This window comes from Coptis chinensis, chromosome 3 (genome assembly GCF_015680905.1).
Source record: "Coptis chinensis isolate HL-2020 chromosome 3, ASM1568090v1, whole genome shotgun sequence".
NCBI lineage: Eukaryota > Viridiplantae > Streptophyta > Magnoliopsida > Ranunculales > Ranunculaceae > Coptis > Coptis chinensis.
The window spans coordinates 36,624,403-36,696,491 of record NC_141458.1 but is presented as its reverse complement, the minus strand read 5'-3'; the positions used below and the strand labels follow the sequence as shown (position 1 = coordinate 36,696,491).

Below are 72,089 nucleotides of genomic sequence, written 5' to 3'. Positions count from 1 at the left end.
ATTGAAACTGAAGTCAAAAATGGCATCTTTAAGCAGGAGATTGGTTAAGGGTCGAGCAACCTTTGAGAAATCTTGAATAAATCTCCTATAGAAACCCTCGCGTGTCCTAAGAACGCAGCGAATGTTTCGAACCGATTTTTAGTATAGGAAGTGAAGCAATTTTTTCTATCTTAGCTTTGTCGACTTCAATTCAGATTCCTTCAAAACGATATGCCCTAAAACTATTCCTTTAGTAACCATGAAATGGCATTTTTCCCAATTAAGAACAAGGCTTTTCTCTTCCAATGTAAAGACCTTTTCAAGATTTGATAGACGTTTATCGAAAAGAATCTCCATATATTGAGAAGTCGCCCATGAATACTTCCATAAAACGTCAACCATATCAACTGAAAATGTGAAGCATGCACGGCGTTGAAAGTACCAGGTGCATTGCAAAGGGCGAAAGGCATTCGTTTATATGCAAATGTACCAAATGGACAAATTGAGCGGTCTTTTTCTTGATTAGCGGGTCTATGACTATCTGAAAATAACCGAATAACCATCAAGAAAACGAATATGCATGACCGGCTAAACGTTCGAGTATATCGATCGATGAATGGGAGTGGAAAGTGATCCTTACGAGTGACGGCATTAAGTTTGCGATAGTCAATGCATATTAGCCATTTCAATCGAATCTGGCGGAAATGCATTCATCTTTATCATTTTTCACAATTGTAATGCGATTTCTTGGGAACAACATGTATTGGACTCACCCAAACACTATCGGAGATAGGGTAAATAATACCCGCGATCGAAGTAATTTTAAAACTTCCTCTCGTACCACATCTTTCATGGTAGGGTTTAGTCGACGCGCGGTTCACGCGACGCCTTAGCATTTTTTCAAGGTGTACGCGATGGGTGCACAATACGAGGTTCAATGCCTTTAATGTCATCGAGGGACCATCCAATCGCAGAGAATGTTGTTGAATGACATTAATTAAACGAAGCTTCTCGATCGCCGGTTAATTTTGAAGAAATGATAACCGGGTGACGACCATTTGGATCAAGCCGTATGCGTATTTTAATTCGAAGGAAGAGGTTTTAAATCGGGGGCCGGAGTGAGTATTAAAAGATTCTTGAGGAAAGTCACCATCCATACAGTAAACGATTGATGTTCATCCAAGTTACTGGACATCACAGTCGTAGGGTCAAATAATGGTATTGACTCTAATAACTCATTTACTTCTTGTGTATAATCATCGCCCTCAAACTTCGATTTAAAGGAAAGAAATTGGTACACTTCATCTTCTGGAAACGAGTTTGTGAAATACTCTTGCGGAATGCTATCAACCCTGTTCACCTCACCATCAATGTCAGGCTCTAGAATTTGTTTCATCAACTTGAACACATTTACTTCTACCGATAGATTTCCGAAGGACATGGTCATTGAACCATCCCTACAGTTAATAAGAGCATTAGCAGTTGCTAGGAATGGACATCCTAAGATGATAGGAATGGAATCACATGCAACTTTTGTATCCAAAATAACAAAGTCTACAGGATAGAAGAAGTCTTGGACCTTTACAAAGACGTTTTCCACAATTCCTTTTGGATACTTTATGGAACGATCGGCTAACTGTAGAGTCATGGTGGTAGGTTTGAGCTCATGAAGACCTAGTTGTTTAAATAAGTAATATGGAAGTAAGTTCACACTAGCTCCTAGGTCCGATGTGAAGATGAGTCGATATTTGTCACCTAAGGTGCATGGAACCGTTAGTCTACCAGGGTCTTTGTATTTGACTATACCATTGTGTTCTGTGATGGATGGAAACTGTTTGGTGAGGAACGCTTGTTGAGGAACATTAGTTCTCCTTTTTGTGGTGCATATATCCTTCAGAAATTTTGCATGTTTTGGTAATAGTTTTAAGGCATCGAGAAAAGGCAAGTTGATCGTCAAATTTTTAAAAGTCTCTCAATTTCAACAAAAAATTCTCATCGTTTATTCTTTGCTTGCCGTCAGGAAACGGTGCCTTAGGGGACGGAATTTGGAAAAGGGTCTTCTTGCTTATTTCCTAAATTCGAGATGTTGATTTTGTTTGATCCGGTGAATCGTCCATAGGTTCATTATTAGAAATAGGTTCATGGAACCTTCTTTCGATTCCTTTTGGTTGATCATCCGCATCGTATTTGATTGTCTACCATTTTTCCAGATCGTAGAGTAGTGATTGCATGCACCTCACCTTGATTGGAGGTGCTTGTACCGTGCATTAGTAAGTTCAAAGGTCCGTGGTTTGCCGGTTTAGGGTTTGAACCGCTTGTCCAGAAACACGCCTTTCTAACTCTTTTTCTTGCCAATTGTTGAAGTGATTGTTGGATAGGCGTTAAAATTTGAGATTTGTTGGTTCATGTAAGCTAAGAAAGTCTCGTTTGTCCTATTCAAAACGGGTTTCTTGTGCAATGGGCAATGTAGTAGTAGTTCGCGATTATTCACGAGAAGTTGTTGATTATAGTTGGGATCTGGATTAGTCGGAACAAGGTCAGCGTTGGTTTGATAGTTAGCATTGGAATTATTTTGAAATTGACCTTATTGGTATTGTTGATTATTTCCTTGGCGGTATGGAATAAAATTGTTGGTAGGAGCGGGTGGATTAGCTTAAACCACGGAGGAGCCCCCATTTGTTGGTTATTTTCGCCAAGTGAAATTCGGATGTTGTCTCCAGTGCATTGGGAATGTTGAATGCACATGCCTCCTCAATTGTTGAGTAGGGGAAGCATATAACAAGGGACAATATGCATCGGGATGGTCGGGACTAAGACAAAGGACACATGGGGCGGGTGTCAACGTTCATGACTGGTTTTGGTAGTTGATCGTTTACTTGAGCCGCAAAGGGCATCTACTTTTTAGTTAGGATTCTATCAAATTTTTTATTTTGGGATCGGGTTTTACCTCAAAAATAGATGTGGCCTTTGTAACATTGTCATTTGATGACCTAGACGACTTAGTGTTACCCGGTGTGTACCTTTTTCGCTTGTTTTTCAAGAAAATTATAAGCTTCGGTAAGCTCCTTTGTCCATGAAGCAACCGCCGCTCATTATATCAAGAGTTTCTTTTGATGATCGAAGACCATTAAAGAATGAACAAACAAAGGATAGCTTTGTCCGGTTGGTGATGAGGACATTCTAACGAGAAGATCGTTAAAAGCGACTCATGCTTACGCAGAAGGATTCATGAGGATTTTGACGAAAGAATTGAATTTTTGAAGCATTTAGGTTTTTTTCGAAAGTATAAACTGAAGCATGAAAGCTTGAACTAATTTATTCCATGTGTACATGGACTTGGTCTGTTGTCCCGCTAGCCAAATTGATGCTTTCTCCGCTAAAGTGAATGGAAACAACCGAAAAAGAGTTGTTCCTTAGGAGGCTTCTTTGGATGGTGAAATGTTGTGGCCACTTGTTGCAGCCTCACGAAGATGATTGTAAGGTTTTTCGTGATCCAAACCATGATATATAGGTAACAAACTAAAAAATGTTTCGGCGGATAATTAAAAATCACCCATAATGTCCTCGGTTCATGCAGAAGAAGGTCCTCCATGCCACATGGCCATTTCTTCTCATTTAATCTCAAGACCATCACCGTAAGTTTCACGAAAACGCTTGCCAATGAAAGGCACGGTAAGAATTATGATAGATGTAATGCCATGATGCAACAGATCGATATGGAAGATCCAAAGTTAGTGCAAGTTGTTGTTCGTAAAAGATATGAGGTGTGTCACCAACTTGGATTGTGAACCCGCCTAAGTAGAAACCATGCATGGTTGAATGCTGGTGTGTCTTCCATATTAGCATAAAAGTATGCAGCCAAACTCGAGAATAAGTTTGGTCGCTTGAAGAAATTAGAGAAGACCATCCATGTTTGTAATGTAGTCACGAAGAGATGGCCATAGGTATTGGAATCCATCATAGACCGAAAGGATTGCTCAGAATGAGTTTGGGAGGTACCATGTTTGATGAAGAGAATTATAGTGGATGAAGTAAAGAAATAGGTAAACGGCAAAAGGCAAACTGATGGATAAATGAGTATGTAAAGAGAATAGACCCTCCCCGTAGCACATGTTAAATTATATTAGTCACAACGCAAATGATGACAATCCTATTAAGCATTTCATACAAAAGAAGACACAAAAGTAAGACAAAATTCATAATACAACGAAAAAATGTAATAACATATACGAGTATTTATTTATTGACTTAGTAATATTAGAAAATTATGGATTGTTATGTTGATCTTGAGAGACATATATCGCACCGCATCGCTTAGGTCTTCCATTTGTTGGCCGAAGTTGCATTTGAATGTCCCTATTACGGCAGAGAGAGTACAATTTGATTTTCCATTAGAGAGCTGATTTTGCAAGGATCGAGAATGATTTTCCAAGATCTCTTTATGTTCAACATCATGCATTGCTTGACGATCTTGAAATCCTAAAGAGTTGTGATGATGATATTCCTCGACGAGCGTAGTTCCCTCAAACCATGATGAAGAAGTTTAATGCCTTCCATGGGATTAATAATGTTCAAAGATGGCATTTTCATCAAATAAATGGTCAAATTTGAGCTTGGGTCGCTTCTCTTCCTCTATCGAGTATCGAGTCCAAAACCAACGGAGTAATCTGCTTGGAGTACTTTTATTTGTGCTCTTTGAAGGGGTGTCTCCGAGAAATTATCGATAACCCCAACGATCATAATCAAGGCTAAAAAGTGGGTAGGGTGCCGACCTTCTTGTTTTCTTGGTGATTACGCTCGGAGGTGTTGATTAGACAAAAGTCATCTCTTTTGAGTTTGCAAAATCCAAAGTAGGTGAAGTTGGTGGCTTTGTGACTTCCTCGATTGGTGTGATGTACCTACCACATTGTGTCCCAACCCGAAACCGAGCACAACACGCTGATTCTCGCTTCAAAGAGCGCCAAGAACAATGTGATGTGTATTTCCGACTTCATCATGAGATACGGTAGCTCATAGTAAAGTTTTGGCGAAATCAAATGATGACTCTTGAAAAAGGGACCCCCGGTATTCACTGGGATTTGAAGTATGTCGGAGATCATTTCCTTAGTCAATTCAACGTTTTCCATAGGCATTGAAGTAGAATTTTCCATTTTCAGATCCGCTAAATTGGTAGAACATCAAAACCAATTCTCGAATAACCAAATTCCGAATGATATAGAAGAGGCGCCCATCCGCGACGTATGATTTCGGTGTCAAAATAAGGAGAAAACCGCCATCTTCGAAAAGTTTTCAAGTAGTCTTTCTCTGCCGCTATTTTTCTTGGTTGATCCATTGGTAGTATTACTGAGGAAGGATAGTGAAAATTGTTTGAATAAGAATGGCTGAAAAAAGAAGAGATTTATAGCCAATCTATGAGTCCGTACTAACTGATTCCAAGTGTAGTTAATGACCCATGTGATTATGAACAACATCAAAGGGGATCCATAGTAAGTCTTGTCATGTCGATATCCAAATACAATTAATGAGATGGTTCAATGTTAGAAAATACGAGGAAAGTTTCACAGTGGTAGTTAGACTTACACGTAATTTAGAAATGATGATCATAACTCAAGAATAGAATATGGATAGAATAATCGAGCTGCATGTGTGACAAGTGTTATGCGCATCTTGTAGGCATTGGCGATCTTCTCTCGAACACCATATGTATCAATTAATTATTTTGGTGAGTTTTGGATGGCCTTTCTTTGTTATGGTTTGTTTATTTTTTTATTTATTTATTTTATTATTATTATTATTATTTAATATGGAACTTCTCCATTTAATAACGAACCCGCATAAAATGTGTGAGAATTATTTAACACACCATACTAATATACAAAATGAAAATCAGAAAAAGAGATGGTTACATAGATCTTGATGTTCGATCATGTTATGCATGAGTGATGAGAATAATGATAAACACCGCTATCAATTTAATACCGATAGCCCATTCGCGTTGCTCCTTTCCCATCGCCTATTTGATTCATTATGTTCAAGAAATTGAGAATTTGTGAAAAAGAATTTGTGAAGAGGGAGAGAAGGAATGAGTGAAAGTGGAAAAGGAGAGTTGCATTTATAACTTGATTTCTCACCGTTGGGCATCCGACCGTTGAATCACCGTTTTGTTTGGTTCCCACCGTTTGGGCTTTGAGAGTAGGCCCAATGCATCAAAGGACAACTAATATAGTAGGAATTATAATAATTGCATAACTTAAATAATTTCTCATTCAAACCGTCCCGAGATACAAAATTATGAGAAATCAACCGATATATAATATTTTTATCACAAGAAAACTAAAAATGCAATGCATAAGAGAAATAAACAAATACCGGAATCCTCCCCAGCGTAAGATGAACCCGGTTTCTACGCCGCCGGCCACTTACGAACTTCCTCGGGCCGAGCCGACCGGTCCGAATGTGGCCTATAGATCTTTAGCAATTGATCTTGAATTGAAGCCGATTTGCCATCATCATTCTCGAAACGGCCTTGGCGATTTCGCATTTCTTGCCGGAAGTCATTTTGGGAAGTAATCATCTCTTCCCTCGACGAAGAAACATCCCCCCCACTAGTGTTCATGTGTCTCAAGGCTTCCATGGAGTGTTGATTCGGTGCATGGTAGCCCCATTAAAACAAATGAGTGGTGAAGGGGGAGGAGGAGGTACGCTATCACGCCAATGTCATCTCTAGCTACCGGGTCCCAAAGTGGTCCGTAACACAAGTCTCAAAAATTCCAAAATTCTCGAAAGACCTTGTTGGAATGAAAGGAGTAGCGGATCGAACCCTAAATTAAGCATAAGCTAAGTAAACAAGTACAAAGAAGAGGAGTTGACCTGCTTGACGACGCTGTCGAAGAATATGGCCCAGAAAATGGACCATACATAAAGTGTGCTTCTTCTCCGAGGATCCACAAAGGTGTGCAAGAATGTCTTGTTCACGCCGACGCCTTTGAAGTTCCAATGACGCTGCAAAGCCAACCGAAAGTGACGGGCTAGTTGGTTTCGGCTCGAGCGAAAAGTGCTGGTACACGCAGTTCGAGCCATCATTGTACTCTCCTCGAAGCGTGTCAAACATCAAATCCCTCGTGAGTCGGATACTCGACAATAACACTATCGAGTTTATCGAAATCGGTCAGATTCGATATTAACTCCAACGTGAGTTCACGCTCCAACCCATCCGCCCAGAATCCAAAATTCATCACCCCGAAACCTCCATTGTTGTAAAATTTCAACACTAAATCTTCTGAGTACCGAGATGGAATTCGATGCAATAGATATTCCCACTCTCTACTAGCAATTTCATCGAAAAATGGGTGAAACATCCCTAATTGTAGAGGTTTTTGAAATTTCTCTCAACTGTGATTCTCCTTCGTACGCCATAGCGGGGTAGATGATATTTTGAGGGTTGAAATAGCTAGGATTGGTGGAGGAGATGGTGCTGGAGGAAGGATTTTTAATTTGGTGGAGTTTGGTCCGGCGCGCGTCGGTTGAATTCATCGCTGTGTCGTCGCAGGCGCAGGGGAGGAGTGAAGGAGACCAAGATCCGGATTTTTAGGGGGAAGAAATGAGAGGGTTGGACGCCGGGTGCCCCGCGTGGGTTTTGTAGCCGGTCGCTGATTTTGGATTAGGTCCAATTTTTTGCCCAAGCCCAAATGATTTCCAGAAATTCCCCTTATGTCCCGAATTGTTTCGAAATTTCAAACTTGGAATTTCGATTCGTTTTAACTCCAAATTGAACCAATGAAATATCAAAACGATCGGCATTAAAAATTTCATCCACTGGAATATGACATAATCACATTCAAACTCAATTTTTTTTTTTTTTTTTTGGATTTTATTTATTTACACATTTATATACAAATGTACAAAACGAAAGGAACGTGTCAACAACACCGGAAGTCCAAATAAAACAACACATCACAACAAATAACTTAACTCGTGCAACTTTCATGTCGGCTCTGGGCTTAACCCAATCCAGCCAGACCGCGGGCTTAACCTTTATGTTATGGGGCCTGGGTTCAGATCGGTACCATCCCTAACCAATGTGCAATGGTCTAGTAATAATATTACCCTTAGTACATATGGTATAGCCTCAAACCGCCCCTTGATACAGTCACATAGAAAACCGATCGGGGTTGGCCTGGTGGAATCCATTGCCCGCACGAACTAGGAAATGTCCGATGTTGCATATCACGACTCTCTTTGGGCACCATGCTTGGTGCTAAGGGAAAAATGAGTATATACATGTTGAGTCTTTTTACGTCAGATCCTCAAGACGAATGTGAGTCTTTTAACGTTAGATCCTCAAGACGAATGTGAGTCTTTTAACATCAGATCCTCAAGACGAATGTGAGTCTTTTAACGTCAGAACCTTAAGACAAATCCCAACCTGTGGGAACAACGGGACGACGACAAAGTTTATCCAGCTGAGCTGGTGTCAAACAATAATATACCTTATACCGGCTCATCTCGGATAGAAGATCAAGACTTGGACAGAAGGAGTTTGACAGTTCATACACCACCCCATCCTTTTCGCCCGTCGCTTTCGAGCAAAAGTACTACGACCATTACCTATTCGAGATGGGTGAGATTTGGACCAAATGATGAGTTGGAGTTCGCGAGGAAGAGAATAGAAAAGGGAGGAGAAAGAAGGAGTTGAAATTTTTGGTACCCATTGTTTTCCAGGAGGCACGTTTGCTCGATTATCGTAAGACATTTATACTCAGCTCAAGTAGAGTTTTTGTGGACTATGGTTCCGGCTTTGCAACCACACACACTCTAGGGATTTTTAGAAAAGAAAATAGAAGAGGGGTCCCGCTACCTAAATGGCGACTTTCTCTGCTTAAACACATGGAAAGAAGTACACCATCAAATCTATTAGTCTATGTAGACTGGATCATTTAGAAGAGTCTCTTCGACATCTGGAGAGCGCAACTCATGATAATGTTTAAGGCGCTGGCCATTTACTTGAAATTCACCGTCATCATTTACGCTTTTCAAAGAAATAGCCCCATAAGGGTGACAACAGCAGAGACGGTGAAAGGACCGCACCATCGAAGTCTTTAATTTTCCTTGGAAAAATATGTAATCTTGATTTGTACAACAAAACTTTTTGACCCACTTTGAATTCTTTTCTCAATATGTGCTTGTCATGCACTCTTTTCATGTTGGCTTTATAAGATTTCGAGATCATAGGCATCAATCTCAATTTCCTCAAGCTCATTTAACTCGCAATTTTTCTTCGCCGCGCTAGTATTATAATTGAAGCTTTTGATGGCCCATAGAGCACGGTGCTCAAGTTCAACCGCAGATGACAAGGTTTTCCAAAAACGAGGCGATAAGGAGACATCCCTATAGGTGTCTTAAAAGTCGCTTTTGTATGCCCATAAGGCATCGATAATCGTAGAGACCAGTCTTTTCTAGATGGATTGACAGCTTTTTCCAAAATGGATTTGATCTCTTTATTAGAGACTTCTACTTGACCACTAGTTTGAGGATGATAATGAGTGAGTTGCCACTTTGTGCGTGACTCCATATTTCTTTACTAATGATTCAAAAATTTTATTGCGAAATGTTTTCCCCATCACTAATTATAGCTTTTGGAACACCAAATCGAGAAAATATTTTCTTTTACTTAACAAAACGACCGCTTTATGATCGTTAGCACGACATGCCAATGCCTCAATCCATTTTGACACGTAGTCAACTGCTACTAGTATGTATAGGAAGCCATGTGAATTTGGAAATGGACCCATGAAGTCGATACCCCATACATCAAAGATTTCTACAATTAAAATAGGATTTAAGGGCATCATATTTCGTTGAGTAATGCGTCCTAGCTGCTGGCAGCAATTGCATGCTTTACAATGCTCATGTGCATCTCTAAACAGTGTTGTCCAATAAAATCCCACATTGTAGAACCTTGGCCGCAGTTTTCTTACCACTAAAAAGACCACCACAAGATTGTTCATGGCGTAGGATAACACGCCATTGTGTTCCCAATCGGAATGCAACGGGCGGATTAGTTGGTCGAAACAATACTTGAAGAGGTAGGGATCATCCCGAAATAAAATTTCACAAAGGATAAGAACTTTTTCCGATCATTACGAGACCAAGATGAAGGGACTTCTTCGGTAACTAAGTAATTTACTATGTCGGCGTACCAAGGGGACGAAAAAATAGAGTACAAGTGTTCATCTGGAAAGGAATCACAGATAGGTTCGGTATCAGTATCAACATCACAGACAAGTCATGATAAATGGTCCGCAACCACATTTTTTCAACCTTTTTATCTCTAATTTCTAGAGTAAACTCTTGCAAAAGGAGAATCCATCGGATTAACCTTTGTTTTGCATCTTTTTCGCTAATAGATAACGGCGTCGCATGGTCGCTGTAGACAATAGTTGAGAACCCACTAGGTAAGGACTAAAACTTATCCAAAGCATATACAACGGTGATAAACTCTTTCGGTGGTGGTATAGTTACGCTGAGCTTCATTAAGGGTTTTACTCGCATAGTAAATGACAACCGGCTTATCTTCTCGGCGTTGTTCTAGTACAACCCAATAGCATAGTCGCCACATCACACATTAATTCAAAAGGTTTTAGACCAATCGGTGGTTGAATTATGGGAGCGTAGTTAATGCGTTTTTAAAATTTCAAAGGCTTGTTTGCAATTGAAACCGAAGTAAAAAATGGCATCTTTAAGCAGAGATTGGTTAAAGGTCGAAAGCAACCTTTGAGAAATCTTGAATAAATCTCCTATAGAAACCTCAAGGTCCTAAGAATGCGCCAATGTCTCGAACTGATTTTAGTATAGGAAGTGAAGCAATTTTTTCTATCTTAGCTTTGTCGACTTCAATTCCGCCTTCCTCAAACGATATGCCCTAAAACTATTCCTTTAGTAACCATGAAATGACATTTTTCCCAATTAAGAACAAGGTTTTTCTCTTCACAACGTGTAAAGACCTTTTCAAGATTTGATAGACAACTATCGAAAAGAATCTCCATATATTGAGAAGTCGCCCATGAATACTTCCATAAAACGCTCAACCATATCACTGAAAATGTGAAGCATGCAAATGTTGAAAAGTACCGTGTGCATTGCAAAGGCCGAAAGGCATTCGCTTATATGCAAATGTACCAAATGGACAGTGAACGTGGTCTTTTCTTGATTAGCGTGGTCTATGACTATCCGAAAATAACCCTGAATAACCATCAAGAAAAAATAATAATATGCATGACCGGGCTAAACGCTCGAAAGCATCCGATCGATGAATGGGAGTGGAAAGTGATCCTTACGAGTGACGGCATTAAGTTTGCGATAGTCAATGCATATTCGCCATTTCACCGAATACGAGCGAAATGCATTCATCTTTATCATTTTTCACAATTGTAATGCCGATTTCTTGGGAACAACATGTATTGACTCACCCAAACACTATCGAGATAGGGTAAATAATACCCGCGATCGAAAGTAATTTTAAAACTTCCTCTCGCATCACATCTTTCATGGTAGGGGTTAGTCGACGCGGTTCACGCGACGCCTTAGCATTTTCTTCAAGGTGTATGCGATGGGTGCACACGAGGTTCAATGCCTTTAATGTCATCGAGGGACCATCCAATCGCAGAACGATGTTGTTGAATGACATTAATTAAACGAGCTTCCCGATCGCCGGGCTAATTTTGAAGAAATGATAACCGGGTGACGCACCATTTGATCAAGCCGCACGATTTTAATTCGGGAAGAGGTTTTAAATCAGGGTGGGCGAGCGGGTATTAAAGATTCTTGAGGAAAGTCACCATCCATGCAAGAAACAGATTGATGTTCATCCAAGTTATCGACATCACAAATGTAGGGTCAAATAATGGTATTGACTCTAATAACTCATTTACTTCTTGTGTATAATCATCGCCCTCAAACTCGATTCGCTAAAGGAAAGAAATTGGTACACTTCATCTTCTCGAAACGAAGTTTGTTAAATACTCTTCTGAATGCTATCAACCCCGCTCACCTCACCATCAATGTCGCTCTAGAATTTGTTTCATCAACTTGAACACATTTACTTCTACCGATAGATTTCCGGGCGACATGGTCATTGAACCATCCCTACGCTTAATAAGAGCATTAGCAGTTGCTAGGAACGGACATCCTAAGATGATAGGAATGGAATCACATGCAACTTTTGTATCCAAAATAACAAAGTCTACAGATAGAAGAAGTCTTGGACCTTTACAAAGGACGCTTTCCACAATTCCTTTGATACTTTATGGAACGATCGGCTAACCGTAGAGTCATGGTGGTAGGTTTGAGCTCATGAAGACCTAGTTGTTTAAATAAGTAATATGGAAGTAAGTTCACACTAGCTCCTAGGTCCAAGAGCGCAAGAGTCGTGATATTTGTCACCTAAGGTGCATGGAACCGCTAGTCTACCGTATTCTTTGTATTTGACTATACCATTGTGTTCTCAGATGGATGGAAACCGCTTTTGAGGAACGCTTTGTTGAGGAACATTAGTTCTCCTTTTGTGGTGCATATATCCTTCGAAAATTTTGCATGTTTTGGTAATAGTTTTAAGGCATCGAGAAAAGGCAAGTTGATCGTCAAATTTTTAAAAGTCTCTCAATTTCAAAGCAAAATTCTCATCGTTTATTCTTTGCCAAGCCGCAGGAAATCGGTGCCTTAGGACGAATTTGGAAAAGGGGGTCTTCTTTGCTTATTTCCTAAATTCGAGATGTTGACTTTGTTTGATCCGTGAATCGTCCGTAGGTTCATTATTAGAAATAGGTTCATTGAACCTTCGATTCCTTTGGTTGATCATCCGCATAATGATTTGATTGTCTACCATTTTTCCGTGATCGTAGAGTAGTGATTGCATGCACCTCACCTTGATTGAGGTGCTTGTACCAGTGCATTAGTAAGTTCAAAGGTCGTTCTGCCGGTTTTAGGGTTTGAACCGCTTGTCCAGAAACACGCCTTTCTAACTCTTTTCTTGCGCCAATTGTTGAAGTGATTGTTGGATAGACGCTAAAATTTGAGAGACCGTTGGTTCATGTAAGCTAAGAAAGTCTCGCTTTGTCCTATCCAAAACGGTTTTGCGAGGTTGTGCAAATGTAGTAGTTCACGATTATTGCCGAGAAGTTGTTGATTATAGTTGGGATCCGGATTAGCCGAACAAGGTCAGCGGTTGGTTTGATAGTTAGCATTGGAATTATTTTGAAATTGACCTTGTTGGTATTGTTGATTATTTCCTTGGCGGTATGGAATAAAATTGTTGGTAGGTCGAACAGTGGATTAGCTAAACCCGGAGGAGCCCCCATTTGTTGGTTATTTTGGCGCCAAGTTTAAATTCGATGTTGTCTCCACGGTGCATTGGGAATGTTGAATGCACATGCCTCCTCCAATTGTTGAGTAGGGGAAGCATATAACAAGGGACAATATGCATCGATGGTCGACTAAGACAAAGGACACATGGGCGGTGTCAACGCTCATGACCGGTTTTGGTAGTTGATCGCTTACTTGAACCGCAAGGGCATCTACTTTTTAGTTAGGGATTCTATCAAATTTTTTATTTTTGGGATCGGTTTTACCTCAAAAATAGATGTGGCCTTTGTAACATTGTCCTTTGATGACCTAGACGACTTAGTGTTACCCCAGTGTGTACCTTTTTTCGCTTGTTTTTCAAGAAAATTATAAGCTTCAGTAGCTCCTTTGTCCATGAAGCAACCGCCGTTCATTATATCAAGAGTTTCTTTTTGATGATCAGAAAGACCATTAAAGAATGAACGAACAAGGATAGCTTTGTCCAGTTGGTGATGAGGACATTCTAACATAAGATCAGTAAAACGACTCCATGCTTCTGTAAAGGATTCATGAGGATTTTGACGAAAGAATTGAATTTTCTGAAGCATTTCAGTTGTTTTTTTCTGAGTATAAAACTGAAGCATGAAAGCTTGAACTAATTTATTCCATGTGTCTATGGATCGCGGGCTGTTGTCCCGCTAGCCAAATTGATGCTTTCTCCGCTAAAAGTGAATGGAAACAACCGGGCAAGAGTTGTTCCTTAGAGATGGCTGGATGGTGAAATGTTGTGGCCACTTGTTGCAGCCTCACGAAGATGATTGTAAGGTTTTTCGTGATCCAAACCATGATATATAGGTAACAAACTAAAAATGTTTGGCGGATACTTAAAATCAATCACCGACAATGTCCTCAAGTTTCATGCAGAAGAAGAAGGTCCTTCCCCAGAATGCAAAGATAAGAAGTCCGATAGGGGCTTCTCAAATTGGAGGATCGATCGGCCATAACGACGAAGTTAATGGCGGCGGCGATCGTGGATTAAGGTAATTAATGAAGAAGAACAATTTTTAGGTGAGAACTTATGCAATTGCTTATCGTATTTTTTTCGACGATACGTATGTTCAATTTCTTTAGTGGAACCAGACCTCAATCTCATGCAAGCATAAAATTAGATCTAATTTACAGAAGGAATTTAGTAGTACTCGAATTTTATTATTATCTTTAAACATTAGAGTTGAACAACGTTGGCCTAAGCTGCTGCTAACATAGCAGTGAAGCTAGGAATACGTGAGCATAAACCAACGGCAAGGTCACAAGAGAGATATGAGGGAGGCTTTCCGTGCGAGCACGGTTCTAATTAAGTAACCTCAATCTTTCAAGTTTCCTAGACACCGTTGGAATATGATTAAGATTTATGGAATTAAAATTTATGCAAAGGCGGTATTAATTTTAACTTATTTTTTTAATTATTATTATTATTATTATTATTATTATTATTATTTTAAGATTTATGCAAGGGTTAAAATACAAACATGCAAATACGATCTACTCATACAATACTAGGTGTAGTAGCATGTGAAGATACTCTACTCATACGTATAGCTATACGAATAGGCAAGCTTGTGTCATCGATAAATACTTCCATACGTGCATGACAGCAAATATACATCAAGAATAATGTGATATGTATGCTAATTTGTAAATCGATATTACGTAAACGATATCAACAATATAAAAGCAAATTTGAATCACTCATACGTATCTTAATACATTAGCATGTGAATATAGTATACATACGCAGATAAATACGACAAAACTAAACATGCAAAGTATTATACATAAACTAAAATATTTACTCTTGTATTGCATAATAATTCGATTTTGACAATACTCATTGAGATTGCGAGTGTCATATAGAGAGCAGCTTTACCCCGTAGGGTTTATAAACAACTTACCCAACTCAGATTTTAACCCTCGTTGGAATGTTCTCCTCTTTCTTGACAAAATCGACTTATTAGACAATACCGTAATGATAATGTGAAAATACTAAACATGCAATAATAGACACTTATACATATAAATATAGATACCCATGCAAAACAGTACCATTGGTATGTACATATACATTAATATGCAATTCATACCCACTTAATCGCATATAAATATTTACGGGCGTATTAATATGATTCATGCATATTTTTAGCCTAAGACGTAAATAATAATCCATAAACTAATTTATAATAACTACGTACATGGCATTTATGCAATAAAAAAAAAAAAAAACGTTGGAACCTCAGAAGCTTCCGCTAGTCCCGCCAAAGAGTGAAACAGACGTTTCAATCGTCGACGTGATTAATCCCAATAGATATTCAAAATTTCAGGTACAGGTCCAAAGATTTAGGCCTGGATATGGATCAAGGTAGATCAGGGGATGCTGGAGGTAAATTAGTAGCACTAATAGAACAAATGCACCCGCACGCTGGACGCTTACACTAGCGACGCTGAGTCCGCATTATCGCCAAGACGCCGATGATTATCCCATAGTAAGCTCAAATTTTCAGAGCAACCTTATATGTGGATGTAGTTTACATTCCCAGTCCTAACTTTTTGTACCTGGAAGTAGAGCAAAAATCCGTGGAGCCACGAAAGTTGTTTATGAAAGTAAAATTTTAAAAAACGTAAAAAAAAACGAAAGGGAAGAAAGGAAGAGAGTGGGGTTCCCCCTTGATGCAACTTCCAATCTGTAGAACAAGTCTTATGCCTTTAGAACAGCAGCGGCGCCATTTTGATATTAGTTTTTTTTTACGTTAGAGATTTGACTCTCTAATTTAATGCAAAAGCGAATTCAAAGTTCCTTACTCACGATCTTCGCGTTCGTAAAGTTGAAGTAAGGATCGAACCAACCTAAAGGTTAGGACAACTACAAGTTGGTTGTTACTCTTAGGGAACTAGTGAGTAAGTTTATATTAAAACTAGGATTCTTACCTACACAAACATTAAATAAAAACATTAAGATTCGAAATATGCAACTAAGACAAAATACAATTTACTAAATAAAAGGTGGAGAGCTAATCATCCTCATGTGAAAATAACATTTAGTTGTTGATTTGAAAATGTTCATTTGATTCTTCCTAGACTTATAGACAAGCCCTAATGGAAGAAAACTTGATCCCTAACTTGTATGGCTCATTTCTAAACTCATACATGTTAGCAATTGGAATCAAGCAATGACTTATCTCTAAGCTCATTCCTTGATTCCTAACTAGACACTACACCAACTATCATTTTGGGATAGGATGTAGGTCTAGTTGTTCTTCCTAACAACCTACCAAGCCAACAACAATTATTTTCCCTCACATGAGTTGGATTAACTCCCCAAAAGAGAAGTTAGCTCATGATCCTTGGGATAAAGGATTACAAACTAGAAGAACAAAAGAGAGAGAGAAAGATGAAGAAGAAAAACTAACTAAACTCACTTGCTTTTTATTTATTTTCTAGAAGAAAACCAAAGTTTCCTCCATTAAAACTATTACAAGCTTTTTTACAAAACTAAAAACTAAAAAATAAAAATGACTAAGGAACTAAAATAATACAAGGTAAGGAAAAGAAGTCAAGGGAGTAAATGGAGTGTCCCCCCCCTTGTTTTGTTTTCTTCTTCATTTGAGAGACATCTCATTTCCTCCCATGTGAAACATCAAACCATATTTACTTCATTTTTATCCACCACATTAAAACAAAGTGACACCTTGCCTTTTTTCACTATTAACACCTAATCTAATTAATTACATCCAAAGTGTCAACTTTGCACCAATAATTTGTCATTTTTGTCTTGACATGCTCCATGATTGATGACTCATCTAATCTTGTGGGTCCTTATAGTGGGTCCTATGTGCAGTCCAGTGGTGGTCCGGTCTTTGGCCAATTTTACAACTTCCCGCCTATGCGTAGAGTTCATCACCCTGATTGTCTGGGCAGCTCACTTGTCGCATTCGGAGTCCTGGTTCAAGAGGTAGGAGCTTCGGAAGTTTGATGCTTCTGTGCGGATTTGGAAGAATTCATATACATGTCGTTCCTCGTGCTTTATGGCAGGTTTAAACCATATTTCCATGTTTACTGCGAATACCTGCAAAAGTATAAAAACATATTTATTTCATGATTATTAAACACATAGTTAACCAAATTTATATGTCTCAAAACATATTTATTTCATGATTATTAAACACATAGTTAACCAAATTTATATGTCTCAACGGGGTTTCATAATACACTTTTGGGTGCTTATTAACCACCATAAAGAAGTCCTTAACATAATGAATGGGGGTAGTTTCCTAAGTAAAGGAGCCTCGGAGGCTTATAAATTTTTAGAGGATCAAACTAAGCGAAATAACAACTGGGGGGTAGTGATTTATATCCACCGCTCCGCTTGTTCTTCTAATACAGTTAAGGCCGTCGGTATGTTTGAGATGACACACGATCCCAAGCTTAAAACTCTAATCGAATCACTCACTAAAAAGGTAGAGGCCATTTCTGTACAACAAAAGCCTATCCCCGTCATGAATGTAAATTCCAATCCATGTAGTTTTACGGGTTGAGTCCTAAGCATCCCGACTCTCACTGTCCTATAGCCTATGAACATGCTTGTTCCATTAATAGTGAACCTAACGCCCCTTGGAGACAAAATCCCAACTTCAGTTGGAGAAATAACCAACAAGTCACACCTCCAGGGTACAATAATCAATATGTTAGGCCAACGCACAGTTATAACCAAGCTCCACCACGACAAGGACTAGGTCAGGGTAATTATAATAATTATAACAACCAAGCGCAACCTCGACAAGGTCAAGCACAAGGTCAAGGTAGTTATAATAATTATAATGCTAATAGAGGTATCGTTAGGTAAATAATAACTATCACAATCCGCCCATAAATAATCAACGAAGATAGTTCCAAATACACCACCGGACCCACTACACCCACCCAACCGAATCGTCTTGACACCTTCATACAGGTGAGCCAACAACTCTTCCAAACCATGGCTCAATCTAACCAACAGCTTCTACAATCCGTTAATAATTTAAGCCAACAGTTGGCCCAAGATAAAGCCCAACCCAAAGGTGTATTTCCAGGTCACGCGATACCTAATCCTAAAACAACAAACATGGCCTTTGAGGTAACCGGTAATACTAGTAATGAAAATGAAAATGCAGGTGAGCTAAATGCCATCACCACTCTCCGTTCTGGCAGAGTGGTTGATAACAAAGTAACTATGCCTATAGTTACCTCATCAGTAGCCCCTACACATGCTACTTTACTAGATACCGAAATAGAAACTGAAGAGCCTACCACTGTAGAGGTACCAGTTACAACACAACCTAAGAAACAGAAAGCCAAGGTTAAACATCCAGGTGATACATATGCTAAATATAGAGAGAAACCACCGTTTCCACAAAAATTAGCCATGTTAACTAGAGATACAAATTATAAGGAGATTAGGGACATTTTCAAGAATCTAACTATAAACTTTCCCTTCCTCGAAGCTATTAAAAAGCTACCACACCATGCTAAGTTTCTTAAGGAGTTGTGTACTACTAGGCGTAAGACCAATATACCAAAAGACGCCTTTTTAACAGAACAATTCCCAACTCTATCTGAACATAACGGAATTGTTAAGTACAAGGACCCTGGTCGTCCTACTATACAATGCACCTTAGGAGATTCCTATACGACGACTGCGTTATTAGACCTGGGGGCTAGTGTTAACTTACTCCCGTTTTATTTGTATAGACAAATAGGTCTAAAGGAGATGCAACCCACTAAAATGATGTTGCAATTAGTTGATCGGTCTATTAAGTATCCTAAGGGTGTGATTGAAAACGTGCTGGTAAAGGTTCAGGATTTCTACTATCCGGTTGATTTCATCATCCTCAATACATAAGTCGCTAAAGACTCTGTCCCAATCATCTTAGGGCGTCCTTTCCTGGCAACTGCCAATGCGCTCATAAATTGCCGCGATGGTTCGATGTCCATGTCTTTTGGCCATCTTTCTGTTGAAGTAAATGTGTTTAAACCAAAGACACGCTACCCCGATTCGCCTATGGATGGAGAGGTTAGCATGATCGAGAGCTTAAACGAGATTATTTCAACAACACGTTACCTAATAATCAGATGCCCAAATTTCTTTCCTTTGAAGGTTCAGACTCCAACGTTTTCATCCCTACACTAGTCGATACACATATTATGGATGCGAACGAGATAGATGACTTTCTCAAAGATATAGAGGAATACCATAGTAATGTGGATATGACCAAGCTAGATGAGGAATTCGATGAGTTTCTTAGAGCAGGTGATGAGTCACCCTATCAAGAACTACTTTGCACAACATCCGCCTCGACTCCCCTCCTTCCACCCTTTCAAAGGAATCTCAAGTTTACACTCGATCCTTTTGTTTCTTCTGTGCTTCATAATTTTTTAAATCCTCCTAGAAAACAAATACTTCAGAAGGACAAACCATTTGACACCTTCATTTTTAGAATTGAGACAATCTCTACCTACACCATGAATGAGTTTTGTGCTAAACCCACATCCTCATTTTTTCCATGCTTTCCTTCTACAACTTATCCATATCCACCATATTCTCCACAACCATTCACTTTTCCACACTTATTCACTAGGACACCCTCTCGTTCAAAGATAAAAAAGAAGGTGCATGCTAGGTTACGTTATAAGTTTATCCCACTTCGCTTTCATTTCACTAGGTTGCGTCATAGGAAATCTTGGTGCTTGATTGTGTTTGGGTATGTTTTTTGTGATATTTATTTATGGAATGATCCATAACTATTTCGGTTGTTGATATATGATAAACTGCATGTTCATACATATGTTTAGATAAAGTCTCGAGTATCTGACTATAAACGACTCAATTTTTGTGTTTAGTGCATTTCCTTTCATTTCCAGATATTGGTGAGTGCACCATTAAGGTAACCGGGCCCTCCCTATGGAGTGTGTGGCTGTAAGTACCGGATCCTAAGTCCATGTTTAACATAATTCACGTTTTAAACTCATGCATGTTTTCTCGGTTTTTGAGTCATGTTTCTCTATGGGGTGAATTATGTCCTTATTGCTTATTGTTTTTCTATATATTAATCTGTATTTATAAAAATAATATAAATATATATATATATATAATAAACATAGTAATCTAGGAAGTCTCGGGAATCTGACTTTAAAAGACCTACTTTTAAAAAAAAAAAAAAAAAAATTTTCTAAACTCTGTTGTAAAAAATTTGTTTGGGGGTGGGGTGTTCGTGTTTCCGTCCTAGAATGTTTTATGTCCCATTAGAGTTGCTTAGGCCATTTAATTGTATTCCGATTCGGGTTGACATAATCTATGAATTTAGAGTTCATTCGTTCGCATAACTTACGTCATGCACGCACTTCGAGGCATTTTCTACTATCTTATATGTCATCCACGGTCGGAATAGAGTGTTTTATGGATCATTAGATTGGAAATTCTCTCCTGATCATTTCCATATCTCATTCGCAAAAATCGGACCGGTAACGAAGCGGCAATGTTAGTTTGAAGTCGCGCTAAAAATCGACAAAAATTCGAAAAATTCTAATTGGGCTTGGGCCCAACTCGTGCGCACCTGCGCCCCTTTGTTTCCACCAACAGTCGTGAGTTTTCAATTCCAAACCACCATGGACAAACATCCAAGCTTCAAACCCTAACAAAAAAAAATTAAAAGAAACCTAACTACACCACGCCAAACATCCAAATCAATTTCAAATCTTCTCAAAAACCTTTCCACCACCACCTCCATCATTTTGCAAAACCAAAAAACCACCGAAAAATCCAAAGATTGGAGCTACCGCGCCACCACCGCACCACCACCATTGTTGTTCCAGTGAGGTTGTTCCTCATTGCTTCCTACACCTTCTACAAACCCCAAATCAGTTCAAACTTCCAATGGCTCAAAGACATCGGATTTTGCCAGAGCAAGTATTTCCTGGTTACCACTTCGCGCCATTTTATGGTGACGAAATGATTAGTAGAGATTGGAATAGCTTGTGGTACTCGATCAACGACTTTTACCACGAAGAGTTAGTCCGACGGTTTTACAACACGAGGGAGTTGGAGGGGAATAGAATTTTGTTACGGTGGCAAAGAGGAGGAAAAGAAGTAACTCTTGGGTTGTTGGTCGAGATTCTAGGCATTTAAGCCTAGAATCCATCTTGATGCCACGTTACGAGTCCCAATATACTGGGTAGAGCCTTTGATGCACGAAATCGTTACGAAGGGAACTATAATGTGAGCTCGTGATTGTGTTCGCCAGCATCCCTCGAGAACCAACCGGTGGGGTCCGCGGCTCGATGGATTAGTAGGAATGTCATAGGAAAGAGAAGGTCACGACATCGGTCCGAATCGCCTTCACATTCTATGGATACTCCGGGAGCGAAGTATGAGTTCTCGTATCTTGGAGTTTTGCTTAACATGATTAGGGGAGTGGGGAAGTCTATTGCACCTCTCCCCTGTTTTGATAACCAAGATCATCTTTGAAGTTGAGGCGACTCCGACGTCTGATAGGATTTGCCTCACCCTACACCGAAATCCTCGGATTTATAAAGAGTGTATCCAACAAGTTTGGAGGTTGCCTGAGGATAGGGTAGTCGACGAGGAGAACGTCGGAAATGAGAATGACTCGGAGGATGAGGAGGACTTGACATGTTTTGATGTTGATGCCTTGGAGAGGTGTTGGTCAGATGCAGAACGCATGGTTGTGATTCATCGTGGCATGCGTTCACTAAATACTATCTGCGAAGACTTCTGGACTCGACAGGCTACTATGCACCATAACTTTGAGATTCGTACCCAGCGAGAGGATGAGCGGTGGGAACAGATGAAGGCTGAGCTGGAATCTCAGTGCCAGTTCCGAGCCGATATGCTTGCACGCTTTCCACCTCACGGGGATTCTCCTTCTGAGGATACATCATCGAGGCACGAGCGTCGTCACCGAAAGACGAATGGTGCTGGCCCATCGGGAGCTCAGGAGCCATCTCCTGAGCGTGTGCCCTCCGCTACCAGTACCGACGTGTTTAGGGATAGTATAGTTTGATGATTTTTATTTGTAGTTTTATTATTGTTAGTTATTTTAATGTAAGTTTTAATTCGGTAATTTGAATTTTGTAGTGAAATATACTTTGAATGAAAATTTTAATATAATGCGGTTGTTTTCATTGTGCGTGGTTGTTTAATATTGATCCCACCTTCCCAAATTGTTTGGGGGTGGTATTATTTATTCCAGCATGATTTTTATATGACCCTCATTTCTAGAAGTTATTTCGGAGTTAGGGTGAGAATATTGCCGATATGGGTATATCTATGAATAAATATGGGGTAGGATGAAATCTCGATAAGTTAGGTAGTTTTATCCTAAATTCAACCTAAAAGATACTAGGGTTGTTTTAGAATCAAAATATGAGTTGTTTCCGCTTCGGGTTTGAAAATTTTAGTATTTCGAAAATTGCGTAAAAGCTTTTTGGCAACTTCCGATTAGATCCCAATGGAGCTTAATTTTCGCTCTAAGCCATTGTCAAAAATTTTACACTAAGCGCACCTGCGCCCAAGAGGAGCGCACTTGCGCCCAAAACACTGTAAATCCAAAAACACCCGAGTGCACTGCGGTGCCGCAATACCTCCGTCGAGACCATAAATTTCCAGTTTTATGCAGGTTGTTCCCGGATCAGTTGCAGCTGTTCCAGAGGGTCGTTTTGAGATGACATCTCCTACAATAATACCGGAACAGTCTTTCGAAGATTTGTTCCAAAGCACTAATTATGGTGCTTGGTTTCGCGATGTGATCACATCGTGATGTTTGGGAACCGCTTATGGTAAGACTGATGAACTTTATTCTCCAAAGACTTGCATCTTATTTTTATGATAATTGCATTTTCTTTGAGAGACCGGATGGAGAACAAGTAATCCATGAACCAATGATGAACCAATGGAAATTACCGGTTCTTGCTAGCATTTGTTCTTGGACTTGCTATGCCCATTTGAAATACAAGACCCATGGTGCTATTGGGTAGATAATATGCATGTCTACACTTATGAGTTTTGCATGAGTCGATATAGGGCGGTATTTTTCGTGATCGAGGACCAAGGGAATATAAACGTCGCTTTGGTAGCCCTGTCCATGAACATAGGAACTGTTATGTTTTAGATCATGCTAAACATTTTAGGGAATGGCGTTTTTCTTACGTGAATGATGCCACTTGCGCGTCTTCCTTGCTTTAGCCACGGGGCGTATGTGCCATGACCTTCCCGAGAACCTTGATGTCTAGTTTAACACGAGCCCATAGCATGAGGCATAAGCACCTTCTTATGCCCGCTCTAATTCCCGTATTATGCTATGTTTCTTCTCTGTTTTTTGTACACGTTTCACGGATTGGATTACGGTCGACATTGTACGACCCACCAATAGTATTATTCAATCTTTCTGTGCAATGACTTGGCAAGGGTGGAGGATATAACCTCATCAGGTTGCACCCTACACCCGTCCGGACCAAGTGGCTTAATAGGTTAGCAATAATAGATGATAAATGGCGGGAAGCGGCAAATTATCATGGCATGGCGGGGGCTTGAAGGAATCTCACTTCTTTATAAAAGAAAAGGATGAGGAGGATGACGAATAAAAGCGGGAGATAAGGTCAGTTTTTAATTCCAGTTAGTGTCTGCTTATGTCCCAAGCAATTTTATTCTGTTAACCCCATAATGGGTGGAACTTTTATAGAGTTGCGCCAGTTTTTTTATTTCCTATATTAGTATGTTCTAACCTTGTTTTGCAGATGTTCCAGAATTTCACGCGTTTCCATGGTATTGTTCCTATCTTATTTATTTAAATGCTTTGAGGACAAAGCATGCTTCTTGTTTGGGCCAGGCATCTGTTAGGATATAGATATGTATAATATGCACTTGTTTTCTAGTAAAATTTCAAAAATTCAAAAATATAAATAAAAAAAAAAAGTTATACACTTAGGAATATTGGTATTGTTTTCTTTCTCTATGCTCTTAATAATCTAAAAGTCCCACGTAGCTTTTGCATTAGAATAGTTTTTAGAAACTTAGGTTAATATGTAGGTAATAATATTTACATCTATCTATAAATATATTACATGAGTATCTATGATTGTTTGGCAGTAAGTTTCTAAACTCTAGGCTAGAGTACTTATTCTACAAATCCTGTGAGAATATAGCCTAAAGCCTTATATGAGCGAAACATTTGAGAAATGACACAAGGGAGAAGTAAAATCTGGATAGATAAATCACACGTCCACTTGCTTGATCACTAAACCATATCATAAGCGAGAATTTAGGCCCTCTTTGGATCGATATAGCCAGAAATTCAAACCTATGAATTATTTTTCGCTAGTCGCCCCTCTAAGCCTTTCTTTAGCCTTTCATAAACCACAAATCCTTTATCCTGTTACAAAAACAAAACAAAATTAAAAAAAATAAAAAAAAAAAAAATCAACCTACCCAATCTAGAATAAGTCTGAAAATAGAATGAGGAAGAAAGAAGAAGAGAAAAACCTGTGTAAACAAAAATTAGTTAGTTGCTTCAAAAAATAAAGAAAAGAAGTTTCATCCAAAGAAAATAAAAATAAAAATAGAAATAAAAGAAAAAATCCAAAAAAAATAGAATAAAATGAGGCAAAAGCCAAAGAAAAGAAAAAGAAAAATATGGCTAAGGATGGAAACAAAGGTAGAAGCAAAAGTAAATAACAAGGTTTTCTCTAGTTACATAATATGAAGACTCTATTATCTCAGACTTGTCCTTTTTGAATATCCATTTTCTTCCTTCTTAAACTATCTCCTAATCCCCGCAACACCTAATAAAGACCTCTAGCTCAATTGGGAATATGTTAGTGTGATAGTAAGTGACAGATGTGTTGATCGACTCCGGCTTCCTTGTGTGTCATTGAGATTGTAAGGTAAAGTGTGCCCACTGCACACTGGAGTAGCGAAACTTGAGCGGGAAAATCAAAGTGTTTGTATCTTGACTTATATGTGAGAACCTACTTAAGGTCGTTATTCCGAGTTTTCATAAACGAACCTGTTACTGCATTTCATAGTATTACTCATTGTATATATGTTTATTGTAGATGATTGATTATTATGCATATAGTAGCTTAGGTTTCGACTTGATTATTCTATATGCATTGCTAGTGAGATGTATAGTTAATTTAAAGCATGAATAAAGAAACAATAGTTCTATTTCTTAGTCATTGTAGTATAGATGAAGTTTGTGAGTACCTTCACTGGAAAACTCCTACGAGGCTATAACTCGTCCACTAGGGAATTCCTAGTGGTTTAAGGTCTTGTTGCATATGGTCAATGCAATCGCACTCAACGAAACGAGAGTAGTTAGAACTCCATTTTTGGTCACTTATTCTAATTTCTCATATTTGCTTGAGGAAAAGCAAAATGCTGTTTGGGGGTGGTTTGATAAGAGCCCAAAACTGTAGTTTTAACCCTTAATAATCATACTTTTAGACCAATTATGTGAGTAATAATTAAGAGTTAATACTTGATTCACGTGTTTTTATCGCGTTCAGCTTCAAAAGTCAATTATGTGCGAAAATGTGCCACTTTGATGATATAAAGGAGCAATGGTTGGTTGCTAAGGAGTTCTGTGATTAAAGGCCAAGATTCAAGAAGACAAAGCCTTTGTAAAGCCCGGTCAAAAGGTGAAAAGTCAAAGTCCACGCGGGCAGAAACAGTGCACAAACTCAGTAGAACTTTTGAAGACCGTATATTTGGACCCAGACCTCGGATTTGGGCCTACCTTATGTCAAAACGACCGGATCGGAAAGAGCTTTCCAATGGTCTAAGCCTTGGCCCAATCAAAGGAGCAAAAGTAGACGAAAAGTCTGTTGAAGCCGAATCTAACTAAAAAAGGTCTGTGGACTGAAGGAATTGGGTTTTGGGCCTGATTCTCTGGCCCAAAACATGGCTCCAATCCCATTCACGATTTTGGATCTGATTTCCTCCATATCAACAAAGAAGACTTAACTCTTAAGATATTTGGGAGCTTAAGATAGAAAGTAGCCATTAGAATAGCTTCTAGATCTAGTTTTAATGGTCTTTAATTAAGTTTAGTTTCATTTCATTCCTTGTTTTAGATTAAACCTTTAAAATATTGTTATTCATTTGATTAGATTAATAAAATAGTTTATTATTATTCAATTCGTTTTTTTTTGTCATTACATTTTTAGATCTAGTTTAAATTCTTGTTGATATCATTTCTTAATTACTAATTAGATTTTAATTATTGTTTGTTAAATTAGTAAAGTTGGAATCTTGATATTATGTTTAGTTTAGATTCATATGGAAATGATTACGGAATGATTCTCGGCTAAACCTCCATTAGAGAGGGTTGAGAAGCCTTGATGACAGCTTGATTCCGATTATCGTAGAGTCGTCGTAATTTCTATTCCACTCTAGAAATGATTAATTCACCATGAGAATGGATTTAATCGTTCACATGCTAGTTATGAATTGGTAGAAGTGCCATGTGTAATTAGGGATTAGGAAGAACCAATTGTTCTGCGTGGCGATTCAATTCGATTCTGACGATTAATCTGTTAGTTAGTAAGTTAAGTTGAGTTAAGGTGGAATCAATCCCCTAATTCCTTATCATAGAATCAACGCAAAGATTCAAGAGTTAATTAGTTGTATCTTGTGGGTAGTTGCATCGTAGTTTATAATTCGTAAATCTCTCATTAGACGGTTAGTTAAGATTATTATACTTAGAGAACATTACTATGTGAAAGAACTAGGAGTGGAACGAACTCACTACTCCACTATATCTATTCAATAGATAGAGAGTAGAACAATCTTTGATAAACTAGTTACGTAATCTCGTTTAGTTTTACTTATGTTTTGAGTTTTATCGTTCATTTCGTAGGTAAACTATCATTTTTACGTTTATTAGAACACTATGAAAAAAATACATGAGAATATTTGAACAAAAAGAGAAGGGTACGCATAAGCTAGTAGAAGATCAAGGAGCGCTTCTTTTTGATTGGGCATATGCTACATCATTGTTTAAGTGTGTAAGAATTGTTGATTTGATGTGCAATTGGGATGGGATAGTGAGATGAGCGCCTTTTGTAAAGGGTATTGGGAGTGTGTGATATCGGTCGAGTGCTATTTGCCACTTGGGCCGAAAACATTGTAATCTTTATCATCATTACTATATATACAAAGTGAATTTTACTGATAAAAAAAAATATGGCGAACTCTTTAAAATTTGTTGTACTTTTTCAAAGGGTCTTGTCATATTACCTCCATTTGATTATGTAGTATTCCTTGAAGAAGCTCCCTGCAGGAAACTACTAAGTTTTAGGTTGTGATCTATGTGCATTGCTGAATGGTAAGTTTGAAGCTGAAATGGAATATTATTCATTTGTTTTCCTTTCTTGGTCTTATTGTCTTAGGTTGTGGCATCTGGAATAGATGAACGAACACTAAAGTGTGACGGGGTCTGTGTTGCATCCTTACCAACTACCATGGTGAGATAATTGAATCCATCTTATTTATAGCTTAGCATTCATTTTTTTTTTCTTGATTAGGTTATCTTGTTCTTTTTGTATCTTTAGAAATCTTGCAATTGTTACATCACTATTGTATAGGTTGTTGGCTTGTTGCTTTATGGCTCCGATAAGTAAGGAACAAAAGATTGCAAAGAAAATCTTACTGATTTTGATTTGAAATGGGCTTCGAGAGTTGTCAGTATCTCCCATAGTGAATCCATGTATACCCATCTAAAGTCTTCAAAAAAAAAGTTCTAAAATTTGGGCAAAGAATTTGCATAATTTTTGTTGGGCCCACTTACCAAGACAAACAATCTCTTCAAATACTTCATTTTTTTTTTGACCAACAGACCTTGGCTATTCTTCTGGTATTCTAAGCAAGTAATTATAATATAAGGGCACATAGTCTAATTATCGATTTTGTAGGGGGTTGTTGCTGGCTTGCTAGTCCAAAACACGCTAAAATACTTGCTTCAGTTTGGACAAGTATCTCCTTACCTGGTGAGCATTTTATTCTTTTGCTCTGTATTCTAGCTGGTAATGTTGGTAAATGCCTTATTTAAGCTTCATTCATGATTGTTGTAGAGATTCATATTTAACTCAAAGTCTTCTTATATCGTGAATGTAGAGTTTAACATTGCTTTTGTTTGAGCTATTAAAGTTGACTTTCTAACTATTCTAAGTTCTATCGTTGATTTTTGATATGTTATTGTTGCACTGTAGGGATATAATGCTCTAAAGGACTTCTTCACAATCATGTCAATGAAGCCAAACCCTCAGTGCTCAAACTTTGCTTGTTTTGAGCGACAGGTATTATAGCTTGCACAGAACCTTGCTCACAATTCCTCTCTCAAAGTATAACTGTTTCTGAGTATCCGTTGTTTTTCTAGAAAGAATATGCTGCTGCAAAGCCTGCAAGAGATGCAGCAGCTAAGGCAAAGATGGAGTCCAAAACATCATCTGCCACAGAGTGCGCAGTTCATTTGGACAATGAATGGAACATAAGGTATGTTAAGTTGGAAGTTTCGTCTATGCTACACTTGTACTAGTCTTAGGCTACAGATTATGATTTAAGTAAATACATAGATTGGAAGTCAACATTAATTTGCAATGCATTCTATGTATATATCATTCAAAAAATGATTCCCCATACTAGTATGAAGCAGGTACACTTGATGATTTATTTCTGTTATATGGATGAACATGGCTTCTTGTTTATGAGATGGTATGACAAATAATAATGGACCTTGGGTTCAAACCTAGATTTCTTATTTTCCTTTAGAAGTTGACTATCTACAAAGAAGCTGGATATCTACTCTTCTTGCACTATGTACTTCATGTTATCTGTTTGATAAATGTAAATATTCAACTTGAAGTATTCTAGAAATAAAAAAGAGAGGTTCCTGTTATGGATAAATCATTTGTTGCTCTAGGCTTACACTTTCACTGAATGAATATTTTTCGGTTATTTTGCCTGTACAGTGTTGTTGATGATAATGAGGTGGAGAGCACAGACGTACAAGGAAGTTCAGGTGATCTTCTCAGTTTATTTTGTAGTTTTTTCTTAGCATGGCACCATGTAACTATAGTTAGTCTGACTTGAGAAATACGCAGTCTTGGCCTCATATGTTCTGAAAACAGTTTTTCATGACTTCTGTTACTTGATCTTTCTTAATGTGTTTATGATTTTTTCAAACACTTTGATTAGTGACCCTTCAGTTCTAGTAATAGATTGAAGATTGAAGTAGGAGCGTATCATGACACATCCCCTACAGTATTAGAAATTTAACACTGTCACTAAAACATTACTGGTGATGCAATTGCAATGATTGAATAAAAATTATTTGACTTGTAGTTCTATATAGTTCAATAAACATAATAGATAGCACAGGTCCCTCTTGTAATAGACATTTAGACGTACAAGATATATAATTTTTTTTTTATTCTTTTCACTTGTACATCTTGCAGATGCCCTTCCAGTAGGACTCGTCCGTGAATTACCAAGTGCGGATGAAATCCAAAAACCATTGGTTGGTGAAACAAGCACTTCAGTTGATGACCTTGAGGAGCTTTGGAGGCAACTTGACGCCCTTAATGTTGATTAATGACCTGAATCACCGTTATATTGTAGTCCTTTACATCATAACTTATACTTTAACAAATCAATGACATTTTAAATCCCCAAATGGGTCGAGTGAGATAGCCCTTTTTTGAAATGAAAGGAGATATTGATAGAAAACAAGAATTGAGCGGGGGAGAACCCCCTAAGTATTCTCTCCCCTTTCGACTTTTGTTGTGTGGTGTATGTGTCTGTGTTTCTGTTCATCAGCAAATAATGTTATCAAGGTGGATGACTTCCTATTTCCTAAGCCAACTTGCACTAGTGTATTAGGTGTTGATCTTGGGAATTTTCATAAATTGTGGCAATGAGCCAGTCTTTTTTGAAGCAATTCTGTATTTGCAACTGCCAGCTGATACCTGCATAATGGAGAATGATTAGTACTAGGAAAATGAGGGATACTAAGGAGATATCCTAGTAGAATGGTTGATGAAACCTCATCACTTCAACCTCAAAAACTGATATCACCATGTATTTTGAAGAGGTTATATCTAGATTTTATATTGTGTGGCAGATTGGATTGAAAAATGAATCAACTTGTTCAGGTGATCATAGTTGAACATTTTTAATTAGTGTTTCTTAATATAAAGAGTTGATGCCTCGACGGTGCAGGAATTGCGCTTTTCAATGATCATAGTTGTAAGCCATAATTTTCACCATTTTGGATACTATATTTGGCAAGTTTGAATTTTTATTTATTTTTTGATTATTTGTGACAATGTTTAGAATAGTTGGGAGATCATATGTACAAAAAATTAGCCTAATCTAAAACTTATAAATGTTCTAACGATTTTGAGTTTGTTTACGTGTTAAGAAAAACGATAAAATATGTCCCTAGAACCCCTCCCTTGATGTATTGTCGTAGTCTTATTTCTTGGATCGAAGGTTGTACATATCACATTAAGAACTCGAGACCAAATGTTAGATAGATTTGGACACCACACCACAAAGGTCTGGTACCCAGGTGAACAAGCCTTTGTCTATCATGTGCCTTCTATCTCTGCCGTTCTCCATCAGTTTTGGATACTGTGTTAATGTAGTATATTCTTGCAACCATAAGTTGACAGTGATCCAATAAGTTGATAGTGCTAGAAATGGAGTTTATGTAAGGACTTCTGTTTTTCAAAGATATAATTGGAATAAGCTGCATAATAGATACTGATACATCACACACCCTTTTCTCAACATTAAATCGGTCCTCTATTATATACATAGTATTAATAGATTGTTAACTTAAGCATGCAAGTATAATTGGAATAAGCTCCATAATAGATACTGATACCTCTATTATATGAGTATTAATAGATTGATAGTACATAGGTATTACTTATTAGGATCACACTTATTTTTTATTTATAGATTGTTGACCTTCTTGTGGCATTATGTCAATGAATGGTCATTACGAGTAGTATGGATTTCCATTGGATGTACCTATAATAAGTAGCTCTACATTCAGTTGGCCAAGGCAGTTATTGTAGAGTGTGAATTCTTTAAAGGGTTAACTAGCATTACCCCCTAGATGAGCCAATTAGGATTTCTTCCTACTAGATGGGGAAATCAGGATCTCCCCCCAAGTACACAAAAAAAAAAAAATCAACTTGGGTTGACCGTGTTTTGTGTGTGTGTGTATTACCCTAATTGCCCATCTAGTAGGGGGGGATCCTAATTGGCTCATCTAGTGTGTGTGTGCTGACATCAATAGTTGAAGTAGTTGCACTTTGCTCTTTTGAGCTTCTTTACATGAACATAAATAAGCATTTTAATAACCACAATGACATTGCAAATCCTTACTAAGGTCTCACTCTGGGGGGGAGGGAGGGGGGACTTAACGTAGTTCCTCATTCTCTTTATATAGGCAAGATGCTCACGCCTCCCGCTCTCCCGCGTCAGGTCAGGTTCAGGTCTCCACCTTATTGGCGAACCATGATGGTGAGTTATGAAGAATCAATGAGATGCGTGTCTGAAGCTTCGGTCTTGAAAGCCACAATAAAGGTATACGTTACAAACCGTTATGAGGCAGGATGAGTGAGCATTATGGAGGTTGCCTTTGGGTGAGATTGTCTTCCCGACTTGAGTCACTTTGAAGCGAGCTCGTAGGACGAACACTTGAGATCGGTTGGAAATCGCTTGATTAAATAGATTGGTTGCCTAAGTTGAGTCACTATGAAGCGAACTCTGAGGATGAGGATTGGAGGTCGGTTGGTAGTTTTGTTTATGCTAGACACGTGCTTGATAGTCATTGGATATGAATATTACTCCCTCACATGTTCATTGATTGCCACTTTGTAACACAAAATCTACATAAAACAACTTTACCAGCCATGAATTTCGTTCATTTTTACCTCCACAAAAATATATTTTATGTGAAATTAGTGGAACTGGTATGGTTGGGACAATTTTGGGCTTGGTATCAATTCGTCCAAAGTTGTGAACAAAGAAGTACGTAAACTTTACCGTACCACACCAAGAAATATGCACTCACGAGTCGTGTATATTTACTGAATTAATATTAATGCTGATAAGCACATAAATGTGTATATTAAGTTGTCTAGTTAATTGATATATGTTCTTTTGATTAGTTTGATTCATTGATTTTACATAAATCAATATGAATGCGACGAAACGGGCTAAGGCTAGAGACTTTATTAGGTTGCAAAATGATCATGACTTGATTATAGAGAGGATACTCGATATAAGGTTGAAAATGACATGTATAAGACATTTTGATATAGCTGTGAAAAGTTGGAATGGTCTAGTCAAAGTTAGAGGGCGCATGCCCCTCCTTCTCAGTACACATAGAAACAGTAGATCAAATCCCGATTCTTTCACTGCTTGGAGCTCGAATTAGACAGTTCCAATTGGAATCAAACATCGAACATAACTTTCCAAACTCAATCCCAAGACTCACATAACTTAAAAGAAACTCTATATAAACATGGGGAGACCGAGAGTTAGAGACATCCTTTGAGTTGAAGATATAACAATGTAACAGGCGAGTTGGAGAAGAAAACGCCACCCCTCGGGATTTTGGTTTTGTCAATGGTTCTTTCTATTTGATTTTTGTGGTTCTATATATCATGTCTAGCTAAACTACAAGCTAGGGCTTAGATGAAGCCCTAGACTTGCGTAGGTTTCTATATGTTTAGTGATTTACTGTTCTCTAGAAGTGAGTTGTACATTGAATAATTGATTGATTTATCTAATATCAATAAGATTACTTTCATTAATTATATCTTGCATGTTTTAAATTCATGTCTTGACTAGTTAATAGTTAGATTATTCTATTGTTGATATCAAAGCATCAGTTTTTATTTAAACCTGTGAAAAATTGTGATATAAGAAGATAACTTTTGTTAGGGGTTTATATTTATGTGTTGAAATTTCAATCATACCAATATATAGATTGATATAAGAATTACACGATTATATTTTCAAGCAAACAATCAATGGTTGTATTTTCCTTATGCTACTTGTAATAAAAAAGAGAACTTTAAATTAATTAAACTATGAAAATCTACAACAATCTAGGATGGATTTGAAAGTCTTAGTGTTTCTCCATCGATAATTTAAATTATTTAGTTTATTACTTTCATAGTATAGTTTAATTAAATTGTTTTAGTTAATAGTAATTCTAAAATTTCATCCAAAATACCATTGTTCGGATTTGGATTCCAAGGAACTTGAATGGTAAAGCGCATGATCTATAGCTATGTGAGCATCAAAACACATGCCATGGGACTATATGCTATTTGATTAATAGATGTTTATTAACGAAAGAAAAAAACAACGTTGATAAAAACTAGCTATTCTACCCATCCTATGGCCGGGCTTGTAAATTTGATGTGCGATGCTTAATTTGGGTACTTCTAAGTTATTCAGCAATGTGGTATTGTGGTGTACTGCAAATGTTAAAATTAAAAAGCTTGAGAAAGGGGAGCAAAGGTGCCTCTGTGCAAACAATTCAATGTAGAGATGAAATACAAATGAGTTGTTAAGAGGCAAAACAAAAAAAATGGCATGAAGAAAACTAATAGAAACTTATAACCAAATTATGCTCGAGCATACAAAATTTTACTCAGTGGAACTTCAATTCCATTTGATGACCCAGGAAATATCTTAAAAAGAAATATATATAAGTAATGTACTAATAAGTTGATTTCCAAATCACACGTAATTTTAGCCTTTCAATTATGTTTGTTAGACTCATCCTAGCAAGTGCACGTTGTAGTTATAGATGACAAAGAAAAAAGGTTAGTGCATCTATGTAACAATGGAAAAACCTTGGGCATGGACTTGGATTCAATAGGTAAAACTGAAATAGAAAATAAAATCTCTTAAATTTCCAATAATAGTCAGTTGGTTGGTCAATCATTCATCGAAAAAAAGGAGTTACAATAGCATCTTAGGCATATTACCTATTTACCATGTATTACAAAGGGTCATACTGAATCTACATAAGTGATTACATCAATAAGAATTAAAGTACACCCCTTAGTCACTATATGTAGTAGGTCACTCTGACTTGTCCTCATATACAGTAGCAATGACATTGTTATCTAGTTCTTCCTGGCTTGTTAGCTACTTGGCTTTTCCCTTCACATTAACTCTTAAAGATGATGGGCATGATATAAGTTGGATTAGCTCACAGAAACACGAAGATAGAGGTTAATGAGATATAAAACTAAATCAGAAAGAAAACCAAACCTTACCTACTAATGTCTTCACTACTGAGGTGGAATTCCAAAAGAATTGTTCTTGCATAAAAAAAAAGGATAAAAGAATTGTTCATAATCATTAAGCTTATGTGCAACATATAAATATATATATACACACACGTTACATTGTTGATATCATATGCATATAAAATAACAAAATTAAGATACTCACCTTTGATGAAGCACTTAGAAAATTCCAAAAAACTAATAGTAGCTTTTGCATAATAAGAATTCACCAATAAATGAAACATGCAAGAGTTTAAGTTTGCCCTAGTCACTTGAGTTTCTTCATATTTTCTAAGATCCTTCTTGAGAGTGCCAAACCTACGGGCCAGTACACGACTCTTTTAGTTGAGATGAGAATAACCCAATTAGTAGCCAAAGTCATGGCTATTAATCCACATCCCTTATCGTCATCTCGTGTGATACCCTCAGTAACAATGGAAAAACCAAATGTGACACTTATTTATTTTTCGAGACTCATCTTTGGGGTCTTAATTTCAACTGACAACTTGCTAAAAATATAAGAATCTCCAATTTCATGCAAAATATATGTTTTCTGCAACATATTACCATTTCAATATTTAATCCACAACTTACAACAACGAATAATAACAAAGAGCATGCTAAAAAATAAAACAGATGATAGATTTGAAGAATGACTCCATCAAATTTTCATGATACAATTGATCTTTTTATTTTTTTTCCAAAAAAGGTATTGTGCACCACATGTTACTTGCAACAACAACCATGTGGTAGGATACAAATTCAGTTTCTCATCAACTCACCAAGTACAACCAATAGAACATATGACAATCCTAATTAGACAACTTTAGACTCTTTGATTGGATATCGAATTTCACCAATTGAATGCAACCCCTCATATGGGTTAGCTAATAGAGCAATAAATATGTCTTGGCATTTCTTTTTTTTTTTCTCTACCAATCAATGACCCTAAACTTTTCAAGGTCTTAAAGACTGGGCTCAAGGCTAGAAGAAGCAGGTAGCTACTGGTTTGTTATCACCAAAGACACAAAAACAACATCAATTAAAGGAAATAATAACTTTGCAATTAAAACTATAAAAAACAACATACAATTTTCAAAAAGAATCCAAAAGCAACCACAAACCTCCTAGATGAGCAATTAACTTAGGTAATGTGCAGAAAGTAAAGCTTTTGTTTGCTTTAACTCTCTAGCAGCTGTGTGTCCGCCAAACCAAGTCTCAAGTAACTACACAATTTAAAAAAAAAAAAAATATATATATATATATATATATATATATATAATATATATATATATATATATATATATATATATATATATATATATATATATATATATATATATATATATATCCCAAGTTGAGAATGCTCCCAAAGGACCCCACAGCCCCTTTTTTTTCTCTCAGACTGACACATCATATTTTACATAAAAAAAATGAATTTTACGCCTCTTTTTGCCGATTTCAATTGTTCGTAGCCCAAAATAGTTAAAAACATCTTTCTATACTCTTTTTTCAATTCTACAAAACACTCCCAACTCTCACAAAAAAAAATCATCTCTTCAAACCCTCTCTCTTATTCTTCTCTATCCACCCATCTGCCGACACGGACCATCATCAAGAAGAAGAAGAAGCAAAAACTGAAACTTTTGTTGAAACCAAGGAAGAAGAGACGATGCCAATTGTTGTTGAAGAAGAACAGGTACCACCAGAAGAAGTGTTCACTTGGGGAATTCCACTTATTGGTGACGAGAAGAGTGATAATATTCTCTTGAAGTTCTTGCGAACTCGCAATTTCAAGGTCAAGGATGCATTCACTATGGTGAAGAACACTGCTCTGTGGAGAAAGGAGTTTGGTATCGAAGGACTTCATGATGAAGATCTTGGTACTGATCTTGATAAAGAAGGACACCCAGTTTGTTATAATGTTTATGGGGAGTTCCAGAACAAGGAATTGTATCAGAAGACTTTCTCTGATGAAGAGAAGAGTAAAAACTTTTTGAGGTGGAGGATTCAGTTTTTGGAGAAGAGTATTGAGGAAGCTTGATTTTAGTCCGTGTGGTATTTGCACAATTGTTCGGGTTAATGACTTGAAGAACTCACCTGGACCTTTGAAGACGGAACTTCATCATGCTACTAATCAAGCTCTCTCTATTCTTCAAGACAATTATCCTGAATTCGTCGCTAAACAGGTGTGTGGGGATTGTTTATTGTTTATTGGTTTTGGTTTTGATTGAAATGATTATCTGATTATTTTATTTGTTTATATGTAGATCTTCATCAATGTTCCATGGTGGTACCTTGCTTTCAATAGGATGATTAGCCCCTTCTTGACTTTGAGGACTAAGAGCAAGTTTGTTTTTGCTGGACCATCCAAATCTACCGACACCCTTTTCAAGTTAGTCCTGAATTTTGAGTTTGCTTCATCTTATTTTATTTTGATTTGGTGGTGTTTGGGATTTGAAAATTATGATTGATGCTCAATTGCTAATGTATTTCTGAATTTGGGTGTTTATAGATATATTGCTCTTGAGCAAGTACCAGTACAATATGGTGGTTTGAACAAGGAAGGTGATGCAGAATTTACCACTACTGATGAAGTTACTGAGGTTATTATCAAGCCAGCAAGCAAGCAAACTGTTGAAATCCCTGTTACTAAGGTAAAATTATTTCTTAGCCCTTTTACTTCTATCATTTTATCATTTTATCATTTTAGTATTATAGATGCTCCTATGTTTAATTCCATAAGCTTTAAGGCATTGTCGATTCTCAAGTTGAGAATCTTTAAACTGAGATTCTAGACTTAATATTTGGTTGAAATAGCTCCACATGCGTTCCCATAATTTATATTCACCACGCACTCTAGCTAAGAGTTGTGAGCTATGAGGAGTTCATGCACAATTCACATGTAGAAAACCATCGGAACATGGGCCTTTTTCACCTCCCAGCTCCTCAAAAGACTTCAGGGGTCTCCTCCTCCCAAATGCTTAGAGATGACGGAGCTAGAAGAATAATAAGTTCAAATTCAGATGTTTTCATCCTTTTCACTTATCCTGTTCTGTTAAGAGTCCAGAACCCTCATGACTTTTTGTATGCTAATCAAGGAGTGGTAATTGTTGAATATTGTTCTTAGTTAATTCGGCCGAAACAAAAACAAACTCACGCCCATGCATATAAAGATAGAATCTTTGAAGATTTGGAGATAAGCGGGCAGTTTTTAGTTTTTTTCATTTGGTTTTTCAGTTTTCAAAAGAAGAAGAATAGTATTGTTATTATTATAGGTGTGTAAGGATGGTGGTTGAGAAAGAGAAAGGTGGTGGTGGTGGGAATAATAATGTTGGGTTTAGAAGTTTGATGAGGAAACAAGTGGATTATGTACATGTGAAATCAGAGGGTTATCAACAATTGGCTAGAGAATTATCTGTTCTTCAGCTCCTTGCCATTGGTACTTTTTTTTTTTTTGTTAAATGATTTTCCTTGATATTTGGGTTTGTGGTTATTGTTTTTCCTATTATTTTGATGTCCCTTGATATCCTTAAATTGTGTATGTGGTAATATGTTGATGGTATATGCGTAAATGGATGAACAGTAATGGGTTTGTAGGTTAGAACTGTTGGTGTAATTATTATGATGATACTATTATCAGCAAAATAAAACATACTGTAATAATCCGCAATATGAAGAATGATGATGGGACTAATATACGTGTTTGCAGAGGTATCAAACTTAAATACATGGTAGGCTTGAAACTTGCAATTACATACAATTATTGTTATTATTGTCCTTTACCAAAAAAAATTATTTCTCTTCTCTCCCTCTGCTCTCCTCCTGACTCAAGAACCCCTTGATTTCAAATTACACGCTCTGGATTTCAGTGGATCGCGGTGAAGAACTCATATTCTTATTAGGAGGGTATGATGGGAATTCATTTCTATATGCTGTGGATTGTTATTCACCTTCTAAAGACACTGTCAGATCCTTCAGCCAATGAGCGCTATCCGTTCGCAGGCTGCAGTATCGGCATTGGATGGTCACATTTACATTTTTGGTGGTGGAAATCGTGATCTTTGGTATGACACAGGTATTAGTTAGTTATATCATTTTCTCAAGGTATATTCGACTTACAAATTAGTGAGAAAACCTACACTGAACTTGACTTGCTTCTTCTGTATTATGTACCATATTTATCATGATTAAATTCTATGGTGAGCACTGAATTCAGAAAAAGGTGAACCATTTCTTCCATTTCTTTCTCTCTTTAAATTTAATCATCTCTCTCTGTGGAAAAACTCATCAAGTAGTCTTCTTCTTTTTCTTCTACACTGTTGGCAGTAAGTTTTGTTCTCTTTCGCTCTAGCAGTATATATATACGGTTTGTCTAGGGTGCCACTCTTATAGTGACACCCTTATCTCACTCTTCTCTTGAGCCGTCGGATCCGCCCTCAAGATCTGAAGATCTCAATGAGGGCAAAAACGTATTTTCCTCATCATCTTCTCAAAAAAAGAAAAAAAAAACCGATCTAACAAAAAAAGATAACCGATCTAACAAAAAAAAAATAAACCGTTCTCTCTTTAAATTTAATCATCTCTCTCTGTGGAAAAACTCATCAAGTAGTCTTCTTCTTTTTCTTCTACACTGTTGGCAGTAAGTTTTGTTCTCTTTCGCTCTAGCAGTATATATATACGGTTTGTCTAGGGTGCCACTCTTATAGTGACACCCTTATCTCACTCTTCTCTTGAGCCGTCGGATCCGCCCTCAAGATCTGAAGATCTCAATGAGGGCAAAAACGTATTTTCCTCATCATCTTCTCAAAAAAAGAAAAAAAAAACCGATCTAACAAAAAAAGATAACCGATCTAACAAAAAAAAAATAAACCGAAATTGGGTTCTCTCTCTCTACGGCTCTCTCGGCTTCTTCTTCTCATAATTTGGCAATTCGGTTTCTTCATTTGGTTTCTTCTTCTCTAACAGGTATCATTTGGCACTTCAACTATAGTGCACTTTTGGTTATGGTGCTTGCCTATTGGAACGTTTTAATTGACACTTGGATTGTCATTATACCATAAAAACTTGAATTTTGATTTAATTTAGGTTGCTATGATTATAGTTATGATTAATACCCTCGTTTAAAGACGGCGACAATTTCGGTGAACTCTGTCGTATTCTTCATGCCGTATTCTGTCAGAGTTCGGTGAACTCTGTCGTATTCTTCATGCCGTATTCTGTCAGAGTTTTGAACTCTTTCAGAGTTCGGTGAACTCTGTCGTATTCTTCATGCCGTATTCTGTCAGAGTTTTGAACTCTGTTAGAGTTCGGTAAACTCTGTCGTATTCTTCATGCCGTATTCGTCGAGTTTTGAACTCTGTCGAGTTTCGATGAACTTTGTCGATTCTCGTCGAGTTTTGAACTCGTCGAGTTCGTGAACTCGCCGAGTTTTGAACTCTTTCAAAGTTCGGTGAACTCTGTCCTATTCTTCATGCCGTGATTCTCGTCGAGTTTTGAACTCTTTCAGAGTTTTGAACTCTTTCAGAGTTTTGAACTCTTTCAGAGTTCGTTGAAGTAGCATATTCGGTAAACTCGCCGAAGTTCGGTGAACTATGTCATATTCATCGCCGAGTTTTGAACTCTTTCGTGAGTTCGGTGAACTCGTTGTATTCTTCATGCATGTGATTCTCGTCCGAGTTTTGAACTCGCCGAGTTCGGGTGAAGTAGCATATTCGTGAACTCGTCGAGTTTTGAACTCTGTCGTATTCTTCATGTCGTTGATACGTCGAGTTTTGAACTCTATCGAAGTTCGGTGAACTCTGTCGAGTTTTGAACTCTTCCAGAGTTCGGTGAACTCTGTCGTATTCTTCATGCCGTATTCTGTCAGAGTTCGGTGAACTCTGTCAGAGTTTTGAACTCTTTTAGAGTTCGGTGAACTCTGTCGTATTCTTCATGCCGCCCGTCTCGTCCGAGTTTTGAACTCGCCGAGTTCGTGAACTCTATCAGAGTTTTGAACTCTTTCAGAGTTTTGAACTCTGTCAGAGTTCGTTGAAGTAGCATATTCGGTGAACTTTGTCAGAGTTTTGAACTCTGTCGTATTCTGTCAGAGTTTTGAACTCTTTCAGAGTTCGGTGAACTCTGTCGTATTCTTCATGCCGTGATTCAATCGAGTTTTGAACTCAGGCTCGAAGTTCGGTGAACTCTGTCAGAGTTTTGAACTCTGTCGTATTCTTCATGCCGTATTCTATCAGAGTTTTGAACTCTGTCAAAGTTCGGTGAACTAACATATTCGGTGAACTTTGTCGAGTTTTTGAACTCGCCGAAGTTCGATGAACTGGCGAGTTCGGTGAACTAGCATATTCGTGAACTCTGTCGAGTTTTGAACTCGGCGAGTTCGTGAAATAGCATATTTGGTTAACTCGTCGAGTTTTGAACTCTGTCGAGTTTTGATATTTAAGTTATTTACACCGTTTATGTACATTGGGATTTTTGATTTGTTTAAGTTATTTATATTTTTAATTTTTTCGATTTATTGAAATGGAGACGAGACATCAATCAATATCGAAGAAGACGTAGTTGGGTCTTCGCCTACTAAAGCCCCCGCTCAAGGCACGCAAAACATTAGTCGCTCCTTATATAGGAATGACTTTTACAAGTGTTGATGAGGCAAAGACTTATTACAAAGAGTATGGTCAACAAGAGGGGATTTGAGACTTCGTGTTCGGACGACTTCAAGCAACAAAATCAGGTGGATTTGGTTAGTGGTTGTTTACTTGGTTTGCTCACGGAAGGGGTTAACAAGAGAGATGAAGTCCCATCAAGAAATACATCAACTATCCGTGTGGTTGCCAAGCTAGAATTCCTATTAAGAAAAGAATGCATGAAGAGATATATGAGGTCAGCTTGCTCATAATGACCATAGTCACGGCCCGGTGACCCCATCGAAGAATTTGCATGAAAACTAACAAACATATGCCCGAAGCGGTGAAGCGCTTGACCGAGATATTTAGTGATAAATATTTATCCGTTGGGAAAGTGGCATCTGTTTTCCATGGAGAGGAAGTTGGGTTTACACGAAAGATTGTTGGAACCATTATTATGGTTTGACCGTAAAAGATGCCTAAAGAAGGTGATGCAAAACGCCGTCTTTGCAATATTTTATCGTAAGAGAATCGAGGATCCCCGGTTCTATTACGCTATTGATTTAGATGAAAATGGACTGCGGTGAACTTTTTCCTCGGGTTCATGGGAGGTCTCGATGCCGATATGAATATTTCGGGATGTTGTGTCTTTTGATACCACATATCGTACCAATGCATATTTCATGCCTTTTGCCCTTTTATCGAGTCAACCATCATTATCAGTCGATTCAGTTTGGTTGCGCATTGTTGCTTGATGAGACATAAGATACATTCATATGGCTATTTAAGGCCTGGCTTGCAGCCATGGGTGGTCGTGCGCCAACTGCAATCATCACTGACCAGGATAGAGCGATGAGCGGCCAGCCATTGCCAAAGTGTTTCCTAATACTTTCGCCATCATCGCCTTGTCTTTAGCATATTATGCAGAAATTCCAAGAGAAGATGTCATTTACCAAATTTGAGACATTGGTAATTGAGTTGAAGAACACTATTTCTTTTTCGTATAGGATTGTTGATTTTGAAAGAAGATGGTGTACAATCATTGAGAAGTATGAGTTGTCTGAAAATCCTTGGTTGACAGAGATATATTCAATCGCGGAGAAATGGGTTCCTTGTTATCTCAGTGGCACCTTTTTTGCTGGTATGCACACGACTGGTTGAAGTGAATCGATGAATGCTCATTATGACCAGTTTGTCAATTCGACAACTACGCTTATGCAGTTTGTACATGGTAATGAGAAGTCTTTGGCTTTGCTTGCTAGGAAAGAAAGAGATTCTGATTACGCGACCGAGCATAGTTCACGGATTGTGCCTAACGATGCTTTCATCCTTATGCATGCCGCGAAGGTCTATACGATCTCAATATTCAATAAATTTAAAGAGCAACTAGAAAAGGCAAGGATGGAGTACAAAATTGATGGGGAACAAATTGACAGGTATGGAACCGAAGCTACATGGTGAAATGGAGAGACCCAATAAGAATTCTGTTTGGAGAGTGAGTTTCGATAGAGGAACCTTAGAGGAGAGATCGAATGCAAGTACTTTCAGTTTATGGGTTTGCTTTGTGGTCATATCTTAAAGGTTTTTATGCACTACGAGATTGAAGAGATTCCAAACCATTTTAGATTGACACGGTGGATGCAAAAGTCTAACACTTATAGAGCGGAGTTTGATACTGGATTTGTGGTTGGGAATGTCTCAAATGAACCTTTGAGAGTGGCTCATTCTATCAAGGTTGCTTCTCAAGTGGCTTACGATGCGTCGCATACTTTTGAGGGTTATTCATATTTTATTGAAAAGATTGGTGAAATGGCTATTGAAATTTCAAAGTTTAATAAGACTTCCTACAAAGGACATGCGAAGTTGCGCGAGCCTCCATTCTGCGAGCCTTGATACCTTTAATTAATACATCCACGTTTTTTTATTTAAATGTTTAATTTGATATAAATTTAGTGTTTAATTCGGTGTTTAATTTGATATAAATATTTATTTTAATTCGGTCTTTATTTCAGCTATTGATTTTGAATCCCAACATTTCTCAAACAAAAGGGAGGGGGAAGAAGAAGCGGATAGATGGAAATCCCCCAAAGAGATAGCCCTAAACAATTCAGGAAGAAAGTGTCACAGATGTGGACAGATTGCTAACCATGACTCGAGAAATTGTCCGGAGAAAAATAATACGTAATCTGTTGATTGTAAGTATAGCTTTATTCAAAACTCTTTGATTCTAAATGTTCACTAGCTCTAATGATATTTTATCTGCGCGTCATGGACTTCATTGATGTCTGGACTTGTTAAGAGTGGTTTAGATATGGCAGCCTTGTTAGAGTTTTATCAAGTGTTGTTAAGTTGAACTGTGTCGAGGGTTGTGTTCCATTGCATCATTATGTCCATTGGATAGTATCTAATGTTGTCTGCTAGCTAGGCTCTAGATAGGAAACATCATAATGATAGACCGGGTGCTTTTTGATAACTTCTTTCTCCCTTTTATTTTCAAAGTTCAATATTGCTTGGTTTAGGTTACATTTGGGGAGTTTAATTAGACTGAGTTCTAATCTCATTGATGTTGTAGAAAAGAGAAGTATGGCTCAAGGAGAAATGGAGAATCGAGGCAAAGCTTTGCTTTAGGTAAAAATATCGCCTACTCATCTGCGTTTCGCTTCCCTCGACTTTGCATCAATCGATCTTGATCTTTTCATCATTCTCTGCGGTTTATGTTTCGACCGCTACAGAGTTCCACAAGATGCCACAAGATCACGCCACCTTGACTATGCACCATTCAAAGAAAGTCGTCAAAATTGAGTTATTAGCTACAAACGGAGAAATTGTCGTGAAAAGCGAGAGAAGAAGCGGAAGTGTTGAAAGAAGGTGGAGAAGTTGAAGAGAGTTGAAACTTGGAGTGAAAGGCTTGAACAAGCCAAAGCTAGGTGCGCAAAAAGCTATACTTGTTGCTAATTCATTCTGATGTGCTTAAATGTTGTAATACAGAACAATAATATTTGGGATTGCATAAAGCATTTTGATGTGCTTATTATAAATGTTACTGTTGTTACACAAGCGTGCCCACTTGCAATTTTGTTCCGTAAGTTGATATGATGTATTGATGCAGATACTATACCACCAGTATAATGCCAACGTTTTTCAACAACAAATTTACCTCAACTCATATGATCATCAATCAACATCAACACAAACAAACCAAACTGATAAATTGCCAAAACATCAACATCAACGATATGGACTTAGTACGGCCATATCATTTGGATTTGAATTTGGATAAAAAAAATGGCGTGTCTGTTTGGGACTAAGTCCAAACGGTGTGGCCATGCCGTTTGGGACAAAGTCCAAACAGACACGCCATTTTTTTTTGCAAGTTCAAAGTCCAAACGGCATGGCCACACCGTTTGGACTTAGTCCCAAACAGACACGCTATTTTTTTTTGCAAGTTCAAAGTCCAAACGGCATGGCCACACCGTTTGGCCTTAGTCTCAAACGGCATGGCTACACCGTTTGGCCTTAGTCTCAAACGGTGTGGCCATGCCGTTTTGGAACTAAGGCCAAACGGTGTGGCCATGGACAAAGTCCAAACAGACACGCCATTTTTTTGCAAGTTCAAAGTCCAAACGGCATGGCCACACCGTTTGGCCTTAGTTCCAAACGGCATGGCCACACCGTTTGAGACTAAGGCCAAAACGGTGGCCATGCCGCTTGACTTTGAACTTGCAAAAAAAATGTTCTGTTTTTTTTTTGTCCAAATAAACGGCATGGCCACACACCGTTTGGCCTTAGTTCCAAAGCGGCATGGCCACACCGTTTGAGACTAAGGCCAAACGGTGTACCATGCCATTTGGACTTTGAACTTGCAAAAAAATGGCGTCCGCTTTTGGACTAAGTCCAAACGGTGTGGCCAACTGCCCATTGGGGAGAAAGTCCAAACGGACAAGCCATTTTTTTGCAAGTTCAAAGTCCAAGCGGCATGGCCACACCGCTTGGAACTAAGTCCAAACGGTGTGGCCATGCCGTTTGGGACTAAGTCCAAACGGTGTGGCCATGCCGTTTGGGACTAAGTCCAAACAGACACGCCATGCCGTTTGGGACAAAGTCCAAACAGACACGCCATTTTTTTTGCAAGTTCAAATCCAAACGATATGGCCACACCGTTTGGCCTTAGTCCCAAACGGTGTGACCACACCGTTCAAGAGGCAAAAAAATAGATATTTTGTGTTTTGGCAAAAACATTGCGTACTGCATTAGATTTTTGTGTTTTGGTAAATAACATTGGGATTTTTGTGTTCTGCATTAGAGATACTAATAGAGATAACATTGGGACAATGTTCTGCATTAGATTATTAATAGAGATACTTCGATGTGACAAATTAAAATGCGCAAATTGTCGGAGAGCACAAGAAGAGCCATTGAATGGATATAAACTGAGATCTAAGCAAAGCACATACGCGCAGCCCTGGTAAGTAGTATAATTGTTTACTCCACTAACAGCAGACGTCCTATTAAAATCAATGCCTGCTAATAGCAGAAACATAACCAAAGGCAATGTGACATGAAATACATGAAACCCTAGGATCTTAGGTGAACATGAAAAGAATGACAAGTCCAAAGCAAGATCACTATCATTTCATATTTCAACAATGTGACACCATGTCTGAATTACATTGTCTGAATTACTGAACATAAAGCTAAGTTGCTACATATCAACAACTTGCACTTACAAAAGAGTCCTAACATAACATTTTTGACTACAAAGAGATTTCCAATCTAACTTTCTGACTTTTTCTCCTTCCCCGCAAAAACAAAAAATTGAATAAACAGATCACCAAGCAAAGTTAAATCAAACCGCTTTATTAAGGTCTGACAGAAAAACTAACCTCTCCACTTGCTTCCTCATGTTCACCATCTTCCGCCACCACCATTTGCCTAATTACCCCCCAATAAAAACACATGAATCAGTATAAATACTACCACATATGTCAAATTCAACACCAAATCTAGAAACCTCATTGATTGGAAAACTCTTGAACTTAAGTCATGATCAACTCTCAAAAGAACAAAGAAAGACAAATGCCAATAAACACTCCCTGCATCATCTCAACTAACACAAACTGAAAAGTAAAGCAAAACCCGTGATCATCTCAAATGCCAATAAACACTCCCCGCATCATCTCAACTAACACAAACTGAAAAGTAAAGCAAAACCAGCATCATCTCAAATGCCAATAAACACTCCCCGCATCATCTCAACTAACACAAACAAACCATTTCCATTTCCAACACTCGTCCCAACACAAGATAAAAGGAGGTAAACTAACCAAACTAACCACTAAACCCTAAACTAACCAAACTCAACATACCTAAATCCTATGCTCCTTCACGATATCGTCCGGCCAATGAACTTGCACCGGTCAAATTGTATGCCTCCATGAACTCGTTTCAGGTATCCTCCTGAATCGCAGATCCCACCCAATTGCAGGCCTTGATTGAAAGCAAGCGAAAATTTCATCGACGACGGGTGCATCCAAAATTAAAACACAAAACTACATTAGTATATACATTTACATTTATAAAATACCAAAACAAAACAAAACTAAAATTAACGTTGTAAGATATTAACTCACCAGATTATGATATGGAAGACTCTGTAGGGAGTAGTGACTAAGATGATCAGGGTTTATCATTCGAATATGACTATTGTTTTTGTACCAACTCATGTATCTACTAACACACTCCCACGGATAAGACGGAATGGGTCCTCGTTGTTCAAGTTGAATCAAGTGATTCTGCCAATTACTCCAGTAGGAAGACACAATATTAAATTTCACATCATACCCGCGTCCGGAAGTAGTTCGCGTCGAGGTCTTTGGTTTTAGGGGATCTGAGGGTACAAACTGCATATGACCCAACTGACGCACAACCCTCGCAACATTGTGCTGCTCGACATTATCAAGAAAGCATATAAATCCCTCGAAAAATGCTATTTCATCCACCGGCCGTGTAGCTCGGACTTCAACATAAGGATACCATTCAACCTCAAAATAGCATATGATCGAGGAAATTAATCACTAATCACATACTAATAATATTAATTAATAAATAAAACTATTTACATACAAAAATGCTTACATCGGTACAAGTCATATTATCAATGGTGGCTCGGTATACTTCAATGCAAATGTGCTAGCATAAAAAGATCGAGTAACTCGAAAGTACCTATTAGCACGGGACATGCTCAAATGATAGTCCTCATTTGGGTATGGCCTCAACACCGGAAGTACTCATAAATCCATGCCTACATTAATATAGACACCGAAGTTAATATTGTAATAGATAGATAAAATTGACATTGAAAAGAAAAACAAAAAACTAATACCGTAGGAGAGTGAAATAGCCCGAAACACCCTTCACCTTGGCACTTGTGGCAGTCCCAAGACTGCATAAAGTAAGCCGGTAAGGCTGCACCCCACGCTAGTCTCGATCTCGTAAATTTCGAAGCAGCCTCAGATAACAAACGGAACTGCAGTTCCAGACGCGGTCGGTGAAGGCGGTACATCCAAAGAAAAATAACGATAAGCTCTCACAAAGAACTGCACCTCTTTTGGGTTGACGCTTCTTCACAACAACCCCATTTTCATCACGTAAATCTTCATCCGTTACCTTCCCAAAGAATCGCTTCATCAAGAAATCCATCCTAACTTTGAAGTGAACTTATTGGATTTCATCTCCTCGCATCTATCTTATCCATGGGTATGCCAAGATTTTTGTGGAGGAGTCTTTTTGTTCGCTCCAAGGTCAAATTAGTGTCCCCGACCACCGCTTTGCCTCTCGATCGAACTCCTAAGAGTTGGGAAATATCGTCCAACGGATTGTCATCTCTTCCCACGGCATATGAAACGTGTTGGTCTCTCGATGCCACCTCTCCACAAACGCAGAGACCAACACAGGATCCCCGATGCCTCAGATACACCTAAGACCGAGCACATAAGCCGGTCCTTTGAAGCTCCACGAAAAGTAGAACGAACACTCTCACTCTCCTCGATATCATATTGTACCAACTTGTTTAGGTGCCCATGGCACTTCAACACCCCCTCGCCCGCCACTTAAAACAACAAAAACTTAGTATTAATGTATGCACAAGTTTCAGAATACAAAATTTAAATACTAATAGACACTATATGATAATATTACCCCGCCTTTCCCAAACATCATGAGCCACGCGCACCGTGATAGTCATACAACGATGTGACACACAAGGGCCACCTCCATAAACACCTCTCTTAAACTCCAAGTCATTGTTAAACTTTCTCACAACATTCACTGGAGGTACAGGTACATGGACTTCCTCGTCATCCTCGTCATCCTCCTCCTCCTCTGCGTCCTCCGCGTCCTCTTCCTCCTCGTCAGTCTCCTCTTCTGCATCATCAACACCCTCTTCTTCACTATCAGCATGACTTAGAACTACACTCTTCCCACGATCTATATTTACGTCATTGTCATCTATATCTACATCTACATCTACATCTACATCTAAATCTAAATCTACATCTACATCTACATCACTCATCTCTGTCCCCTTTCTTCTCTTTTGATTTTCTAACTCTACACCACTTACAACATTACTGGGATCATCTGCTTTCCGATCCCCTCTACGAACTGATGCCGAAGTGGTTGTTCTCCTTCCTCTCTTTTTCTCAGCTCCTCATCGCGACCGAACTACTACTCCCCACCTAACAACTTCTTAGCACCCGTGAAAACACTTTTTTGTCTGCATTCTTCACATTCAGATTCTTTGTTCGAGGCATTGCTACAAAATAAATAGGAGTTAAAAATAAGACATTCAACTAATTCAAATTGTTGCAATACCAACGTGAAAAACAAAGAACTTAAATAAGGCGGTGTGCATGCCAATCTATATCTAAGGTGTGCATGTATCTAGGCAAACTATACTCCTCTATTAAATCCCCTCCACACACTAACAAAAAAACCCAATCTAATTCAAGCATGCTAAATCGACTAGGAAAACTTTATGAGAACGACTCATGTAAAACTTTAAAGCCACCATGGAGATAATGAACATCGAAAAAGAAGCACATTTGTAAAACGAAAATAGTCGACGCGCATAAGAGAAAGACAATATAAGACATCGCGGATTCGAAAACTAGCAAGTCGGGGTAACCTCTTTAGTTTGTAATGCGTGTGAGTTGAAATTTTACAACATCTAAACTTAAAAGAATTTCTTAGGCCATAAGCTTTTATTAAGGGGTGGGACTTTTTCAAAGCCTTTAAAGCTTTGTGGAATATCACCGCTAGCAATCAAGGTATGTCATCAAGCATCAATAAACCAACTTTGAAAAGCCTCGCGGCGAAGTTCGCTTATTTCTTTGAAAGCCCGCCTAATCACTTGAGATGTTTGGGGGTGCCCTTAGAATAGAATTCTAAACCAGCGGGCGCTTTTGATCAATAGGAAGAGGATCACTCCGCCATGGTGAACGTAACTCTTGGCAACTTCCATCCGCCAGAAGCAAAATGACCTTCCAAGACAAGATAAGAAATAGGGTCCGCCAACATCGCCATTCCTCTTAATTCGAATGGGACTATACTTGGTCATTGCCGCATAAAATCCAGATGGATGGAACATTTGTCTACCCCGACTCATAAGCGAAAGTGATAAATGTTAAAGCGGAATCTCGATTCCTAGATAAAATAGGCCACAAATAAATAAAGGCGTTGACTCGATCTAAGAAGCATGGCGGCGGTCGAAAGCTCTCTCCAACACGAACAACCGGCCTCCCCGAAGGACTTAAGGACAAATGCCCGTGCCTAGGTCGAGAGGCATATGTTTATCTAGTCCAAGTAGGCTATATGAAAGAAGGGGAGAATGCCACTTGCTGTTACTAAGTAATATACCTTAACGCTGCCGCTGCCGTGAAACCCAACCAATTCTACAAGGACTGCGCCCTATCTCAATCAAGATTTTATCTCTCCAAGGAGGAGCCTACTAGGCCCCTTCACTCCTGAATGGGTATAGAGATGTCTTCAACAAAGCATGTCCCCGAAAAGACGACTTTCTGCACCTACCCGCCCCCGCCTAAATTAGATATAAGTTCGGTGCGGGTTGAGGGTAAGGCTAAGCCAAACTACCACCTACCCCGCTTGAGGGATGTTGTGAGAGGTAGTACCCCTTCTTGGCCGAGAGCGTAGATAAATGATGTGGTCCCCGGATTACGAATATTAGTAACAAGAGATTGGTCTTTTGTAATGTGATGAGTAACTATAGAGATCGAGGTTGAGATCAAATCACATACTGTTTTACTAAGGCTTGGTGCTTCAATCGAGTAAGACGACTCTTTCCCTCTTTTGTTTTCATCCCCCGCGATGCGGTATGTCCAAGACCCAGCTAAAGCGAATATAATCCTCATCAAGTTCCCTCGGGACTCTCTTTTACTTGTAGTTCAGAACTTTAAGGGCAACGACAACCGCTTCGTGTAAGCACCGGTTCTAACCGTGACTTAGAATCGGACCTTGGTTATGTTTTTTGAATTTTTGTACTTAAATCATACAAAAATGGGGTTTATTCAACAATTTTGAGTATATATGCCACTTGTTTCCGTGATGCAAGCTCATGACTCCATTTAGTCTCGAAGCTCGAAAGTCGAAGCTTCACTCGAGCTCGCTTTTGTAAAACGAAGTCGAGTCGAAGTCGAAGCTCAAGCTAATTATAATTCAAATCGAAGTCGAAGTTTGAGCACAAAGTGGAGCTCGACATTGAGTTTGACCTCGGCTCGAACTCGACTTCGAAAACTCACGAGAATCTGAGCATGCCAATACTGGCTCGCCGACTCGATGACCACCCCTAATCAAAAGGGGAACAACTGTCGATACTCGATCTTAAGTCTCTAACTCAAAACTAAATTGAATCAAACATAACATTATATATATAAACAAAAGATAGAAAGATAGAACAGCTTACCTGAAAACAGAGCTATATATTTATTTTGAATCAAGCAAGCAAGATCTACGATATGGCCTCAAATAAAAATCTAGTGATACACATACACACACAAAAAGAAAAAGGAAACTTAATAACTCTTCTATTAATTAGTGTATTTAGCTACGACTTTGGAAAACTCAATTTTCTGCACTTTGTTGCTAAATAGTGGGATATTATGTATCAAGATTGTATTGTGTGGATAAGATTTTTGGGGTGTTTGCTTAGTTGGATCTGCTATTGGATTTCTCTTGTTCTCTATGTGTGAGTTACCTAAATCTACTTTGCTTAACAAACGCTTTTCTTTACTAATAATGTACTAACATAAAAGAATGAGTGTTTACATTTGGTGTGTGAAAAGGATGCTTTGTTCTATGATATCCTTCCTCGCCATGAATGTCACCTATAACTGTCAGGTCGCTTTTTGCTAGAATGCAACCCTACATTACTGAAAATATCCCAAATAAATAATATATGTGATGTCGAATTAGTGCTCAAGTGGTGTCTTGTCATCTTTTCACCTTTGATCGATCTGTATGAACTCTATGTTGAATTTGGTATCGTTTCTACATTTCTCTTGATCACATATATCTTTGTTGGAAGATTTAGACTTTGGATTCGGTTAGCTTTTTAAGAAATATTTCAGAATAAGGTTTGTGACTTTGTACAACTTAAAGATTTAATTTAGTTGACTGAGATCGGTACCATAAACTAGTAATCTGATGAGAATTTGAAGAGTAGTAACTTCTGATTAGTTACCTTTGAGAGTTTATCTGACGTTGAAGTGTTCGATTTACTATGTATTGGTGCCGATCGGTTAACTGAAACACAATAAGCATCTAAGTATATTGGTTGTATATAAAGCACAGACACTTTGGCTTGATTCAGGACAATGAATTGGTCATTAGTTCACATAAGGTTTGTTGTACTTTCGTAGTACCTAGCCTTATTCACCGTTCCTGAGAAGGAAGTACGCCCAAGTAGCAGGATTGACTCCTCGCGATAAGCCAAAGTGATGACGAAACATTCAATCAAAAGTCCAAGATATAGCCCAAATAAGTCTAATTTGGATTGGCAGTCCAGTTTGACAACATACGACAAAATGATCATAACTTTCTCTAGAAACCTTTGTTTTGCGAACCGTAAATTTGGTTGGAAACTAGACTTCATGAGCTTTCTAGTGGTGTGTGTTATGTATGGAGAAACGTCCTGTTCAGATTCAAGTTTGACTTTGAACTTAGAAGAAAATCAGGAATAGTTTTAATGCTTGTCTCTTCGCATCCGAAGTTTGTATTTAGCTATAAATTCTCTAAGACTTGTAATGGAAGTAGAGCAGTATTTGAATGAAGATATAGGACTTTTATTGAGAAGAAGTGGTTCTTCTTGGTGAAACAACTCTTATCTCTTTGGTGGATTCCATAGAGTGGTGAGTTCTAGTAACACAACTCTTATCCCTTTGGTGGATTTCCATAGGCGTGAAGTTCTTTGTTTTCTCTTAGTTTGTGCTTGTATTTACTTCCTATTACACCATTCTAAATGGTGTCACAAAGAGCTTGTCTAACTTCACTTCTCTGATTATCAACTGATTTATCCTTCCTGAGTTTGGTGAATGCAAAATTTCGATATCATTTGATGTGGATCTTACGGAATGTATCTATATATATCTGCTATACTTGCGAAAATATAAATTTTGTTATACTCGAAATCTTGTGAAACTTGTGTTAGATGGATGACCACTAGCTAGGTTCAGCTTTATTTTGGTTTTCATGCATTCTTAACTTCATTTTAAGAATGGGTGATATCAACAGGGAAAGTACAAAATGGGTGTCTAGAATTCAAAAGAATTGAATCAAACATAACATTATATATATTCAAAAGAATTGAATCAAACATAACATTATATATATATATATATAAAGGATAGAAAGATAGAACAGTTACCTGAAACAGAGCTATATATTTATTTTGAATCAAGCAAGCAGTACTCCAGTCGATATGGCCTCAAATAAAAATCTAGTGATATCAACAGGAGAGACAATAAGTTCATAACTTCATTGTTTGATTTAATGATTTATTTATTTTGAACTTGGATAAACATAACATTGATGTCTCTGTCTCCATTTCTATAAATCAAAAAATTAAAAATATAAATAACTTAAACAGTCAAAAATCCCAATGTACATAAACAGTGTAAATAACTTAAACATCAAAACTCTGACAGAGTTCACCGAATATGCTACTTCACCGAAAACTCTGACAGAGTTCACTGAATATGCTACTTCACCGAACTCTGATAGAGTTCACCGAACTCTAACAGAGTTCACCGAATAGGTGTTTGTCACCGAACTCTGACAGAGTTCAAAACTCTGAAAGAGTTCAAAACTCTGAAAGAGTTCAAAACTCTGATAGAGTTCGGTGAACTCTGACAGAGTTCAAAACTCTGATAGAATTCAAAACTCTGACAGAGTTCACCGAATATGCTAGTTCACCGAACTCTGGCAAAGTTCAAAACTCGATAGAGTTCACGAACTCGACGAGTTCAAAACTCGATAGAATACAAAGATGAAGAATACGACAGAGTTCACCGAACTCTGAAAGAGTTCAAAACTCTGACAGAATACGACAGAGTTCAAAACTCTGATAGAGTTCACCGAATATGCTACTTCAACGAACTCTGACAGAGTTCACCGAACTCTGAAAGAGTTCAAAACTCTGACAGAATACGACAGAGTTCAAAACTCTGACAGAGTTCACCGAATATGCTACTTCAACGAACTCTGACAGAATACGGCATGAAGAATACGACAGAGTTCACCGAACTCTAAAAGAGTTCAAAACTCTGACAGAGTTCACCAAACTCGGCGAGTTCAAAACTCCGACGATCATCGGCATGAAGAATACGACGAGTTCACCGAACTCGAAAGAGTTCAAAACTCGACAGAGTTCACCGAACTCCGACAGAAGTTCAAAACTCGACGAATCGACACATTTTCACTATTGCAGGTTTGATGGACAAATACTGCGTCAAAATCATCTATCCGCTTAGTATGAAAAAAATGGTTACTCCAGCTCCTCAAAACAGACAAAGTCCGAGTCGTACTTTACAAGTTTACAAGGACTAAAATACTACAAGATACAATGCACTTTTTTCTGAACCAATTGATACAATGTACATCAAGTAACTAACCAATTTATACAAATACGATTTCAGGCCAAAGTAGAGAATAAAATGTGTTAATGGAAGCATACCTTAATTGGAACTCGAGAGAGAGTGAAGTTTAGAGAGCTCAGGTGGTCGTTAATGGCGATGGAAATATGTAATTACTATAGTTGATCTATTTTTTTTTTTTTTTGCTAGATCTGTTTTTTTAGGTGGTTGTTAATGGCGATGGAATTGGGTACTGATAAAGTCGATCCCTCTTTTTTTTTGCTAGATCCGTTTTTTAGGTGGTTGTTAATGGCGATGGAATTGGGTACTGATAAAGTAGATCGGTTATTTTTTTTTGTTAGATCGGTTTTTTTTTCTTTTTTTGAGAAGATGATGAGGAAAATACGTTTTTACCCTCATTGAGATCTTCAGATCTTGAGGGCGGATCCGACGGCTCAAGAGAAGAGTGAGATAAGGGTGTCACTATAAGAGTGGCACCCTAGACAAACCGATATATATATATATATATTTTATACTGTTTTTTTATTTATTTGTTTTTTTATTATGTTTGTGCTTAAAAAAATAATCTTTACTGTTTAGTAAGCTGAAAATATAAGTTCATTTAGTTTTAGTGGTAATAGTTATTAAATTATTGTGCTTTGTATGTGTAAATTTGTGTTAGTTGGTGTTTTGAAATAGGCTAAAAAGAGGGTTATTGAAATTTGTTGTGCTTGGGGATATAGTTAACTGAGTAGACAAGTTTAGGATCATAAAGTTAACACCATGTTGTTTGTGGTGATTGAAGTCTTCATGGTGCTTTAGAATATAAAATATTATTACACCCAAGTTAACACCATGTTGTTTGTGTATAGTTTAGGATCATAAAGTTAACACCATGTTGTCTGTGGCTATAGGTAACTCAGAAGTTTACAATCTTTTTAGAAGCGTTGGAATTGTTGTGTATATGGCCATTTTTTTAGTTCATGAATCACGATAGGAAGGAAGGTGGTGGTGCTTGAGTGGGGGGAATAACATGCCCATTGCAAGACCAATTAGACTTGAAGCTGATTTTACACCCCACCACCACGCATACATCAAATTGCGTCTTAATACTGTTCATTATATATTTTTTGTTTGTACGTCTTTTAAGTTTCTATGTATAGTGTCAGTAGGCCAGTACAGTATGGTGATGATTTATTTGGATTGCGTTATTTGCTCAATGCGTGGTTTTCTTTTTTCGTGTTCATCTCACATGGTGAGCACATGTTTATAGTTCATTTAGTGTATTACTATTCACATGTTATAAAAACCTCTTTCCATGCTCTCTTTTCCCAATCAAAACAAGAGTAAGAGAGAAGATCTTCGTTACCCACGTTCTCTCTGTCAAACAAATTTGTTCTTATCAAATCAAATCAATTCAATCAGTAGTTTTTGTCTTCTCAATAGAAAAAATAAACCCCCCAATCAATTGCTTACCGTCTTTTTTTCATCCTACCAATTTCTCCTTTTTGAATCACTAAGAAGAAGAAAGCAATTAATAAGAGGTAAGAAGACTGCTTCTTTAATTACTTATTCTTATTTGATTGATTCTTTTATGTTTGTCAATTGGGATGTCATTTTTTTTATAAACACAACTAATGTTCAAGAAGAGAGCAATCTGTTAGGTTTGGATTTCCCTCCAGAGAAGCAAGTGACCAAGTTAAATCATGGTAGTGCAGTGGAAGGCAAAGTATAATCCTAATAATCAGGAGAATTATGGAATTATTGAACATGAAGAAGATAGTCCTTCGGTTAAGGATGTTGAAGAGGATAAGGAAGAATTTGACCTTATGCGAGGAGTTGATGACGACGACGATGAGGGTGTCTTTGAAGATGATAAGGATGCGGAGCTGCTTGAGAAGCTTAGTGCCATTGACAAGAACCTTGAAGATAAGCTGGCTCTACTGGATCACACGTTTGGAAGGAAGGTAAGTGTGCACGTCTTTGTGTTGTGGGTATTTTGTCTTCCATTTATTTATTTAGTTTTCTGGTATGCCTTTCTTTCGTTTCTGATACATACTTATATTAAGTTGCGGTTGATGTTCTAGGTTGCAGTTATACTAATAAGAAAAAGGGTCCAAACGTCTAATGAATATTGGCTTTAGATCCATCGACAAAGATAGTGAAAATCGTATGTTTTCTCTAGAGGAAGAGATTAAGGATCTTGCCGACGAGAGAAACGCTTTGACAGAGGCAAAAACACGCCCACTTTACAGAAAAGTAAGTGTGCACGTCTTTGTGTTGTGGGTATTTTGTCTTCCATTTATTTATTTAGTTTTCTGGTATGCCTTTCTTTTGTTTCTGATACATACTTATATTAAGTTGCGGTTGATGTTCTAGGTTGCAGTTATACTAATAAGAGAAAGGGTCCAAACGTCTAATGAATATTGACTCATCTTCTCTATGATCCACTTCTGTCCAACAGCAAACTTTCCATTCACTACCTCTGATTTTATTTTGACCTCATCCCCTAATAGTTTACTGGGGAACTTCACTAGACTCCAATTCCCCCCATCCTTTCCCATTTCTAGTTCCTCTCCATCATCTAGAAAAACTTCTCCATTGGCATTACCACTGTTGTTGACTGCCACCAAGAGGTGGAAAGCTATCTTGTGTGCAAGTTCTGTCGTATAGGCTTCACCTTGCATGGCTAGAATATTACCTTCATGAACATGCATGTTTATGGAATCTGGAGAGGAATCAAGATTAATGTAACTTCCACTCTTTACACTTACTGACTTTGAAAAATTGAATAAATTAAACCAAGTCCCAAATTGAAGAACGCTGCGTCAACAGATACTTCCCCTTGCTTTAATACTGAGGGAGACCATTACTCCTTTGCCGAAAGTAGAAACTGCGAGCTAATGTTATAGGTTTGGACATCTTCGAAATGAGAAGAAAAGAGGTCGTGCAATTGGATAGTGTGCACCTCATTCATCAATGTAAAAGTAAAGGGAGTAGCCTATATCGGAGTCCAAGCGACTTCTTTGGTTGATTCGACAACGAATCCCATAGATAGAGCTCTTGACGAATCAAACTTTTCAAAGTGGTCTCGGCGAAGGGATAAAAGGCCCCTAGCTGCATTGAAACAGAATTGTGAACACAAATTTATAGAAGAATTTGGTATGTTGGTATAATATATAAAGATTCAAACTCTCGGGTTATTGGGGCCATTAATAAAGGATGCAACCTACTACAAGTTTCATTGCCGAAAGTGTCATGCTATTGTGGAGGGAGGGGAAAGAGCTATTGTGGAATGATTTATGGATTGAGTCCGACTCAACTGCTTACGTGCATGCCTTTGGAGGCAATGAAGTACCATAGGAACTGAAAACCAGGTGCCTTAATGCACTAGCATCACTTTCGATCATCAAAGGATCACATCTACCCGAGAGAGGTCAACTTCTCTCCGACCGGTTAGCTAATCGGGGAGTTACCTTGGGACCTAATATGTGTGTAAATTATGTTGGAAGGCCTCCACTTCTACATAAAGCGGAGGACCCCCATATGACCTACTTTAGATTCAAAAATCTATATAGGTGAGATTTGTTGCACTACGACCTATACTTTCTTTTCCTTTTCCCTTTGTTTACTATATGTAAAAGCCTATATTTTCCTTAATACAATAATTACTTATAGAGAACAAAAGTTTTACCTGAATCCAACGCCGAAAAAGTTCTTGATTGTTCCCTGGAGAAGCCACGATATCAACTCCAACCATTGGGATCCCGAGCACAGTCCGAGTTCAAAATAGATGGAATTGACTCATCGTAGATCATCCCATTTGGTCACAAGTATCACCAAATCCAATGTGTCAGTATACTTTCCAGACCAACAAAAGTATAAATGGCCTCTTTTTATAACTTTGCTTAAAGCTATATTTGTGGCTTTGGATTCTAGGAACCCATATAGATTGTGGACGTTATACTCCGTGACATTACCAAAGATAGTGAAAATCGTATATTTATATTAAAAGTTAGTTCTACACTCTTTGGTCTCACAAAATCTTGGTGCATTTGTCATTTAAGCATTTTGGATTGCGTGTTCATTGAGAATTAGTGTATTGATGATTAAAGAAATAGGGGCATTACGACTAATGTTTTGACGAATTCCAACATAGATGCATAATATTTGCATATAAGAGGAGGGTAAACAATAATTTCCTAAACTTTCCTCCTTACGACGCGACGATGTGAATATTCAGCATTTTTGCATCTGTATTCTTTATTGTTCTTTTATGAAAGAACTTAAATGTGCCTTACTTTTTTTATGCTCCCTAATGATATGCGTGTCTTCCTTTTTTGCAGAAAATGAGATGAAATCCAACATATGTCCTTGCATGGAATGTATAGTATTTGGCTGCGTGTCGACTGTCGAGGTAAAGTTCTGGCCAAATGATCGATTCTATATTAAGTATCACTTAATTATTATTTTAGGTTTACAATTTACACAGAGATGGAAAAAAAAATTGTTCTATTTCGTGTTTTGGTTTTAGTGGTTAGTGTGTTAATACCAGTTACACAGAGATGAAAAAAAAATTTGTTCTATTTCGTGTTTTGGTTTCAATGGTTAGTGTGTTAATACCAGTTGGCAGTTGCCTCACATTCTATTATTTCTATATATTCCTCTTTCTTATATACAAAGTATCAAACTGCTGACTTAGCCAAAAAAAAATGATGCTTAAACTTCACAAGTAGCATGTCCCGTGTTGGGATTTTATTCCAACCTTCCAGATAACGTCATGAGAAAGCAGGGACACTAAAGATAAAAGACTAATAATATATGAAGATACAAAAGAGACTAACAAAACATAATGCAGACTGAGAGAAGGGAGACATCATTAAGCATGTCCATCAGCAATGATTGATTCGGACGACCTACTCCACTCTACACCAAACACTAAATCCACTTAATCACTCTTCTATAGATGTGGGCATTTCCTTAAAAGCCCTTGGCCCTAGGGTACTAGGTAAAGACTCATGGTTATTTAAGAATACCAGGTCTTGGTCTTGGACGGAAGCTAAACCCTTAAGGGATTAAACTCCCAGTAAAATCTTGACCTCTATCTGGTCTAGGCGCCTTTTCAAATGACCCTCAGGTTGTCTTGGATTCACAATATAAGGGGTAGCATACACGAGGCTCCCACCAGTGTCGGTCTGGGGAGGGCCAGATGCAGATAGCCTTACACTCAGGCCGTTTCCGCAATTTAAACCCGTGACATCCCGTTCAAAATGGGATAACTTTATTATTGCACCAAGTCCTACCTTTTACCATTGATTCACAGTACGCCCACCTTAGGAACCCCGAATCTGGGATGGAACGTAACCATTATTGGTCTAAGCTCCCACTTAACTATCTAAGTAGGGATTGACCATCACTCAAAGACCGCAGGTCTTGGACAGAACCTAACCGATGGCGAACTAAACTCATCACACAACCTTCGGAGCAGGTGGCTTTCCAGCATATCCTCGGAGTAAGTAAATAAACTAACTAAAAAAAGGAAAATATGGATTGTATATCCAGTAAAAGCAACAAGACGACATTAAAGCACGCTGATTGTAGCCATCAAATCAACACGTCAAAGTATGAACTTGACAAAACATGTGTAAATGTATGGATATGGTAACACAATTTCAAAAATACTAATATTAATTGCAGAAAACAATGATAGATGATTAAAGAAAGCAATGATCATCACCATCAACATCTCTGTGTTTATTACTGTTGAGATGTTTAGTCCCACATGCGATCTGTTAAGCCATGCATTAATATATATTAGTCTTGGGACCTTTCAACTTATCACCAATTATCACTAATTGGTTTTAAGTTGGATGCCCATCTTCTACAATTACCCTATGTGTACATGGGTTTAAAGAATATATGAAAGAGGAAGACAAGGACTCACTTGGAAAGAAGAATTAAGTCCTCAAGCTACAATAGACATGTTAAAGCATAGCCTGAATTAAAATGAGGCATGGGGTTACATAGGCTTTTGGTTCACACAGCAAAAGTGCACTTCTTCCTACCAAAGGCATTTTAACATGCCAGGAAACAAAAAATTACATGATCTATTTACTTTATTCATTTCCAACTTTAAGGACAGTTTCAGAAATTAAATCCAGTTGAGCAGTAAAATTCAGTCCAATGTCGAGGAAAACGGCTCCTCTTCAGTATGTTTCTTTTTAGTCATGCAAAGAGGATTAGAAGTAGCATGTTTAAAGAATTGTTTAACAGTATCCAAGAGATAAAGATACATGTTATCATTAAACACTCAACAGTTAATGAAGGACCGGGTAAATCCGAAATTATGATTATGTTTCAGTGTTTTATGTTGAATAAAACTATAGTGTAGTACCTACTATCTAATCCCACTTCTCCTCAGGTAATGTGTGCAGGGAATAATATGATATACAAATGTAACATTGAGTCAAAACACTTTTTTATATTGTTGTGAATACTATATACATGACAATTCTTGATAGGTCACCCCAAGAAGTAACTTATACTGTAACCAAGACTATATTTGCAATTCCATTGCCACTCTACAACTCTTGCATATCCATACAAACCAAAATAAGTAGTATTGAACAAGTTTCATTAGTAGTTTTTCATTGGTGTGAGACGCAATACCTCGAAACACTAATGTGTTGATCAAGGAAAAACGGTAATATGAATGGTTATGCCATGCACCCATCACTTAAAGGTGGAGTCTTTTGGAAAGAAAGATGAATGGAAGGCCATAAACATGGATTATTTCCTAGACAACAAACAAGAAACTATGGAAGTATTATTAGTTGTACTCTTATAATTAATATGCAACTTTTAGTTTCTTATGAGTACCATTAATATCTTATGCAACTATTTCATATTATTATTGGCACCTACACCTCACTGTTATGAGTTTTTCTTTTGGGGGTTCAAACACTATTCTGAGTTGGCTCATGTGTTTTTACGATGAACTACAACAAGCAAATACATCATTTGGATGTTACATAGTGCATAAGAAATCTCGATGAATTGTGGTTAGTCCTATTATCTCGATGAATCGTGGTTGTTGCCGCTCCGGAGAAGCTCAATCTCGATGAATCACTTGGCTTGGGGATATTGCAGTGTTGATTATTTCGAGGAATTAGAGCAAATTGGTGAAGGAACTTGCGAGTATGTCAAATATTTAATCTTTTTATCACATATAAATGGGTGAAGGAACTTAAGACTGCATGTTGTTACTTATTGTCATCCTATTTTAATGTTGCAGAGATGTTTTCACTAACGATCTTTGTGGAATAATTTAGAGATGAATGCTTAATACATGTACAAGTCAAGTAGTTGGTTCTTAGAGGTACTTATTTCAATCTTGGCAATATTATCTAAGGGCACTATGAATAACAACATGGCTAATTATAAGGAATGTTAAGTGTTTTGTGCAAAACAGTTTTTTCACCTTAACATTTCTTTCTAGCAAAATAAAATCATTTATTCGCATCACTTTCTTATTTAACATGTAGTAATTCTAAAGGAAACATGAACTTCTTTAAACTTATTGCATGTAACCAGATTTATTGTTGTGATTTAAGCAAATAAGTTATGATAGCTATGATTTCAAGCTGTATAAACCATGGTTATGAAGAAGATGCTTTTCAGTGGTTTGTCCGACCTTAGTGCACCAAGAGATTTCACTATTAGAATAATTTTATAACATGAACAGGTAAAGCATATAAAGTCGAGTTCTAGACTACAATTCTACTTCTTTTGTTTGTTTTACTCGATTAATGGGTTTATTGAAGTGAGCAACTTCGATTACCAGATCGATCTCACCCACACGCAAAAGAAACAGTTGAAATACTAACTGAGACGACTAGGACTTGAGTGTACGTAATTCACAATTTTATTCTTTCCTTGCAGGTTGCAAGAGGAACATATACTTCTGCAATGCATTTCCATAGGGTGATACATCCCAAAAGAGACAATGGTAGAGAAAGCAGATGAAGATAAAGAATTTGTAGCCGGGCCCAAAAGGAGAATAGGAGATAAGAAACCTACTACAACTGTTAAAATAGCTAAGCCTGCAGCAACTAGAAGGAATAGAGGTCAAACCCGTTTAAAGCCAAAGCTAATAATTGATGTACTGAAACCACAAAGGGCCAACTGTCGAGCGGGAAAATATGTATTGAGTGAAAGTGAATTATCTGAGGACACTACGGATGATTCTTAGTATGATGTCATAGAGGTAGATGCTAATGAAGATTAAAGATGACACATTTTATTGTCACACTATGGAAAGGGTTGTTTCCTTTTGATTGTTAGATGGGTTTGTTCTCATTAGTGTTGTTGTACTGCTAAAATCGTTATTTTATGTTTAGTTGATCAAATTGTATAACAAATCGCTTTTTCCGTGAATCTTCAACCCTGGGCTTTTCACCTTAGTTTATTCTTTGTGGTTTTGTTTTTTTCTAAGAATGGATCTTAAAAGGCAAGATTGAACATATCCGTTTATGTCAAGATATTGTAATTTGTGTTGTCTGCAAGATTCTCTCACATTACCATGAATGTGTAGAAGTAGATGTGGCTGTACATCCAATTGTAATTCTTCATTAGACATGGTAGTGGATCGGAGTGGGTTCTACGCCGATTAGGAGTTATAACTACAGATTATTTAGGGTATGTTTAATTGTACAAAGGTGCCCTGCTTGGTCGACTAAATGAATGTTTTAGTATAAAATCTTCGAGAATTAGAAATGTTCACCAACGTCAAGAATTTTTGAGGATCCCAATAGAAGTTTATACACGTACTGTCCAATGTAGAAGTTTTTATCAAAATGTTACATAATTATAGCAGTTCATTGAGCTGCTGGAGTGTATCATTTAAAAACATTGTTCAAGCATTTACTCTGACGTTTATGTGCTTTGGGAGTTGGGACAGCCTTATTTACTAAGTAATTTAAAAAACTTCTCTGTTTCTCCTTGAGATGGAAAGTTACGCAGTATTTTTAAGTTTTACCACTGCGAAATATTTCATAATCATTAAAGAAGTGTAGTATTTCTAGGCAATCATGCATAGATTGAACCCAGTAGATGGTTTATGTGTTTCACCGATTGGAAACGGTGGATGCATAAATCAATTAAGTCCTATGCCATTTATAATGTTGTATATGACTCAAGTATGTTCAATTGATAATCCTACTCATATCAAGACTCAAAAGCAATGGCCTGATGCTTTGCTCGCAATGTACGTGATGGGTTCCAGTGACACCCAAGCAATGGCCTGATGCTTTGCTTGCAATGTTGATGGCTTCTCAATGAGACCTCAAGCAATGGCTTGAGCTTTGCTATTATAGGTTAAATTTCAGTATTTACTCATTGATGTTTTGGATATAAAATTTCTATCTATCTCAATATTCGCTTATTGACTCATAGTTAGATATGACATAGGTTATGTGCAACTGAATAACAAGATGATCATTGTACGTAATGAATATAATTTGGTTATCACTTAAACATATGGTATGTTTTGAGTGTTCTATTATTTGATTGTTGCGTTATATTTTGATAGTTTATATAGGTGAGGATGATAATAAATGTTATTTAGGACAATAATAACCCAAAAATAGAATCAAAATCTTTCAAAAAAAATTAGAATAACATAAACCCTTCAAACAAAGTGTACATATATTATAAGCAATGAATCATTAACTATCAATATACATATATTATTTATTCAAGTGGACTTTAGGCTTTTGAGTCATTAGCTATCTATGTAGCAAGTCCGGCCATAGGCCGGGCCAAATGGCTAGTATATATATACAGCCCCGCTCTTAAGCGGACTCAACTTAAACACCGAAATATCAAAATACGAAATATACTCACGAAGTGTTTTAGAAATCCCCAAACCCCAAACCTCGCTCATATTCTCACTCTCTCTCTTATTCTCTCTCAGTATTATCGGCGACTCTCTCCTTAAGGATGCCACTAAGATCTTCTCAGGCTGCCCGCTTCTTGAGTATTCACTTCAGACATATCCAGGCGCTTAAGACATATCCTGTTGTTTGTTGGGTATACTGCCTCTTGTTGTTTATGGTTATGCGGAACTAATAAATATTGTAGTATTGTTACTAATCCGGATTGTTGTGTTACTCAGCCCTATGATTTCCTGTCATTGGTGCTGGTGATAGAAGGTGCTGGAGGTTCGATAACTGATTGGAGGGGTAATCAACTACACTGGGAGGCCTCTTCGGATTCAAATCCAGCCAGTATGGTTTCTTTCCATCAAGAGTTCCTTGAACAATTTCCTTACGCTTATTGCTTAAGTTAAAAAATTATTCACCAAACCTGAGGACCAAGCAGTGTCACTTGAGTACTCTTAAAGAACTCAAACAACTGGTTCTTCTTCTAAACATTTTTAAGAGTTCCAGGTTCATTTCAACTTCTCATGAGTTAAGACTACCTTTAAAGCTCCAACTTATAAAGTTCCTTTTCTGCATATCTTATTTTGTCCAAACTCTTCCTGTCTATTTTTTTCTTAACAAGAAAGTCCTGTAATTTTTCAGATTTCAACGTGTTGGCAGCTGGAGATAAGCAGCTTCACCAACAGGCTTTAGACTCGTTACAGTGGCAGTAAAGACAATGTTTAAGTTATCAGAATGAGAAAATGAAGTCCAAGTTTGTTGTTTTATCCACTCTGAAGGAAATTCTTCCAGAAAAAATTGGGATGAAGAGAAACAGGGAACCATATTGATTTTCTTCCTTTCAAGTTTGATCAAGAATTTCTATTGGGGCATCGCGTTAGCAAAATGTATATTCGCTACAGCGCTGTGGTATATATAAATCAGAAAGGATGATTTTGGATGAGTAAATGCTTATCTAAACAAGCCTATAGTGACCCTCAGTCGTCAGGTAGGTGCTAATTTTCAAGTAGGTGTTGAAAACCCATTATGTATTGGCAACTCTCTATCGGATATGATATTTTCTTTTAGTAAAATGTTTAGTTATTAAAACAGTATTACTCTCTAGTGCGTGAAGAACAAGGTTACTAGTCAAAATTCACCATTCATGAGTGTATGAAAGGAAGATGATGCCCAGGGAAATTGTCAATTTGTGCCGACAGTACCTGGCAATTGTTTTCTTTGAATCTTCAAGAACAAAGGCACTGATAGTTGCACTGACCACATTATTCACTAAACCTAGTAAAAGTGGTGCGTGTATGGTAATTCTTTGGGTTTCAGCGCCAAAGTTGTGTTGTACCTTATTTTCTGTTGTATTAATCTCAGATTCTATGAAGTCAATTTCGTCAAATTTAAAAGAAAAAGATGTGAAGGTAAATACATGCCTCGACCAGTCCACCATCTAGTTTCTAGAGTGTGTTTTCAAGATCTTCAAAAAGGCTGATGGTAAAATCAAACAAATCCGTCATATTTGGTGGTATTGGCAAAAGCAAGGTAAAAGAACGTGCAACATTGAGTTTGCGGGTCTTACCGAAAACCCTTGGGAAAGCAGTTCATTTGTTCAATTATATTTACATGCCGAAGTTAGTGAAATGTGTTATCCATTGATTTTATAATGCTTTCTAACCCTGATCTGTATGTTGGATGAAAAAGCTGCACCCCAACCCATTCTTTAATCGAGCATTTGAGACACGTTTCTGTCCCGGCAGTACCTGTGCCTAGCTGCTTAAACCTGACATATCAGAGTAATTTCTTGTTTTGATCTGTCCCGGCCATTTTTTCTCAATTAAGGTATGAGCAAATGCAAATACTTCAGCACACGAGGCTGGGTCATCATCGACAATGTTGTATATTCTCTTGATACAAACATCATTAGTAACACAAGATACTATACCGTGAAAGTAGAATATATATGCGGATTGTATATAACACACTAAGACAGGGACTAAAATTAGAATAATCCCATTCCAGTCCTAAAAAGAAAAAAGACGAGACATATATTCTACCCAGAAGATGGCTTGCGAATACTGGCTCTCAGTGCTTCACAAATGTCAGCAACATGAACTCGGGATGTATACTGTCTAGCTCCCCTTAGCCTCTGGCTATCTGTCAAAGATCTCTGCTTAAGTATGGTGTCCAGAGCACTGAAAGACATCATTATTAATAAGATAAAATGGTGAAGTACGGCAGAATTAATGAAAATCAAGGCACACATACGACTAGACTAAGAAGTTAAATATTATATGGATGTGGTGGAGATGTGAACGACAAACTAGTTTTACTGCTAGAAGAACATTTTCCAGCAAATAACTCAAACAAGGAGAATATCCAGAAAATCAATTTTCCAGCAGTATTCTCCCAATAATGATATATGTCTTTTAGACAGACTTGGCCACAGACCTCGCACACATTTTCAAGCTCACTGCATGAATGACATAACTCTGTCTTTCTAATATCACCGCATACAACTATCCACTTAACAACACAAAACGGCTGTTTACAGATCATACAATCCCTGTACCAATTCCCTTTTTTATTTCAACCGAGCCTTCATGTCGGGGTGAAGCACGACCGGCAAATATTTGATCCAAAATTGAAATCGAAATTTGCAGGTATTTTGCTCATCTTCCAAATTTAACTTTTTTAGTTTTCTCTCATTCTTCCAATTAGATTTTAGCCTTAAGACTGCCAAGAAAAAAAATAGTTAGAGCCATCATCAACGCCATTGCTAAATTATATGAATCTGCAGTAATTGTCGACAGTATATGGTTCAGTTATATATGGTTCAGTTATATATGGTTCAGTAATAGGTAGAGCAATTGATCGAAGACTAGCACAGATGAATCAACAAATAAATGAGAAATTCAGATTGACTTAATTAATCAACTCAATTATATAATGTCAAGCAATCAAGATCAGATATATAAATCTTTCATTTCAATATCTCATATAAAAACCATATTCAAAACCAAGCATTTTTCAATATAGGGCAATCAGACTAACTAAATCAAATCATACCCAACAAACCTCTACCGTGCAAGCACAGAAAGATACAACATAACCCCATTCATCCTATTATCAGAAAAGAAAACTTCAATACATTCATCTATCTACAGTACTAATCCATAACAATCCGGATTAGTAACAATACTACAGTATTTATTAGGTTCAGCATAACCATAAACTACAAGAGGCAGTATACCCAACAAACAACAGGATATGTCTTAAGCGCCTGGATATGTCTGAAGCGAAGAATGGGAAATGAAGTCTAACCTTGAGGCCTGATTCGACAGCAAGATTGACAAACCCAGAAGCCAAAAGTGCATATGCATAACAGTCACACCCGTATAATGGAACTTTCACCTTCATAGTATGAAGAGAGGAAAATTAGAATTGGCTAGCTAACTAAATTTGTCACACTGCTTTAAACTCCACTGCCAAAATTTTAGTTTATGGATATGAACTGACCTTACTTCTAACACGATCAAATGCCTTTTCAGCATCACCACTGAACAGATGTGGGCTTGTAGTGTACCTGGAAAGAAAATTATGGGCATAACTGCATAAGTAACAATATCATTCATCTATCAAGATACTCTCTAAGAATCACAACCAAGAGAAAAGAAAAAACATACAAATAAGCATGGGAAAGTTCTAAATGTTGAATGAAAATCTCTGTCCATCGATCTCTTCAGCAAAAGAAAGATAATTTCTTCTGTTACTATCCATAGCTTTTTTTTAAACTTTATTTGTTCTTTCTCTCTAAGTACTTTGCGACTGTGAAGTTGACTAAGACGAAGAGAAGAAGAAGAAGAAGACATGGTTATTAACGTTTTTGTAGAAGAAAAAAAAGCTAGAGCTGAAACGAATATGAGTATGTGACTAAGAAAATGTAATTATTCTTTTGCTGGGATTTCAGTGTTGAAACTGAAATTTTTACTGGGATTCGTTTGTACTTTCTGTCAACTCTCTGAAAAAAAAAGTTGGGGAGAGAATAGGAGAGAGAGAGCGAGTGAGAGAGTTTTGAGAAAAACCTTCGCGAGATTATTTTTGAAATTTCGGTTTTTAAGTAAAGTCCGTAAACGGACGTCCGTCTAGGAGCGGGACTATATATATATATATATAAGAAATCTCTTTCAACGTATATGGACTTGATTAACATAGCGGGTAGCCTTTGGTGAAGAAGGTGGTAGCCTTACGATTTTTGACGCAGGAATAGAGAAACTGACTTCTCAAGACAGGGACAAAGATACAAACATGCTCAAGCTCAACAGAAAACTCAAATAAAGAAAAACAAATCATGTCTGTCATAAGGGAACTATCAATTTGATCAATCTATAATTGAAACGACTCACTATTAAAAAAAGAAGGCACAAATGGGAAAAGGTATGTGTCACAGTATTGATTTATACCAATAGTGTATAATTTAATGTAATGAAATAATAAGTATGAGTATAAATGAGTTGTACATGTCATGTAAACAAAATTATGATAGTAGTACAATCTACAAAGACGGAAACTGGGGAATGGATAGTGTAGTAACTATTGAAATGAAGATTTGAAAGGACTGCGTGAAACAACAAACTTTAATTATTTGGAGAATCACACCACACAGCTTTTTCAAATAAAATGATTGGGTAATCTCTAACTATTTAACATTCAAAAGTAGTTTAAGAATGGGCAAGTTCCAGATTGTATTAGACATGCATGCAAAACTAAATTAGGTACCCATGAAATTTGAGTACGTTAGAACAACACTATCGATATTTAAATCACGAAAGGCGTAAATTAGGTAGGTGGGGGACTTATAAAAACTCAATTTGTGATTTCAAGAAATAAAATGTACGATTGCAAAATGGGCAAATGAATAAGTGGGCAAATTTATAAGGATATGTCTCATCTTAATATTGATCCAATGAAAACCAAGTAACACAATTATGAAAGGAAAGTAGCCCAAGCTATGAAGATATACCTTGTATAATATGAAATTGTCTCATCTTTAGTAAAACTATCATCTTGGGAACCAAATTCATGGAAATAGAGACAATCAGGATTGCTGCAAGACTGGAACAATAGATACATTTTGTTAATAAAAAATTATAGCCTATCAGAAACAAAAATCTTGTCTAAATGAAAAGAATCAAAATATAATCTGTACCATATTTCTCAACTACGCATGGCAATATTTTGTGGTTCCAAAGCAGGCTCTGCAAATGACATCCACAAACAATATTACAAACAAAAGAAAGGGAGAACTAAAGAGTCTCTCATAACATAAACAATGGGAACATGGTTTACCTTAAAGGTTTGCCGTCTAAGACGTAGCCATGTACGGATTGAATACAACGAACTGCTTCCTCCTCTCTCAAGTATGTTATATATTTGCGGAAAAAAGAAATGGAGAAGTGAGATTTACACAACTAATAGAAATGTTAAAGGTAACAACACAGGCTTTCTACCACATATATTCGAAATCACACATGTTATGCTATGCTATGTAGTTGAACGTGGGAATCAAATTTAAACAAAAATAAAGACTTGGGCAGTCAAAAATCTCACCTTACTACCGAGATAACCACCAATTAAGCTCTGAACACATTCAATTAAGCCCTGAACATATCCGATAACCACTTTCCTACTCTGTTCAAAAATCTCCAGCTATCTATTGGGGCTTTGAAATTTTCAAAAATTGGGAAGCACAAAGAAAAATCCATCTTTTGTATATGAAGAATCAACCCATCTTGACATATCTAAGTAAAAGTCTCTTAGACTAAATGAAAATGCATCTTGGTCTAATGGATTGTTTCTTCTGAAGACAATGCCAACAGCAGTAACATGCCCTGCTATCTGCAAATCAGAATTATATACGCAGTAGAGAATCACCCGTTGTTTTCCTAAAAGCATCTAGATTCTAGAACCACCCAAACACTTTCAGTTGAATAGTGTCTCATATTTGAAACTTTCGGAGAACTGGACAACAATCTTGTTTGATACTACACATTGTCTTGTACAAACTTATCAGAGCTAATTGAAAAAATGACATAATCACTTAAGATTTACATGCCTACTTTGTTAGATATGCAGTAGAGACGTACCTCAGAAACACCCAAAATGGAAAGAAAACCACCGAAGAGAGGGACAACATCAGCTAGGTAGCTGGCTTTAGAAAGGAGCCACTCATCAAAGCTATTGTTCCAAAAGTTGCAACAGATAAGAGTATTGCACTGACATAACCCCATGGAGTACTCAGCTTGGTAGACTCAAATTGGAGGTCCATTTCTGATTTAGGTTGCACCATACATACCTGGAAGATATCAAGTTTCTTGCTCATATGGATAGAGTTACCACGTGAAAAAAACAAAGGAACTGAATACTTAAACTTCTGAATATTGGATTTTCATTCTTTAGATGCATCCCCATTTCTTGGCATCTTAGCCAAACCCAGATACAGCAGTAATACACTTTTACATGTTGATCAATTAACTTATATGTAAACAGGTTATAAGTTGCTGAACCAAATAGTTGAGCAGTGGCAATTGACAAATACATATTAAAATCACAGTGCACATACAAATAGAGTAAGGCTGGTTAAATTGTTATTGTTACTTCCCTTCAGAGTCTATATCATACCATACCATACCATACCATACAATATACAATGCTCATTTCAGTTTGTATGTTTTCAAACAAAAAAAATTGTATAGTAAGTTGTCAATCGAAGCTGCGTTTAATGCTTATATAGATTTCTTCTTTAAGTTTAACGAAGCATTCAACCAAGATATAAGATTGTCTCTCTAAGCATCTTTTCCAAAAAAGTACCTAAGTTTTAAAATTTGCAATATACAGGGTGAATATCACTAAAACAGTAATACTGCACCAAATGAAGAGCAAACACGCACTAGAAAACCTTTTGCAAGGCTTACCTTGAAATCATGCAACCCATAATATTGTAAAACACTCCATATCTTGCCCCCTTTTATTCCTTTTAATATAGCCTAAAATGGTGGCGACTCTGAATACCAGATCAATTAGACCCGGCCTGGCTCGACGGTTTGACCCGATAAACCTGCAAATCGGTCCCCTAACCGGGCTGGATTTATGATCAGACTGAACCGGACGGTTAACCAGTGGGCCGAGCCAATACCATCTGGCTAATTCTGCTATTCTTAGTAAATAAAAAATAAATTGTTTATAAGCATACTCAACCTTGGTCCAAGGAAACTCAATCTGACCCATCAACTCATCTGCCACTTTTCCCCCAAAGTGTTGCTAATATATGTAGGTATATACATATATTTAGTACAAGTAATGACCCACTGGTCCAACCGGTGACTCACCGGTTGAACCACTAACTCAGTGACCCAGTCTTTTCACCGGGTTGATTTCTGGGCTGGGTCTGATAACTATGATCAATGGTAAATTTGGTTTTAGAACGATTTCTTCAATTGGAGAAAAAAAAGTGAAGATGAGGGGAGACTAGAAGAATCTGAGAGAGAGGCATCGGAGTCGGAGAAAGAGGAGGAAGAGAGGCCGAATTTGGTGGATAATGCGGTGACGGGACTCACAAAGGAGCTAGTTAGATAAATGATTGCCAG

The 72,089-nt window shown here is 37.5% G+C and overlaps 3 protein-coding genes, 1 long non-coding RNA gene and 1 pseudogene across 19 annotated transcripts; 4 read left to right on the top strand and 1 right to left on the bottom strand.

Moving 5' to 3' along the window:
- The first annotated feature begins 27,566 nt into the window (after positions 1–27,566).
- On the top strand, positions 27,567–30,142 carry LOC147509442 (ubiquitin-like modifier-activating enzyme 5). Its single transcript, XM_086599218.1, has 6 exons — positions 27,567–27,888; positions 28,336–28,410; positions 28,633–28,719; positions 28,800–28,915; positions 29,392–29,441; positions 29,878–30,142. The coding sequence occupies exons 1-6, from the start codon at positions 27,886–27,888 to the stop codon at positions 30,012–30,014; spliced, it is 468 nt and encodes a 155-aa protein (XP_086455344.1). The 5' UTR covers positions 27,567–27,885; the 3' UTR covers positions 30,015–30,142.
- Positions 30,143–36,345: 6,203 nt separating this feature from the next.
- LOC147509441 (patellin-3-like) lies at positions 36,346–37,908 on the top strand (annotated as a pseudogene). Its single transcript, XR_015216555.1, has 3 exons — positions 36,346–36,938; positions 37,020–37,144; positions 37,265–37,908. The product of XR_015216555.1 is annotated as a patellin-3-like (transcript).
- A 17,177-nt stretch (positions 37,909–55,085) lies between these two features.
- LOC147509440 (uncharacterized) lies at positions 55,086–62,847 on the top strand. 2 transcript variants are annotated; one of them, XR_015218501.1, is made up of 6 exons: positions 55,086–56,484; positions 56,605–56,776; positions 58,864–58,934; positions 61,526–61,714; positions 61,812–61,895; positions 62,459–62,847. XR_015218501.1 is itself a non-coding variant. In XM_086601737.1 (6 exons), exons 1-2 carry the CDS (start codon positions 56,224–56,226, stop codon positions 56,659–56,661), a joined length of 318 nt encoding a protein of 105 aa, XP_086457863.1. In that variant the 5' UTR covers positions 55,086–56,223; the 3' UTR covers positions 56,662–56,776; positions 58,864–58,934; positions 61,553–61,714; positions 61,812–61,895; positions 62,459–62,847. The 2 variants fall into 2 exon arrangements, 1 of the variants encoding a protein (XP_086457863.1); XM_086601737.1 differs by having other exon boundaries at positions 61,553–61,714.
- Positions 62,848–64,463: 1,616 nt separating this feature from the next.
- Positions 64,464–65,547, top strand: LOC147509439 (uncharacterized). The gene is made up of 3 exons (XR_015218500.1): positions 64,464–64,606; positions 64,692–64,803; positions 65,101–65,547. It is a non-coding gene; the product is annotated as an uncharacterized LOC147509439 (long non-coding RNA).
- A 780-nt stretch (positions 65,548–66,327) lies between these two features.
- LOC147509438 (bifunctional phosphatase IMPL2, chloroplastic-like) lies at positions 66,328–71,551 on the bottom strand. 14 transcript variants are annotated; one of them, XR_015218494.1, is made up of 9 exons: positions 71,418–71,551; positions 70,590–70,798; positions 70,054–70,134; positions 69,793–69,858; positions 69,653–69,701; positions 69,467–69,558; positions 67,963–68,029; positions 67,768–67,857; positions 66,328–66,638 (listed from the first exon to the last, which is right to left on the bottom strand). XR_015218494.1 is itself a non-coding variant. In XM_086601730.1 (8 exons), exons 4-8 carry the CDS (start codon positions 69,653–69,655, stop codon positions 66,618–66,620), a joined length of 273 nt encoding a protein of 90 aa, XP_086457856.1. In that variant the 5' UTR covers positions 69,656–69,701; positions 69,793–70,341; positions 70,590–70,798; positions 71,418–71,551; the 3' UTR covers positions 66,328–66,617. The 14 variants fall into 14 exon arrangements, 8 of the variants coding, with proteins under 8 accessions (XP_086457856.1, XP_086457855.1, XP_086457861.1 ...); XR_015218496.1 differs by having other exon boundaries at positions 66,462–66,600; XR_015218499.1 differs by having other exon boundaries at positions 66,462–66,600; positions 67,968–68,029.
- Between the last annotated feature and the right edge of the window lie 538 nt (positions 71,552–72,089).

What these genes read in the sequence shown, in the direction of transcription:
- LOC147509442 (XM_086599218.1), top strand. An exon ending in GACAAGTATCTCCTTACCTG is followed by an intron (nt 28,411 to 28,632) that starts GTGAGCATTTTA and finishes GTTGCACTGTAG; the next exon opens with GGATATAATGCTCTAAAGGA. An exon ending in TTGCTTGTTTTGAGCGACAG is followed by an intron (nt 28,720 to 28,799) that starts GTATTATAGCTT and finishes TTGTTTTTCTAG; the next exon opens with AAAGAATATGCTGCTGCAAA.
- LOC147509438 (XM_086601730.1), bottom strand. An exon ending in ACAATTTCATATTATACAAG is followed by an intron (nt 68,030 to 69,466) that starts GTATATCTTCAT and finishes TTTTCTTTCCAG; the next exon opens with GTACACTACAAGCCCACATC. An exon ending in TTGATCGTGTTAGAAGTAAG is followed by an intron (nt 67,858 to 67,962) that starts GTCAGTTCATAT and finishes CATACTATGAAG; the next exon opens with GTGAAAGTTCCATTATACGG.
- LOC147509440 (XM_086601737.1), top strand. Translation starts at nt 56,224, where the DNA reads ATGGTAGTGCAGTGGAAGGCAAAGTATAATCCTAATAATCAGGAGAAT. An exon ending in ATCACACGTTTGGAAGGAAG is followed by an intron (nt 56,485 to 56,604) that starts GTAAGTGTGCAC and finishes TTGATGTTCTAG; the next exon opens with GTTGCAGTTATACTAATAAG.